Source organism: Pteropus vampyrus, unplaced genomic scaffold, assembly GCF_000151845.1.
Source record: "Pteropus vampyrus isolate Shadow unplaced genomic scaffold, Pvam_2.0 Scaffold2, whole genome shotgun sequence".
NCBI lineage: Eukaryota > Metazoa > Chordata > Mammalia > Chiroptera > Pteropodidae > Pteropus > Pteropus vampyrus.
The window spans coordinates 16,189,669-16,261,757 of NW_011888783.1; the positions used below are offsets into that span (position 1 = coordinate 16,189,669).

The 72,089-nt window shown below is 35.5% G+C and overlaps 1 protein-coding gene across 2 annotated transcripts; it reads left to right on the top strand.

Moving 5' to 3' along the window:
- The first annotated feature begins 9,926 nt into the window (after positions 1-9,926).
- Positions 9,927-60,007, top strand: SP3 (Sp3 transcription factor). Of its 2 annotated transcripts, none has more exons than XM_011357384.2 (7): positions 9,927-10,455; positions 11,076-11,224; positions 11,747-11,872; positions 19,490-20,849; positions 49,188-49,380; positions 55,065-55,261; positions 58,281-60,007. In XM_011357384.2, the coding sequence occupies exons 1-7, from the start codon at positions 10,449-10,451 to the stop codon at positions 58,595-58,597; spliced, it is 2,349 nt and encodes a 782-aa protein (XP_011355686.1). In that variant the 5' UTR covers positions 9,927-10,448; the 3' UTR covers positions 58,598-60,007. The 2 variants fall into 2 exon arrangements, with proteins under 2 accessions (XP_011355686.1, XP_023385203.1); XM_023529435.1 differs by having other exon boundaries at positions 10,320-10,455; positions 11,087-11,224.
- The last annotated feature ends 12,082 nt before the right edge of the window (positions 60,008-72,089 follow it).

Here is a 72,089-nt window from a genome sequence, read left to right on the forward strand (position 1 = left end):
AAGGATGGGGGAGAAAATTGGATAATGGGTATAAACAAGTAAGGCACAGTACAAGAAAGAAATACGAATGGCACTGATCATGAAAATGCTCACCCTCACTAGTACTCAAAAAATGTAGCCTCAAAACAAAACAAAGCAAAACATGCCATATTTTTGATTATCAAATTGGCAAAAGATTTTTAAAAAAACCAAAAGGGTGAGTATGTGGAGAAATAGATACTTCTATGAATTTATAGTCAGTATACACATTGGTAAAACCCCTTTGCAGGGCAATTTGGCAGTGCATATCGGAAGCCTTAAAATTGTGTATACTCTGGCTACAGCAAGTTCATTTAAAGAAATTTAACCTTGGGAAATTATGGATCTGTGTAAATATTTACCTACAAGATGTTAAATAATACATTCATATTATAAAATATTAGGCAAGTATTTAAAATGATGTCATAGATATTTAATTACATAAAAGGATATTCATCAGATATCGAAATTTAAAAGTTGGTTAAAATTAGCATGTAACAGCATAATCCAATTTTTACAAAAGAAAATACGATGGACAGAAAAAAGACTAAAAGGATGTAAAAAAAGTTAACACTTATAACCAGGGATTTTTCTGGGTTGGTGGAATTTCAGGTAATTTAACATTCTTCCTTTATTATTTCTATTTTTCTAAATTTTCTACAAATAATACATTTTCTTTTCAAAACTAGAAAAATAAACCTTCATAGCTTTATTTATTTAGCAAAATGGTGGTATATTTTCACGCTTTGAAGATGGTACCAATTAAGAAGCTTTATGATTTCAAAGGCAACTTGGGCAACAAGCTCTGTCATTTTCAAAGCTTAAATAAGAAATTTTAGAATTTGAAGCAAATTGATTTTGCCATTTGTGGAATGTAATGTGAGAACTGTATCTAGAATCAAAAATTTACTCTGACTCCTGGACAAGTGAGTCAATCTCCTTTTAAAAGTAAAATGATGTTCTGAGGAATTTAAAATTCACAATGGCTAATGTAAACATGAAAATAAGCACTGAAATTTGCAGGGTTTAAAAATAACAGGGCCCCAAAGCCCATAACACCATTCTAAACATGAGAAAATCATCAGACAAATACAAATTGAGGGATGTTCTACAAAATACTTTATAATTACTTCTTTGAAGAGTCAAGGTCATGAGAGGCAAAGACTGAGAAACTGTCACAGGACAGAGGACACTAAAACATGACAACTCAACACAACGTGGTATCCTAAATTAAATCCTGGCATAGAAGAAGAACATTAGTGAAAAAAATTGGTGAAATTAAAGTAAATTCTGGAGTTTAGTTGGTAGTAATACACCAATGTTGATTTCTTAGTTTTGACGAATGTAGTACGGTAATATAATATGTTCATATTGTAAGATAATTAACCATCCTGGTTTGCCCAGGAGAGGGGGTTTTTGGGATGTGGGACTTTGGTGCTAAAACCAGGACAGTCTCTGGGAAATTAGGATGATTAGTCAACCCACATTAGAGGGAATGGGGTTAGAAGCATATGGGATTTCTGTATTATAATTCAAATATTTTCTTCTTCATTCTTAATAGATGTTTGAATTCATCAATAAAGATAAAGATGATTTGAAATACTTTATCTTTGACAATGTCCATATAAGTTTTAATAAATAAAACCCACATTTAACTATTGTTCATTCCCTAAATATCCCTTTCACCTGAATACAAGATTCAGAATTATTAAATTTAACTTCATTTAATGACAGGACATTGGTAAATTTTGTAGGCAATTAATAATTGGAAATCTCAGAAAGTTTTGGTTTAATTTAGAGTTCGTATAGATTTACATCTTTTCCACCTCAGTGATGTGAAATAACCTCTGGTGACAAAGATCAGCTGAGAGAAGCCATGAACCAATTACTTGGGATAAAGCACCATGAAAGGAATACTATACAAACTAATCTAGAAGTTAGAGTATGGTATAGGGATGAACTACTTAAGTAGATTAAACATTGACTTTGATATCAAAGTGTGGCATAGTTTGGAATGGATGGATTGCAAAGCTCCAGGGATCAATATTAGGACCAATTTTATTCATTTTATATGTCAATGACTTAGAAGAAGGAACATGCAGTAAGCTTGTTATACAAAACCAGAGGGAGGGACAGTCAATACAAAGAAGGAATGAAATGACTTGAGTAGACTAGGAACACCAGCAGATAAGTGGCTTATTCAATTCGGCATGGAGAAAATATGAAGGAGAAAGATTATCTCAGTAATGTGAAATCAGAATGTTCAAAATAGTGTAAAAAAAGTAAAAACTCATGAGATGAGTAAATAAGCATGCTAGAAATAAAATAATTCAAATGTGATGAGTAAGGTAAGATTTTAATATTAGAATTTAAATATTAATATAAATACTAATATTTTAAATAAAAATAAGTATATTTTTAATATATTAGACTAAGAAAATAACTCATGGGAATATGACACTTGCTGTTAAGGATGATAGAACCCTTAAATTATGCATAGTTATCAATACCAGAAATATTTTATTTTTTTTATTTTTTCAAGACAAATATTTCAAATTAAAGGCAAGAGAGTTACTAATTGCTGGAAGCAATGACTTTATGAAAGAGGTTAAGACTTGAATTGAAGCTTAAAGTCTCGTTTTAATTTGCATGAGCACAGGAGAGAGGGAAGGACAGCCTGGTGGCAGGGCGAGTAACCACTCAGGTAAGAGTGATTAAATATAGGGCAGTGAGGAGTTTCTAAGACACTTGCATGAGGTAGACCATGGGAATCACTAATGTTTTTTGAATAAGGTAAAGGAAGATTAATTTGGTAGCAGATACAGAACAGAAAGAAGCAGGAAAGTCGGGAGTACCATGTAGAGCTACAGAAGTCTAGCTAGGGCAAAACATGGTTTTATCTCTTTCAGAAGGAGCTGACTGATCCTCAGTGATTTCTGAATTCGGAGGGCCCTCCTTTGGCAACACATCTAGTGTACTTTTAGACTTTGTTATTTCTCTTTTATATTATCTGAATTTGCGTATGTTTCTATTTAGTCTCTTAACTGGATTATCTGCTTTTTGTGGCTAGGGGCCATGCAGCATCTTGCAGAGTTGGGTTCAATAAATTTTGTGGTTTCAATGAATGGCTAGCTGAGAGAGATTCTACACGAAAAGTTGTGAGCACCTGGTAAACGGCTACTGATGGGAGAGAAATGTGCCAAAGGTAATTTCATGTCTGGGCGACTGAGAAAAGAATGAGGATACTACTGTACAGGAATATCATAAAAGAGAGGGGTGCTGGTTCTGTAGAGAAAGTTATGGATTCAGCTTTGAACGATTTGAGTTTGAGATGAAAGTGACATTCAAGAGGAATTTACAGTGCTTGAGGATATGGAACTGAACTCAGGAGACAACTAAAGGTAAGATTTGGGATTGAATTTAGAGACAGCGCTGAAGCTGCAGGGATAGTTGAGCTTCCAGGGGATGAGCTTGTAAAGAAAAGTTCAGGGAATCAAAAACTGAGTCTGGATTAATGTTCATATTTAGGGACTGGAAGGAGGAAAAGAAATCCTAAAGCCGCACTGTCCAATAAGGTAGTCACTAGCTACATGTGACTATTTAAATTTAAATTAGTTAAAATTAAATATAATTAAAATTCAGTTTCTTGGTCACTCCAGCCACATTTCAAGGGCTCAATAGTCACATGTGGTTAGTGGCTACTGTAATGGACAGTGCAAACAGAATGTTTCCATCATCACAGATTTTTTTATTGGATAGCATTGCAAAGATACAGAGAAATACTCATTTGAGAGAAAGCCAGAGAGCAGATGACCTTTCAAGAGAAGACAGAGTTTTAAGGAAGAAATGTTTACGGTGTCAAATGCTGAGAAAAGCTGAAAAGGAATGGAAATCAAGGTCGGGGGAGGGACAGGGATCCATGGGTTTGACAATAAAGAAATCACTGGAGAACTGGAGACCATTAAGATAGCAATTTCCAGTAGCATGGTAGGATAGAAACTGGGTGTAGCATTAAATTAGGAAGGCCATAAGTAGAGAAGAAGTTATTGAGATGTTGGACAAGGAAAGGAAGGAAAGAAAGAAAGAAGACAATAGAGAAAACTGCAGAGTTACATGGAAGGTTTTTAAAGATGGAGAGACTTGTTCATGTTTGAAGAGAAATGGACAGAGGCCTATGAAGATGGTAAGAGCTCTGTTGAGGAAAAATTCCCTGTTTTTCTCTTTACTCTCACAGAGTACTCAGAACACTTACTTCACTTCTGGTCAACAAATGTGTGTGTTTATCCCCACACCAAACAATTCTCCGACACCAGTTGGGTGTCCTACAATTCAATTCCATTCTGACACTACCTGGAATCAGTATCAGATCTCACAGGTTAAGGCCTCAGTCCCACAGGACAGTCTCCACTTCACACACCAGTGGCAAGTCCGAGGTTGTCGCTAGTGACTGGCTATAAATTGGGGTTCCCAAAACCCCTTCCTTGGGTTCGATAATCTGCTAAAATGGCTCACAGAACTCAGGGAAACACGTTTACCAATTTACCATAAAGTATATAGATGAACAGCTGAATGAAGAGATACATAGGGCAAGGTATAGGGAAAGGGTGTGGAGCCTTCATGCCCTCCCTGGGCATGCCACCTTCCTAGCACCTCCGTGTGTTCAGTAACCTGGAGACTTTCAGACTGAGTACTTTAGGGATTTTTGTATGGAGACTCCATCATGTAAGCATGACTGATTATTAACTCATTTTCCAGCCCCTCTTTGGAGGATGGGGGAGGGTAAGACTGAAAGTTCCAAGTTTCTAATCATGGCTTGGTCTTTCTAGTGACCAGCCCCCATCCAGAAGCCCACCCAAAGTTGCCTCCTTAGAACAAAAGATGCTCCTATCATCCAGGAAATTCCAAGGGATTTAGGAGCTCTGTGTCAAGATCCAGGGTCAAAGATCAAATATTTGAACAAAAGATGTACCTAATGCTCTTATCACTTAGTAAATCACAAGAGTTTTAGGAGCTCTGTGCCAGGAACCCAGGACAGAGACTCACGAATATATTTTCTATTATTTCACAGGCTCCTAAATTCATGTCCTGCACTTGCTTCTCTTTTTAGCTCTGGATTCAAATTTTTAGTAGTTTATCGGATATGTCATGGATATCCTGCTAGAACTCCAACTCAACATATCTAAAACCAAACTCAGGATTGTCCATCCATACCCATTCCCATTTTTTACATTCCTTATTCCAGTTCATCTTTCCAGTTACTAAAACTGGAAAACTTAGTCATATGTGAATCATTCTCTTCCTCCCTTGCACTCCTTCAGTCAATCAGTTGCTTGAGCATGCTTATTTTACTACTTTGCCATGGGCTCATTTATTCTTTTTTGTTTGTTTAAAATAATGATTATGAAGTATTTCAGACAAACAGTAGTAATAGAGAACAATATCATCATAATATGCTTAGCCTAGTTTAAGGAAACCTTGCAAATATGAAGACCTGTGGGATACACATTCAAATCTCATTCTCCTCTCCATATCAAGGGTAATTACTATTTAAAATTTAGCATTTATTATACCCATGTAAGATTTTATAGTTTTATTCCACATGTATGTATCCACATATAGTGTAGACTATAAATTTGTATGTTTTAAGACTTTATATAAATGGTTTTATATTGTTTGTCCTGCTATAATAGATTTTTTTACTCATTATTTTTGAGATTTATCCATGATGAATCATCTCTTTTCATTTATCTTAAATGTTACTTAAGAAATATAGCAATTTATTTATCACTATGGGTTATACTATATATTATACATATATGTATGTGTGTATATTTAATTGCATCGATTTTTTTTCTCTACCTCTTGAGTTGAAATGAAGTGATGACATGGTGCAGCATTTCAGCCATTATAGGGGTAACTGGAAAAATCCTATTCCTTCAAGACAAATAAAAATGTTTTTCAATATTTTCTGGTTCTATCCAACTTTCTCCCTGCTGCCTCATTCTTTATTTTTTCCCCTTCTTACCTTCTCTAACTAGGCCTTGGGTATGGTAGGCTCTTCTAGGAATAGTTGATAGATATGTCTGATTTATAGGATTGAAGATAGAATAAAATTTCCATTATAAGATAGAAATTGAATCATGAAGTAAAGTGAAATATACTTCATGCTGATGGTTGTTGCTCAACATTTAAGGACACCACACTTTAGTGGCATCTAAAGTTATTTATTAAATAACCTTAGGTCATTTATTAGTATTATTTGTTAAGTAAAGCTCCTTGGTAAGTTTGTTAATTTACAACAAAGAGAATTTCTAGCATTCTATATTATTCTAAGAATGGTAATTAACAAGACACTTTCTAGCATTCTATATTCTTCTAAGACAGATTGTTAACAAGGTAGAAATATGTAAACCATTTTTTCTCAGAAAATTGCAGACTCAGAAATTTGTCAAGGGATTAAGCTTTTTGGACTAACATAAAGACGGCTTTAGCAGTGATATGAATAATTAGAAAATTTAGAATACCCAAGGATGTCAATAGCCTGGATAAAGAGAATGGGATTTCTTGAATTATAAAAACATCATTCCTTTGTACCATGATGATATCATTGGTGTGGAGCTTGAATGAAAATGAGGGTCTAAATCATTTGGGAAAGATGATCTTGAAAGAGGTAAACTATTCTAAGGTCAAAGAAATTTCATCATACAGTATTTATTGGTTAATTGAAATTTTTAAATTGATCTTCCATTTTCGCACAAAATAACTGCCTTGACACTCTTTCTGGTCAATAGTAAACATTCACAACATGTTAGGTATTGGTTAAAGCATTCAAAACATATGACCCCTAACACAAGGAGCTCACATTCTAAAAAGACGTGCTTTAAAAATGAACTTCCTTATACATATGAATCCTATTTTACCTACTTTATTGTTTTACCTTTCCTTTTTTCTTTAGTTTTTACGTAATGAGCAGGCGAATCTACAAAACTGATCATTTAAGAAGACTAGATGTTGATGGGTGAGACTGACACATGTTGGTTTGAATCTGTCACTATATGAAAATGACGCTTGCTGGGCCTCAGTTTCCTCATCTATAAAATGATAAACCTATGATACGTATTTCCTAGAGCTGTAAGAATTAAAGATATGAAAGGGTTGGCACATAGTAAAAGCTCAAAAACATTACCTCTCCCTTTTGGGAAAGTAAGAAAAAATAAGACAAGAGATATGGCTTTTGGGGTATATTTTTGAGAAAGGGGAGATACAAAATATGAAGGGGGTTAAGTATACCTAGTTAATGTCAACTAGAATGCTTCTGGAATATGATAGTGATTATGTAAATAGAACAAATTTGAAGATTCCTGAAATCCATTGTGAAGAGATTAGAGAGACCCCGGAGCAGGTCAAAGGAGGGTTTATTAAAGGTTATGTTAAAGAAACATTGATTTAAGTAGAACTATACAAAATTGCAAACTTTTTAGGTTAAAAAAAAATGGTTGACTATTGGCAATTTCACGTGGTCCACTTAATAGATGCTCAGAAGAGAAGAAAAGTTGTTGAGGTTGTGAAGGAAAGGCATAGTCCTTCAGGTGTGGTGCAGTTAACCAGAGGTGTGGCTGCTTTTAATACACAATAGTTAGGCTCTTGCAGATGAGTCAAGCATCATTTAGTGGCCTCTTTTCTTTGTAGAGAAAAAAGGGGTTGAAGATGGATGAAAGAGGTCATGTGGGTCTACAGAAGTCTTTAAGGGCCTTCGATATTCATCGGTTCCCAAAGATTTAAGAAAATTTACAAAAACACATACGAGATTTAAAAAATAATAAGCGAGGAAATTGGGAATAAGGGAAAATAAAGCCACACCCAAATCTCCTACACTTATGTAAACAGTGGCCAGCACAGAGCTTCCTCAAATCATCTTTGGAAAGGAGAAAGTATAAATAACATCCAGCACAGTGCTTCTCTTCCTGATAAGCATCTTCAATTTTAGATTCCTATGTAATTAGCGGTTGGTGCCATTGAGACTTCTTCTACTGAGAAAATAGGTACCTTTTTATTAACATAAACTGTATTTCAAGATTTGACTATAGTACTGGAATAACTAAAAAAAGGTATTCTTTCCAGAGACTGTTTCCAGCCTTTTAAATATTCCATGACAGTCACTCTTTTAAGTGTGGTCTGAGAGGGTCCTCTGAATCTGATTGTGTAGTAGTGATACTTTTATGTCTCTTAAAAGCATTGCATTAAAAGCAGAATTGTTAGGTCTTGTATGTTATTTTCCTTTTCCAGAAAGATTAGATGAAGTGTTTTTGTATTTTGTCCGAATGCTCTATGGACCCAAAAAGTTTGAAAATGATTTCTTCATTCCATTTATCAATTGGTATCGATGAGGAAAATGAATTCCTATGGCTAAGTACGTTGTTCTTTATGGGTGGCTGGACTGACTTGTAAAAGGGGCATGCTTAGACCCATAAAACACATTCCCATTTTTAGAAAAGCACCTGAAATATCTCTTCTAGGGGGAGCTACCCTCTATCTAACATCTTTATAACAAGAGTGACCATACTTTGACTTCCTCTTCTCTCACCCACTCCACTTTTCACTTGCCCTCTTCAACCTCCCTCTTTTTCTAGCTTCCCCCAAATCAGCTTATTCTATAACACTTTAATTTTCCTTTAAAATTTAAGTGTAAAATAGTACAGCATTTATACCATTTACCTTTTGAAGTGATCCTTCTACTTAAACATGAGACTAAAAGTTCTTACTTTTAGAAGAGGTCAACCCCATTCTTGGATTTCAGATTTTGCCTGTTTGTGGTTTTTAGATCACTTTCCTGGAAATTCTGTCTTTTGTACAACTAAGTGCCAACTAACTATTCAAGGTTTCTGATCCTGTGAATACAGGTTGCAAGTGTTTAGTACTGAGATGCAAACTCAGTCTCTCACAAATGGATTAGGAATTTTTTAGTTGGCGCACACAAAATCTAGTTCAAGTGTTTAGAACTTTACAACCTCATCCCTCAGCACAACTTTATCACACAAAATATAACAATCACAATCATTGGAACAATGGTTCTTATGAGTCAGATTTCTGTAAAAAGTGTATCATGGACAGCGTTTCTTGGCAATTAGATCTAAAGGTAATAGGCAGAGATGTCTCTTAGTTGGCAAAACACACACGTAGAATTTCCTCCCCAGGATGACAGCAAGATATTAAGGATGCCAAAGAGCAAAGGGGTGTTAACCTAATCCAGTGAGACGAGATTTTAAATTAAGTATAACTGAAATGTTCCAAGAAAAAAAAATACTCGCTGAGACTATTTTAAAAATGTTGGCAAGTGTTCATGGGCTTTTTCAGATGTTTGACTTGTTACCAGGACGACTGAGAAGCAGGGAATAATATATATTTGTGCAGCAAAATGATTGTGACTGGACTTTTTTATAAAAAAGGATTCTGCACCTTCGAATATATATATATACCCACGCTAAGTGCCTGTTTTGGTGCCACTGGCCGGAAGGAATGTTCTCCTCTATGTGAGGTGAAGTGAAATTTCTTTGTTTTAAATGCCTGCCTCCAGGGTACGTAAAAGTGGGAGATGGGTTAGAACTCTGGGGGATGGGACCGAGATGGCTGACTGTGAAATCTATGAGCTGAATGTGTGAGAGAAAATCCTCCTCCAGCCTCGGAGGGGGTGTCTCCCCCAATACCAGCTCCCTCCCCCCGGGCTCGTGGGGCGGGTCTGGTTTGCTCTGTAGCAGTAGCGGCCGCAGCAGCAGCCCTGGGGCTGAACGGCGGCGGCCTCCAGGCACTGCAGGAAAGCGGTGGCTCCAAGAGCGCGAGGCCCTGGGGAGATCCGGCCGAGGCTGCCACCGGGATGGAGGAAACGTCGAGTGGAGCCGAGAAACGGGGACGGATCTCCTCCCCAGCTTCCCTACAGCTTCGCGGGGCTTGTTCGGTGCGCCTGCGAGGTGGAAGAAGCCTGCGCCTCGGGCTTGGCAGAGGCAGCCGGCGAGCGAAGCGGGCACAGCGGGTAACTGGCGAGCCGTGGCCGCTTTTGGGAACCTACGCCGCCACGGCCGCTCATTGTCTCTCTCCTTCCACCCGGGGGCAAACAGGAAGCGCGCCGCCAGGCTGAGCGACGGATGGGCATCCTGGCCAATGAGCACTGCGGACGGAGAGAGTGGTGGCGAATAAACGCGGAGAAGAGGGGCGGGACTTCCGGGCAGGCTGTCACCCTCTTCCCCCCTTTTGGGTTGGAGGCTCCACCTTTTGTGTTTCCCGCACAGTCAATCAAAATAGGAAAAAAAAAAATCCCCGGACCGCTCCGGCCGTGTCCGCCGCCGCTTCCCGCATCCTCTCCCACCGCCGCCGCCTTCGCTCCTCACCATGTGTAAGGCGGCGGGGAGCCCCGCCTGAGGTGCCCTAAACACACTATGACCGGTACGTAAAGCCGAGAGAGCAACCCTTGCTGCTGCTGCCGCCGCCGCTGCCGCCGACCACAGCCAGCCCCGGGCCGCTGCCGCCGGCTCCCGGCCCCGTGTGTGCGACCGAGTGTCTGTGAGAGGCAGAAAGCTGCACTCCCCTCCGCCTCCCTCCCCTCCCTGCCAGCTACCGTCCACCCCTCAAGCCCCAGCAACGCCGTGTCCCCGCCGGGCCCCGGGGCGGGCGGTCCGGCCCGCCGGGAGCGCATCCCCCTGTGTGCGGGCGCGGGCGGCGGGCGGGCGGGCGTGTGTGTGACTGACGGTGCGAGAGGAGCGAGCGCGAGTGAGAGCGAGCGGCGCGAAGGGAAAGGGGAGGAGAGGAGAAGAGAGGGGGCAGGGGCAGCGCGGGGAGGAGGAGGAGGAGGGAAAGAGGAGGAGGAGGAGGGTTACAGGCAGCGGCGGGCGGGGGCAGCAGCAGGAGGGGAGGAGGGAGCCGCCGCCGCCGCCGGGGGGCGGGTGGGGGAGGGGAAGGGGACTCGGTCCAGGCTTTCCGAATAATTTCGCCTCGGCCCGCGGGCCCCCTCCCTCTCCTCCACCCGCCTTCCTCCCCACCCCCACCCCCCCGCGCTGTGCCTGCAGCTCCCGAAAAGCCCGTGAAACAAGAGGAAATGGCTGCCTTGGACGTGGACAGCGGCGGCAGCGGCGGCGGCCACGGCGAGTATCTGCAGCAGCAGCAACAGCAGCAGCACGGAAACGGCGCGGTGGCGGCGGCGGCGGCGGTGGCCCAGGTGAGGAGCGGCTGAGCCCCGGCCCGGCTCCCCCCTCGCGCCGCTTTCTCCTCCCCTCGCCTCTCCCCTCCCTCCGCGCCACTCTCCTCCCCTCCCCCCGCCCCGGGAGCTGCCCGCCCGAGGCGCCAACGCTCCGACCCCGCCTGCGCTCCCCCTCCCGCCGCCTTTTGTGTGTGTGAGAGATTGTGTGATTTTGTGTGTGTGTGTGTGTGTGTGTGTGTGTGTGTGTGTGTTTGTGCGCGCGCGCGTGCGCCCTCCGGGGGTGGGTGTCCGAGCGGAAGGTGGAGGCCCGGCACGCAGCCCGCCGCCCGCCTTTCTGCGGACGGTGGAGCTGGTGCGCGTGCGAGGGGGAGAACGCGAGCGGGAGTCGAGGAGGAGGAGGAGGAGAGCGAGAGCGCGGGCTGGCGCTCGCCAGGGCGCAGCCTGGGGGGACCGAGTCGCACTTCCTGTGCGAGCGGCGGCCCGGCCCTAACCGCCATCCCCTCCCCCTGTCTCCTCTCTGAACCCGCCCATCGGGGGTAGGACACTCAGCCGTCACCGCTCGCTCTGCTGGCCGCTACCTGCAGCAAGATAGGGCCGCCATCGCCGGGCGACGACGAGGAGGAGGCGGCCGCCGCAGCCGGGGCCCCCGCCGCCGCTGCCGGAGCGGTAAGTCTCGCGCGCGCGGCCCGCCCCCGCCGAGGCCCAGCGCCCGCCATCCCGGGCCTGCAACGCGCCTGGCGGCCCAAAAGGCCTCCCCGGCGCCCATGCCTTCCCCGATTCGGACCGATCGCGCATCCAGGGCGCCCTTTCCTGCTCTTTCGCATGCCAGTTTGGATCAGATGCCAGCCCAGGCTTTCTCTAAATTGTCACTGCGGAACCTCGATCCAAATTCACTACAAAATGAAGTCTGAGAGGGCGGGGGTAGAGGCCTCCAAAATGGATGTTTGAGCAATTCATATCACTGCTGAAAACTCCTTCACTGAACACTAAAAAATTTTCAAGCACAGCCTATCGGCCATAGATAGTATCAACTACAGAGGCAATGTTTTTAGCCTTTATTATTTTTGAACATGGAGCTTTTTCTGTTGGAAATTACTAGATCTTACTGCTTTAAATCATTTTGTATGCGGGAGTGAACACTTTTCGAATGCATTTTCAGTAGCCATTCTAAATAGTTGAATTTTATTAGTTCTTGCAGACTTCTTAATTTTCCAGTAATTTTTCATGTGTAGTAAGTGAAACATTTAATTAGCGACCATTGAAATCGGTGAAGTTACTTAGTACTTCAGTTTTTTGAAATTGAATAGTGTTAGAAACAAAAGTACATGTAAGGAATTGGCAAAGTTATATTTTCATTTTATTGTGATTGCTAGTCTGATAGGTGGTGTTTTTGTAGGGTTTTCACTGTCTGGGGCAGGGGGAGGAGCTGGCCAGTGTTATATGAGGGCTTAAAACAAATGATCTAGAAACAGGTTTTAGGACTGTTGCTTGTGAATTTTATATTTGTTTAAGTCATTGCTGTTGCATTAGTTTAATATGTAGATGTGTTTGTTAAAATAATTGAAACCTTTCTCAGTTCTCTTTGACGTGGATTATAGGAATTAGATTGTGTAGTGATATTTTGAATAGTCATTGTAGGCAAAAAAGTTTGGTATTTGATAGTGTGCAGGAAATTCTTAGTATTTCTAGGCATTAAAAGTGAAGCTGAAGTTAAGTTGTATTAAATGTAATTTTAGTGCTTCAAATTTTACTGTAGAGGGATGTGAATGGTTTTACTGTCTCAAAAGTATGATTTTTAGGTTTTGTGCTTTTGTAAACAGGTTAAATTGTAAAAGCGTAAAATTATGTTTATATGAGGTATTGATACTTTTAAATAATTTATGGATTGGTTAACCTTTTTCTATGAACTGTATCCTAGACCCACTGTACCAAAAAAAATTGAAACCATTACATAAGTAAAATTGCAAAGCAGATTGCTTCTACTTACCTATTTTAATATTTTCAATTAGAACCAAAAACTTCTTGTAACTGCAGCTTGCCAAGTTTGGGTATCAGCTTATTGATGGGGGAGAAGGGAGAAGTGAAGGAGGAAGTTGTGGAGGAAAAATATGTATATGTACATGTATGTGTATGTGAATCTCAGCCTCAAGAATGGAATGTCTTCAACTTTAGCCTACTGTGGCCATATACCACTTGTAGGAAAGTTGTTTCCATGCCTCTTCAGCTCCTCTAAACTACCAAATCTCTCCTGACATCACATTTCACTCCAGATGAATATGAACTAGAATCAGTTGGAGCATTTTTTTTTCCTTTGGTTGATACCTGTGCATAAAATTTTTCACTGAGTTAAATTGGTTAAGATTGGCTTGAATGTTTGCCTTAGCAAATGGGAAAATTATTTTTCTAGCTCAGCTGAATTTTAGACATGTGCATCTTGGAAAATTAAAGAATTTAAGTGATTTCATGGGCATTTTTTCCCTCGCTTAAAAATATGCTTAGATAATCTTTACTCAATTACTGAGAATCCTCAGAGGTCTGTAGAGAGATTTTTGTAGCTATGTTTCTTAAAATTTTTATTTTGAAGAATTTTAAATTTACAGAAGAGTTGCAAAATTAGAACCGAGAGTTACTTATACCTTCCACCCAGGTTCCCTAATGTTAATATAACCATGGTATGTTTTTCAAAACTAGGAAATTAACAGGGATACGGTATTCTTAACTACAGGCTTTATTCTAATTTCACCAGGTTTTCTCCTAATGCCCATTTTCTGTTCCATGATCCAGTCCAGGATAGCACATTGCACGTAGTATTGTGTTTAAAATCAAGTGAAATATATACATAGAATTCAACTTTATGCCATTTTAGTTTGGTATTTTAAGATTAAAAGGTCATCGAAAAGCCAATCTGCTGTGAAGATTTGCTTTAAATATTTTGAATTTAGCATTTGTTAGGAGATGCATCCATCTTGGGTCCTGGCCAAGAATGTTTGGTTACCCACAGTACAGAATGGGTCTAATCATGGTCTCACCTGTATTGCCCTACAACGTGGTTTGATGGCAAGACTTTTTTGTACTGTATTATTAAAAGTTGTGTAGTTCATTTTTGTAATAAGCCAGGAAATGGAATAAAGAAGACTTTTATGCAATATTAATTTGTCCATTTTGCATTTGTGTGAAGTTGTGGATTAATTTATTTCATTTGTACTGTACTGTAATAAACTGCACGAGTAAATATTATGAAAGTCTTTGCCTAATGATCAGTTCAGGCTATAAATTTATTCATTAATTTAGTATATAAATGTTGGTGAGCTAAAAAATAAATAGTAGCTTGTTTCAAAACAAGGTTATTTTTTACCATTACTTAAAATAAGACCACTGTCATTGTAGTGAATTCATTGAGTTATTGTTTTTATTTGAAGTCTGTTGAAGTTCTTTAGTGTTCCTCCAAGATTTTAAGAAACTTGAGTACAAACTTGCTTAAGAATGGTTGTTAGTATGTTTCCACTTCAGCTTCACACTTGTTCTTATTTCCCTGTACTCCTTCGTTGCCTGTTTTTTGCCTTTTGTGAAGTCATTTGTGGGAACTGAGAAGTTAATAATCCTTCCAAATGCTATGCAGTAAGTGGTATGAATTTTTTCCCCCTTATCTACAGGTATTAGCTGAGAAGATAACCTCTTTTTTACTTTCTTCTCACTCCCAAACCGCCCCCCCCCCGCCCCCCTATTTTATGCCTGGTTATACTGGAGAATGCCCTTGTAATGCATTGCTATGGCAACATCCCAGGGCTACTCTTGGTTGTAGTCTTTTTCACTGTGATTGTGTTCATATGCAGAGAGGCTTAGAGTATCTTCAGTTAAAACTTTTTACAATAATGCCAACTTCTGTGTTAAATGATATTTTGTTTGTTAGTTGCCCCATGAGAATATTAAAGTTACTGAGAGAAATACTGGTGGATTTTTTATTTTTTAGTGTGAAGCTTATGTATCTTGAACCTAAACCAAATACTAGTTCTTGCCTGGATAATGTATTTTTGTGTCTGTCTTTTATTTGTATAGTGTTTCCAAGTAGCTTAACAACAAAAATTTTTACAACTTTTTTTGGTCTCAGATGATTTTCTAATTTATCCTTTTCCCATTTTGTATTTAGTGTACTTACCTATTTTAGCGATATGCTGCTGATATTTCTCTTACAAATGAATGGGCTTAGTAGGAGTTATTTGAAATATTTGGGGCTTATTCATTGTTGAATTATGGAAATAAATAGGTTTAAAATTGGTGCACAGTTTTTCATAGAGGACTCATCTCAAGATCAGTTTTATTGGTCCGTTCTGTCATTTTGCTTGCAATGATTTTAAAGTAAAATATCTTTAATCATTCTTTCAATAAATATTTATGATCTTTGTGCCAGGAATTGTGCTAGGCATCTAATGGGTGTTTTTCAAATCTGTCTTTGTAATCTTAGTAATCACAATGATATCTTAGGATTGTATAGTGCTTTATAGTTTATGAAGCTTAACATTTTTGGTTCTTATAACCCTGATTCTTGTGTCCCTGCAAGGTAATATTTTTCCCATTTTAACGTAAGGAAATTGAGTCCTGTTATAAATCATGCACCATTCTACAGCTTTGGCTAGGATCAGAACTCAGTTCTGAGTTTTCTCCTTTCTAGTGTGATATACTCCACTTCTCCAAACAACCTTAGTTTAAATCATAAAAGTCTAGTAGTTTTCTGATTTTGTTTTCCCCCATTCCATGAAAAATATTAACACTCAGTAAATCTTTTAAAACTGTGAATTTATTTCATTGAAGAAAATCTTTTTTGTTTCATTTTTAAAAATCTTAAATCATCTTGCTGTTCCCAGTTCCTCCCCCAACGCTCACCAGGCTTTGCTTCATAAGTATTTTTTATACATACTTTTCACTTTAGGTTTATTCAAAGAAGTTCAGATACATCCTTTTGTCGTAGAAGTTCCCTTCAGTTAATGACCTGCGTTGTTGGAAAAAGTGGTACTGTGGTTTATTTTTATTTAACTTCTCTATTTTTGAGAGAGGGAGGGAGTGCTTACATTTACTCATATTTGTCATTTGAGTAATTGTATTTATTTTCAAGAAATTTTTTGACTAGAAAGCTGTTCACTGATTGTTGACTATCTGCCCTTTTTACTGTTTTGTAAATAAAATACTTTAGATGCCATAAATTGACTTTTTTAAAAGATGAAAATGGGACAAAAATGCCAGTATTGTAAAATTAATTTATATTAGACACTGTATTCTTTAATTTAAGTGGAATAATTGTAATAGTAATACTAGTCAGAAAAAAATTGATGCCGACCCCTAAATTTTATTTATTTATTTATTTATTTGTTTGTTTGTTTATTTATTTATTTTTTAGGCAGGGCAGAACTTGGCCTTGCAACAAGATTGCAAGGACCTTGTCAGCTTACAATCCCTATTTAAAAAATTTTTTTTTTGCACTTACAGCACCTTGTCTTCCTAGGTGGTCTCCCATCCAAGGACTAACCAGGCCCCACCCTGCTTAGCTTCCGAGATAGACGAGATCGGGCTTGTTCAGGGTGTCATGGTCGTAGACCTAAATTTATTTTTAACCTTAAGAAGATAAGGTTGGATTTTAGACATTATACTTCGGTGTAGAATTAAATATAAAGTATAGATTTAAATATTTTTGTTTAAAATGCCAGGAGATTGAAATGAAACATGAATCATTACTCATACTGGGAAAGATGACTTAAGCTTGTAATTTCTATACCAGATAAAAGTTGAGGAATGACATGTGACTTTGATGTTTGTTACTTCATTTTAATACTTTAAGTTTGATAAGTTTAAAAAATTATTTAAATGATCATTATTTTAGTTCAGGCTTAGCTGTTTCTGCTGGGTCCCAGTTTCTCTGCCTTTAGTCTCTTCCGCCTTTCTTTCAGTCTCCTTCACTGGGCCTTTATCTTTATAAAACATGGATCTGATGGCACCACTCACTTGCTTTAAAAGTTTTATAACAATAGACCATATAGATGTCAAATTATAATGTACACCTGAAAATTATATAATTGTATTGACCAATGTTACCTTAATAAACTTACAAAAATAATAAAATAAAATTTTACAGCTTTCATTCACTATCTGAAGGATAAAGTCCAAACTGCTTAGCTGGATCTACAAAGATGTTTACTCTACAGGCTCTGATAAAAATGTCTAGTTCTGTTCTCCATTACTTTTCTCTATGAATATGAGCCTTTTCTGGATCTTCTCTTGAATTCAAAGCTACATATTACTTTTTAAAGTTTCTTTTTGTCTGTGACTTTGTTTCTGTACCTTTATTGATGCCTCTGTCTCTATTTTCTAACTGCCTACAGTGGAATCTTAAATTTTATTCTAGGATTTTTTAAAAATATCTTTTATATGAAATCTTTTTTTCAATCTTCTGTTTCCAAAAAGCGTTTTGATCATATGACTAGTATACACCACTATTCACATAATAGCATGTATGTATTTGGATAGATTGTGAACTATTTGATGAGAATGATTGTATATCTCATGAGCAAATTAATGCTTATTTTTCTTGGCAGATATATGTAAATATCTTGAGGCATTAATACTGTGGTTTATCCATGGACATATGTACTTTTCAACTATGCATCTACATGAGAATTAGGAAGTGTTTCCTTTAGAAACTTAAAGTCTGTTTTTACAATATTTATTAAAAATGCAGAATGTTGAGAGAATAGTATTTATTTTGACCTTTTTCTATGGTCACAGACCTCCTTTGAAAATATGATGAAACCCTAGATTAATGCATGCCTCCCCCGCCACCTCCTCCCACCCCCCCCCAACACCGGGCCAATTGCACTTTCTTAAAATGTTGGTATGCTATTTTAGGGGATTCAAAGATCTTTTGAAGCCCAGGTGTGGATCCAAGGTTGAGAATGCTGGGCTAGATATGCTTATGCTCTCAATGACTACTGATGCGTGGAGTTTTAGGAAATCACATATAGATCTAGAAGGAAATGGGATAGAAATGGTTTTATTTTGATGGTGAGTAATATAGGGTCTCATTCCCCATGTCTTTACCCCTGGTCTCAGTGGGAGACAAAGTGTGGTATGGTATTTAAGGGCCTGATTCTTGACCTAGTTTTAAATCTTGTCTTGGCCTTTGATTGCTATTTGATTTTTTGTCCCTCAATTTTCTCATTCTGAAATGGGGATAATAGTAATTCTTACTTCATAGGATTGTTGTAAGGAGCAGATGATAAAATCTTACAAATCCCTATCATAGTACTTGGCATGTAAAAGAAGAGTTCAAATGTTAGATGTTACTGTTACTATTCCTTTAAAAAAAATCTACCCTTTGACATCGAAGTGGAGAATTTTATTGCTTTTTGCTTTCTTACATTGGTATATTTCTAGTCTTGCTTAATCTATAAAATATGGGGATGATACCTGAGATTCTGGCAGGTCACAGAATGCAAACTGTATATGCCTGGCACATTACTGCAGACTTAAGTACAATAGTAAGTAAAGCCATAGTCTAAATCTTCCATCTTTTAGATTCTAGAAAAACTTTTCAGACTTTGCCATGTGGTCACAGGGCAATAACCTTTTTTCATTAAATTTTTAAAGGTCACTTCTTTTTTTTTAAGTAGTTCATGGGAAGAGTACAAAACTGTTAATGGAATAGCCCTAGCCATAAGTTTGCTCCGGAGTACATTAATATATGCCATAGCAAAGTAGCTTTAATTGTTTAATTTAAGGTTTGTACCAGTAATACTCAAATCTCCACTTTTCTAATTCAGATGACTTGATAATACTAATGTTTCTTTTTTAAAAATCAAATATAACGCATCTGATTTAGTGATATATTTTTAGTGTGTTGTATGCTTTTCCAGTTCTTTAGTGTTTGAGGTATGTTTGGTTTGAGCTGCTCATAATCTTTTCTGGTCACTTCTACTTTATTTTTAACTGTAAAGGATTAGAGATCATAGATGAGGGATTAAATCCATTTGTTGTCATAAGACCAAGACTTCTGATTGAAGTTTATTTTTCCTGCTCAGATAGCACAGGTTATTTTTGCAATAACTAACAAAATCGGGAATGATAATTATTGTAGTTTATATAGTGCTGCTTCTGTATGTGAACTCTATTGTATTCTTAAGAGAATATTTATTTTCAGGTAGTAGGGTTTATATCAGTTTTTAGAGTTTTTTTGAGGATTGGTTTAAATAAACCACAAATACATATCACATAGCACGTTTTGTTTTCTTCCTCCAGACAGGTGATTTGGCTTCTGCACAGTTAGGAGGAGCACCAAACCGATGGGAGGTTTTGTCAGCCACTCCTACAACTATAAAAGATGAAGCTGGTAATCTAGTACAGATTCCAGGTGCTGCTACTTCAAGTGGGCAGTATGTTCTTCCCCTTCAGAATTTGCAGAATCAACAAATATTTTCAGTTGCACCAGGATCAGATTCATCAAATGGTACAGTGTCCAATGTTCAATATCAAGTAATACCACAGATTCAGTCAACAGATGGTCAGCAGGTTCAGATTGGTTTCACAGGCTCTTCAGATAATGGAGGTATAAATCAAGAAAGTGGTCAAATTCAGATCATTCCTGGCTCTAATCAAACTTTGCTTGCCTCTGGAACACCTCCTGCTAATATTCAGAATCTCATACCACAGACTGGTCAAGTCCAGGTTCAGGGAGTTGCAATTGGTGGTTCATCTTTTCCTGGCCAAACTCAAGTAGTTGCTAATGTTCCTCTTGGTCTGCCAGGAAATATTACGTTTGTACCAATCAATAGTGTTGATCTAGATTCTTTGGGACTCTCGGGCAGTTCTCAGACAATGACTGCAGGCATTAATGCCGATGGACATTTGATAAACACAGGACAAGCTATGGATAGTTCAGACAATTCAGAAAGGACTGGTGAGCGGGTTTCTCCTGATATTAATGAAACTAATACTGATACAGATTTATTTGTGCCAACGTCCTCTTCATCACAGTTGCCTGTTACTATAGATAGTACAGGTATATTACAACAGAACACAAATAGCTTGACTACTTCTAGTGGGCAAGTCCATTCTTCAGATCTTCAGGGAAATTATATCCAGTCGCCTGTTTCTGAAGAGACACAGGCTCAGAATATTCAGGTTTCTACAGCACAGCCTGTCGTACAACATCTACAACTTCAAGAGTCTCAACAGCCAACCAGTCAAGCCCAAATTGTGCAAGGTATTACACCACAGACAATCCATGGTGTGCAAGCCAGTGGTCAAAATATATCACAACAGGCTTTGCAGAATCTTCAGTTGCAGCTGAATCCTGGAACGTTTTTAATTCAGGCACAGACAGTGACCCCTTCTGGACAGATAACTTGGCAAACATTTCAAGTACAAGGGGTCCAGAACTTGCAGAATTTGCAAATACAGAATACTGCTGCCCAACAAATAACTTTGACGCCTGTTCAAACACTCACACTTGGTCAAGTTGCAGCAGGTGGAGCCTTGACTTCAACACCAGTTAGTCTAAGCACTGGTCAGTTGCCAAATCTACAGACAGTTACAGTCAACTCTATAGATTCTACTGGTATACAGCTACACCCAGGAGAGAATGCTGACAGTCCTGCAGGTGAGTCTTAAATCATGTCATACTATAGGTATATTCAATGATTTAATATGTAGGGAAATTTTTATCAGTATCTAGCCATCTTTAGTGATGATACATTACCCTCTTTGTATGAAAAGTAGAAAGCAAAATGTTTTTCAAATTGTTCTTCATTGGAAGTTTGTAGTTTTTGAAGTCAAGGATTCATTTCTCCATCATGCCAATTACATTTGTAGTTTTTCCTTAATTGTGTATTTGTTTTCACATCTTATTGGTATTATCAAGCACTGCATCATATTTATTTGGCAGGTAAGGTGTCTTGATTATCCTTGATGTGATGTAAGTTAAATGTTTTATGCATTATATTTGGTTGGGGAATCTGGCATAGTGAAAATATGGTACTGGGAGTAAAGACCATGCTATCTCAGCTAGTAGCTAGCTGTGTGATTTTGGCCAAGTTACTTTTTCCTGTCATAAACTCAGTTTCCTCATCATGTAATATGGGGTTGTTGGACTAGGTAGTGATTCTGTGATTGTTTATTCTTCTAACTGTGTAGTGGGCATTGAAGTTATTGAACAATATGTTAGACATATTGTTACTGATAGCGTCGGTTGAAATTTCAGAAGTCTACTCTTTGAATATTGTGCAAGAATTAGATAATACAGTTTTAAAAGAGATAGTATCATCTTATTAATATTATTTACTTAGATAACTTTATTAAATGTTTCGTTGTGTACCGAATTCTTACTTTCACTCTTCTACCTTTATTTGAATTTTTGTGGACATTGTATTATTTTAACCTTCCAGTGAGTCAGTGATTCTAAACTCTTAAATTGGGACAGTTGAATTTAATTTATTGAAATAATTTCCATCACAATACTGTTTTTCTTTTGAGAAATTTGTGATATATGCTTAGAAAATTGGAATTGTCTTGAAGACTTAAGTCTGTCCTTGGAAAGCCTTTAATTGCATTTGAGTCTTCCGAGGCTGTGGTTTAGAGTAGCAGTTCTCAAAGTGTGGTCTGTGGACCCTTAGAGTACCTCTGATATTCTCTTAGAGGTTCTTGATGTCAAACTACTTTTCATAATAATACTGAAGTTATTTGCCTTTTTCATTGTGTTGCCATTTTTCTGATGGAGACTAAAACTGCTTGTGTCTTCGCACAGATCAAAGTAGTGGCGCAAAACTATACGAGTTGTTTTCTTCATGACATTGCACTTACAGTTAAAAAAATGTGTTTTACTGAAGAACGACCTTGATAAACTAGTCAAAATAGTTATTTTTACTAAATCTTGACCCTTGACTGCTGCATGTTTTTTTTAAATAGCTTTAAAGTATACAGCGCAGTGAATTTTTTTGGTATAGTGAGACTTTAGCAGCCATGACCACTATCTAATTTTAGAACATTTTTATCATCCCCTCACCACCCCCTGAAAAAACCCATACCCATTAGCAGTCACTCCTCATTCTACTCCTGCCTCCACCTTAGCCCCTGGTAACCACTAATATATTTTCTGTCTCTCTGGATTTGCCTTTCATAGAATCAGTGGAATTCCATTTCATATCAATGCATTCATATAATAAATGGCTTTTCGTGTCTGATATCTTTTATATAGCATGATATTTTCAAGATTCATGTGTATCGTAGCCTGTATCTGTATTTCATTTCTGTTCATGGTTGAATAATACTCCATTATATGGATATACCACATTTTTTTCATTTGTCATTTGATGGAGAGTTTCCACTTTTTGACTGTTATGAATAATGCTGCCATAAACGTTATATGTACAGTTTTTTGTGTGGACATGTTTTTGTTTCTTTTGGGTATATATCCCAAGGAATGAAATTGCTGGATCGTATAGTAACTCTATGTGTAACATTTTGAGGAACTGCCAAGTTGTTTTTTCAAAGTGGCTGTACCTTTTATGTTCACCAGCAATGTATGAGAGTTCCAATTTCTCTACATTCCCTACCAACAATACCTATCATTGTCCTTCTTTTTGATCATAGCTATCCTAATGGGTATGAAGTGGTGTTGTGTTTTTGGTTTGCAGTTCTTGTTGCTTGTCTTTGTAATATTTTTGTGACGAAAGTATGTTTTAATAGAGTACTTCAAGATGATTATATTTGAAAAATACTTTTTTTTCCAGTTGTGTAGTTGTGTGAGTTGCAGGCTGAACTAGATGCTGTTTTCATGAAAAACGATTTGTACTTAAAAGAATAACTGACAAACTAGGGTTATTGAGAAGTTCATGTTTTTAAGTAAGAGATATTTTCTTTAAAAAATGAATTGAGTGTAACTTAAAGGAAAAAAAACCTGACAGTATTGCTACCAATGATAAAATTTGGGCCTTCCAGTGAAAATGATCAGTTTTGGAAAACTTGAATCTACTACTATGAACTTATTTGTTAACTTAATAATTAAATACTTTTCTGATGAGATGGATAGTGATATTAATAAAGGATTTTTATTTTCGGATACTGTATTATAATTAAATGGACCAACATTTGGAAGGTCTGTATGATTACTCAGTGAACCAGTAGTTTTCAAATGACCAATTCATGTTACAAAATCATGCGTGGGTAAAAGATCTATTTAGAGTTAGAGGTAGGCCAGTAACAAACTTAAGTGGAAAGTTGACCAATATGGTTTTAGATTCTACATTGCAACAGATCTTTAAGAAACTGCTGCTTGTCAAGTTTGATGTAATATCAAAAAAGAATACCCACAATTGGCTCAAAGGCTGTCAAATTACTCCTTCCTTTTTCAGCCACTTATCTTTGTGAGACTAGACATACTTTATATGCTTTAGCCCAAACCGGATATTGCAACAGATTGAATGTAGAAGCAAATATGTAACTCCAATTGTCTTCTTATTACCTAAACAGAGATTTGCAAAAATGTAAAAATGGCCTCTCTTCTCTATAAACTTTTATTTATGTTTTTGGAAAATAGTTTTTCATAAAATCTTAATTTATGTAAACATGTACTAGATTTACTATTTTTAAGTGAATTAAAATTTAAGCTTATACTTTCTAATACAGTAAATATAAAAATGTATAACCTACATGAACAAAAGCTTTTTGAGGACCTCAGTAATATTTAAGAGTTTAGAAGAAGTCCTGAGACCAAAAAGTGTGAGACTACTAAAGACATAGCAGTTTTTACAAACTATTTTTTAAAGCTTGTGCAAAGTTAAGGTAGCAGAGTTCTATACATGTTAGAAAGCCATCTCTAGAGAATTTGTGATTTTGTAGATTTATGTTGGTCATGAAATTAGTGTTATAAAGCACCAAGTGTTTCAGTACAGTAATATCTAAAATACAATCGAAATAGCAATACTGCATGAGTTAAATACAAAATAGAATTTAAAATGTCGTAATTTAACTTACTGAATGTGGCAAGGAAGAAGAATAAAGAGGCACTCAGAAGGCTATTATTTGAATTTTGTCCCGATTTTAAGGAATCGGGAAAGAATTTGAGAAAATAGAAGTTAAAGTGAGTGAGAATAAAAATGCCGCAATGTACATAACAACATATTTAGTAATATAAACTAGGAAATTTTAATTTTGGAGATATTTGGTAATAGGAAAACTATCCCTTGGCATACTACTGTCTTTTTAATTGGCAAAAAGGAAGATTAATTATTTTAGGATGTGTTTTTCACCTGAAAAATCAGTAATTTTTTAAAATCTATTAGGGCATAGTATGCCCAGATGAAATAAAATGTTGACATTGGTTTGCATTTTTCCTTTTGGTAAATATGCAATGAATGTAACAGTTTTCCAAGGTACGTGAAAACGCCACATTTTTTTATTTGGGCTCTGGAATTTCTTTGACTTCTAAGCTCCCCTTTAATAGAAATGATTTAAGCAGTGAATGTGACTCTGGGCCCTTCCTCATGAAGTGTGTTGAGTGTGTCTTACCCCTCAGAAATCAAACCTCTGTCTCCCTTGGAACAGAGTCCATCAGGCCCCAAACTGCAACCCTGCTCACTGTTTAAATTTTGTTTGTTTTATGCTCACTGAGAAATGCAGGCTGTTTTAGAGAACTGATTCTCGAAGTTTTATTTTAACTTTGTCTGCCATCACTGAGTATTTGAATGGAGGCAAAGTATGAATTTACATATCTTTCAGTGTCTTTTCTAGTCAGAAAATTTCCCCCAAATTCAAGCCAAGACTTATTCAGTCTTTCAAATTATGGCCCTCTATCAGATTTCTTATCTAAATACACCATTATCTTTCAAGACTGGCCATATTTAAAATGCAGTCAGTTGTTTGAGGTAAGAAGAAAGGTTCTTAGAAATCATTACTTCTTTAAGTGAGAAACCTAGTGTTTAGAATTCCCATTATCCATGATGGAGAACTGCATAGCTGTAGACTATTTGGTAGCTCTGCTTTTTAAAATTAGTAGTGAAAGAATGGAGACACAAAAAATTGAATTTTTAAAACTTTATGCTTAATTAAGTATTGAAGAACAAAAGGGAAGAGATCTCTTATGTATGTACTGTGTCAGGCACTATTTAGGTGATTTTAGAAATATTATAATTCTTTCTTGTAATAATTATGTTACTATTTTGATATTTGGGTGGAGAAGGAAACTGTCCCAAGGCTTTACAACTAGTCTTTTTATTTTTCTACCCACTCTCTTACACTGTCTTGGTATTTAATTTACATCGATAGTGTATTTTTCTTTTCTTTTTTTGTTTTGCTTCAGTATTTTTCATTTTGGCAGGAAAAATACTAGTTATGTATTTTTTTATGGTAGGTGAAGGAAGTGTTTTCTGAAACATTTTTATTGGTGATTCTAACAAAATAAGCGTAATAATCTTTATTGGTTTTACCTAAGGAATTGCATGTCAAAACCATGATTATAGAAATGTACAATTACTACTAAAAGGCAAAACCTATTGCATGAAAAGCGGAGTGTATGGTGGAAATGCAGTCTTCAGAGCTGAAGAGTCGGGGGTAGGAGGGAGGAATGTGAATATGATCTATGTTGATTTAAAGTAATTGGTAGATCGTTTCGCTTTCTTACACAAATGGAGGACCAAACTAACTTTTGTTTTATGTAGACTTGTTACTCTTAAACATACCTTGAGGACATCTTAGTTAGGTATCGTAAAGTGTACTTACTCAGCTTTGTTTCTAATTCTGATGCGATTATGACAGTTTTCTTGTGTTGAAGAAATACAGTCTGTAGATAAAAACTTCGAGTCTTAAGTAACAAATAAAAATAAGTTCACCCCTGTATTATACAGAAATTTTACAGAGAGATAATCTTAAATTTTAAGAGACAGAAAAGGAGATAACTAAGAAATTACAGACCTACAAACTGCCACACAGATTCTAGAAGATCGTGTAGTAGTATCTTCACAGTACTGAGAGAAAATAACCAGCTGAGGATTTATATGCAATTAAATCCCTCCTCAAGAATTAGGTTATAACGAAGACATTTACAATATTCAAGGACTGAGATTTTATTATTCAGAGACCCTTAGTAAATTTAACTGCTGAAGGATTAAGTATAATGGATCCAGAGGAAAAGAGTGGAAAATGAGGAAATAATAGTGATCACAGAAATGGGTAAAAAAATAAATTATTTAACTGACTGTAAAATATAGTAACTTTAAAAGTTATAGAAAACTTCAAGGATACACAAAAACAGAAACGTGTAATGAACCTTAATGTACCTACCTCCCAGCTTCAGTAATTATCATTATTCTGCCATTCTTGTTCTCTCCTCATCATATAAAATTTTATTTTTTGCTGGAGTATTTTAAAGCCGATCCCAGAATTTTACCCCAAAATTCTAATGAATTGGTTTTGAGTGTGTGGTTTGGGAGTCCCTGAGACTCTTCAGCAGGAGGTCCTTGCGGTCAAAGATATTTTCATAATAATACTCAGATGTTATTTGCCTATTCTGTTCTTATCTCACAAGTAGCATATAGTGAATTTTCCAGTTCTTCACATTTTGACATAGTTGTGTAATCACCACCATAGTCAAGATACAGTATTTCATCATTCCCCTCTTTCTCATGTGCCTCTTGAGCCATTCTCCATCTTGCCCGTTCTCCGGCACATAGGTATAACTTACATAAAAAAAAACTCCTTGAAGCTGTCAGTAATTTTTGAGATATCAAAAAATTTGATAACTGCTGCTCTAATTAATAAGGGATTTTTAAAAACAAGCACAGTGCAGTTATTTACAATATACTAAATTTATAGTAATTTCTTAATATTACCTAATATTTTCACAAAGTTCAATTTTCTCCAATTGATTAAAAGATGTATTTTGAAGAATTGCTTTATTTTAATTAAGATTCAAAAAAGGACGTGTATTTTATTGGTTGATTTGCCTCCAGGGTGCCAGCTTTTCAACTACCGGTTTTAGCAACTTTTCATTGTTGTCATTTGGATTCATTACTAAATGATTTGCAAAATGGTAATTTTTAAATTTGTATCAATCCTTTTGTGTTTAAGAACTTCTCTATTAAGAACTTCAGCTCGTTAGCTATTTGTTTTCGGAATGAGTTAGCATAGGACCTGCCATCAGAGATTCTCTTTAGTTTTTTAAATCTATTGTGTTTTAATTCATGACAGTCATTCTTGATAGTTAATGTTTATATTGTTAAAGAAGAAATGGACTGCTAAGGATGAAAACAAACAAATAGGTGTGGGTCTAGGTGAGCGGGTTGGTCTATGGGTAAAGATTCTTGCCATTTTTAGGAGGGATAATCTTTTAGAGAATAGTTTTAGACTTTTTACAGAAATTTATAATGTGGATATAAGTAACTATCAAGAGGATAGAAATGTAACTTTTAACTTCTAAACTGAGGCAGGACATAGAAGAAATGCAGCAAAGCAAAGGAGTAATAGTAGATGGAGAAATTCAAGACAGCCCTGAAATGGAAGTAGAAAAAAAAAAAATTAGTAATCCCACAGCCGGTAACATTAGTAAATTATCTGCTGATATTTTACTATATGATCTTTTTTCTGTGTGTATACTGTAAGAAATTGCAGTCATATACACAACAGCTTTATAACTTTTTTTAAAAACACTATATTGTGTATATTTTTCCACATCAAGAGTTTTATACAATGTGATTTTTTGGTTTCATTACTAAGTATGGCTTTTTGTATGGCTGTTAAATGGTTTAACCGATCCTCTATTGTTAAGTGTTTAGGCTGTTTCTTATTTTTTCCTGTTACATAGAAATCTTTGCACACATTTCTAATTATTTCCTTATGCAGAAGAAAAAATGGAATTATTGAGTAAAGAATGTTACTATTTAAGATTTATTTATATTACAAAAGTGTTCTTTAACCAGCATTGTATGAGAGAGGCATCATGGACAGTGTTTTGGGGGTTATAAAGAGAATCTAATGCATTCATTAATTATTAAGGAACTTGAACGTTTTTTACATATTTATCAGTGGTTTTATTTCTTTGGTCAATTGCCATTCATTTTTGCTTGTTTTCCCCCCTCTAATTCATAAGACAGTAAAAACAAAAAAGACATCCTTCATATGTTAAGGGCATTAATGTTTTGTCACATCATAAATAAATTTTTTGTTTGCCTTTAAGTTTGGTCATGTTGAGTTTCAGTACATGGAAGTTCTTACTAGACTTTTTTTGAGCAAAACTGAATTTAGAAACTTTAGAACGTAGTTTTTGAGTTTAGTTTGTGTTGATTTACAAGTCATCTGGTGCAACTCGACAGTTTGTGGAAGAAATTGAGAATTTCAAATTCCTATGACTGGAAAAATACCTAGAATATATTATGTGCCTTTTAAAATGAAATTGTTTTAACTATGTGTTTTGTCATGCTTATTTTCTTAGTACTCTCTAGAAAAATAGTGTTCACAAATCCCTAAATAAGTTCTTGAGGATAATACTTAACGTCTCAAATATCTAATTTAACATTGGTAAATATAATAATTATTATTCTGATTAGCAGTATGATTTAAACCATGGAATCTTAGAGAGGTCAACCAGTTAAGCTCAGGTACATCTTTAACAAATGGCTGCTCAATGTCTGTTTTTAAGTAACTTAAAAAAAACTTTTTATCCCCCTCATCTTTTTCTGAATTTACTAGTTTTATTTTCTGAATTAGTATGTTTAATTTGTGATTAAACAGATTTACTCTACATAATGTAGTGAGTAATAATAATTCAAATTAGAATTCTGGATAGACAAAACAGAATGGAAATCACCTAATGTGTGATTTCCATTAGAATGCTTTCTTTGATACATTATTCTGTAGTGCCATATTTGAATGTAAAAGGATAACTTTATTAAAGCTAATTTCTAAATTACTTGGTCGTTTTAGCGGTTTGTGGAGACAGTTTTGTATCCAACTTTATTTTATGAGGGTACTTGGCATATGAACCTTTTCATAAATCTCATTAACTTTTTTTCTAATGAATAGTGCCATCATCATCCACCCAGCATCCTGGATTAGAGAATTCACTAATTTATTCAGTCAGCAAATGTTTAAGGGTATAGTACAATATTCCAGGTAATGTTTTCTATAGTCTTTGCCAACAGTAAAAGAGGCAAAGTCCCCACTCATGAACTTTGTGTCTTAGTGGATGAAGACTGATAAGCAAACAATAATTTTACAGTTGTAATGAAGAAGATGAAGTGGGATTATTGTGTCATAGGGAATATGGAAAACCATGGAGGATGGTGGTTATTTTAGGTAAGATGGTTAGGAAATACCTCTTTATAAGGAGATGATATTTAAGTACAAATCTGAACATTGAGAAAGGAGCCTGTTGTATTGCTATCGGGGAGAAAGGGTATTCCAGGAAGAGTGAATGAGCTAAGGTGGCTGGAGCTCAAGGAAGGAGAGGCATTAGAAGGTGAGATTGGAAGTAGGCAGGGGCCAGATAATAGAGACTACAGTAAGGAATTTGGATTTTTTTTTTTGTTTTAAATAGAAAAACACTGGAAGGTTTTCAGTAGGGAAATGACATCATTTTATTTATGTTTTAAAAAGATATCTGTAAGTAGATAGGAATGGAGGGGGTGATGGTCGAAATGGCAAGAGTAAGCACAAGGCTACTGCAGTAACACTGGCAAAAGAGGACAGTGAGATTGGCCAGGCTAGTAATAAGGAAAGTCTGGGGAACGGTAGAATAAAGGGAGAATTAAGACTTCTGTTTTGGCTTTGTTTAATTTGAAATGTCTATTCGATATCCGAGTGGATGGTTCAAGTAAACAGTTGGGTATCAGAATCTGGAGCTCAGATTGGGCTAGAGATAAAATTTTCGGAGTCTTTATTTTAGGTAGATGTGATGCCCAAGTGAAATCATTTGGGTCATAGCTTTTCAGCATTAATGCTGCATGATAGAATCTCACAGGGAACTTTTTAAAAATGCCAACAACTTGTGTTCAATTTCCTCCCTATTCTAATTTTATGGTTCTGCTTGAGGCCTAGAAAAGATGTGTTTTAAAAGTCCCCAAGTGATTTTGAAATGCAGTTGGGTTATAAATTAGTAAATTAGGGAAAGAATATAGATAGAGATTAGAAAAATAGTATCATTCTGAGCCTCAAATTATTTTTGTAGTTTTTTTAAATGCTGTGTTCAGCACAGAATCAAAGATAACCGGGCATATGAGAAGATGAGACACCATGAGTGAGAGCCAGCAGAAACAACAGACGACAGAAACAAGACTTATTGTAACTCTAGATACAAGAATTAACAAACATAGACTAAAACAGCTCTTTAGTATGGTCTAGCAGATAAAAGTCAAACTTGAAAAAATTTTAACAAAATTGGAGATTATAACAAAAATTAAGCAGATTCGTAAAAGAACAAAATAGAAATTTAGGAACTGAAACTTAACCAAATTGAGAGAAATCCTTAGGGCTGAATCCTAGGACAGTTTCAACATTTGAAGAGGAAGAGGAGCCAGCAAAGGAAAGAGAAGAGCTCCCAGGAGAGAACAGTACCCTGGAAGCCAAGTGAATAAACTACTTAAGAAAGTAGGAGAGAATTCTTAACTTTTCAGATACCGTGGAGGGTGTATAAGAGAAGGAGATTCTGGTTGTTGGTGACAAGTGGTTTCAGTGGAGTGCCAGGGAGGAAAGCCTGAGAAGAAAAGGATTAGGTTAAGGGAAGAGGAAGTAGCGACAGTAATTACAGACAAATATTTTTAAGATTTTTTTTTTTTTTCTGTTAAGAAGAGGAACATTGAAATATAAGAGATAGTAGCTGGAGGTGGACTTGAGATTGTGGGAAGGTGTTTCTGGGGATGTTTCAGTAAAGGGTGAGAAATTGATGATACAGGAAGAAGGTAAAGTTTTTAAGAAGGCAAGCAAGGTGAAATGGACTCAGGTGTCAGGATTGGCCACAAATAAGATTGGAGATAATCATATTTTAACTAGAAGGTCATAAGATAAAGCTTTACAGATGCTGATATGTTGGTAGAAAGATAGGTAATTCTTGTCAGATTGCTTCTAATTTCCTTTTGTAATGAGCTGAGATGGGTGAGGGCAGGTGTTAGAAATTTAAGATGGAAGAAGGTTTGAAATGGTCATTTGTGAGAACTGGAAAGTGAAATTACTGGTGTGACGGCAGAATTACAGGGTTACTAGGTGTCCACTGGGGTAATTAGCATAATTGTGTATTTTCTCCAGCTACTTTTAGTTGCTGGGATGCAAGTGCAGAGTTTACTGTTTTCTGTTTCTTGCTAGAAAGTTGCACGTCCTTTTGATTTTGTCTCTGCTATATTTTTGTGATCTGTTCTTCCTCCCTATTCTCATTTTGTTAGTCTCATTTTACTGTTCTTCTAGGCTATTGTAATAACATTTAATCTGTTTTGCCTGCCTCCTCTTTTTTCTAGTGTATTTAAAACTTTTTAAAAATTTTATAATAGTCCCCTCTTATCTGCAGGGGATATGTTTCAAGATCCTGGTAAATGTCTGAAACCGTGGATAATACTGAACCTCCTATATATACCTAGGATAAAGTTTAATTTATAAATAAGGCATAGTAAGAGGTTAACAACAATAATAAAATAGAACAATTATAAAAATATACTGCAATAAAAGTTTTGTGAATGGGAATGTGGTCTCTCTTAAAATATGTTGCTCCAATATACTCACCTTATGGTGTGAGATGATAAAATGCCTGTGATGAGATCAAGTGAGGTGAATAACATAGGCGACTATGACATAGTGTTATGCTACTGTTAATCTGATATGTCAGAAGGAGGATATCTGCTTTGGATGATCTTAGATCATCAAGCCATAAAGATATTGATGGTTGGGGAAATTTAATATTTTCAGACTGCAGTTAACCTCAGGGTAACTGAAACCCAGGAAAGAGAAATTGTGGATAAGGGCAGGGGGGCTACTGTATTTCTTTAATGAGCAAGGCACAAATTCAGAAAGTTTATAAGGATGGTCATTAAAATGTTAGTCTCTTTCCTTCCTTAACTCCTTAGTTCCCCTCCCTAGAGGTAGTTGTTGTTACTAGTTTTTTTTTAATGTGTGAAATATCTCTCGTGGAAGGATACATTTACTAACATTACCATACCTATGTATTCTCTCCACCGTTCCCTGAAATTGTACCATACTATACCCATTCTTCTGCATCAAAAAAATTTTTTTGTTGCATCTCTTAATATTACAAGTATAGAGCTATCTCATTCTTAGGAATGGCAATTAACATTATTCTTGAACAAATATCTTGTCATTTATTTAATATGACCCTTATTGATAGGTATTTTCAACCTTATATCAAATAATATTATAGTGAATATCTTTACACACATGTATTTTTTATCCCTTTGGAAAAGTATGTGTATCTGAAGGATTTATATCTAGAAAAGTTAGAGATTTTTTATTTTGGAAGACACTGGAAGTTGTTAATGTCTATCCTTTACATTAGTTATCTGCCCGAAACATGTTATCTTCTTTAAAATTTCCACTGGCTCTTACATTACATTTATTTATTTTATTTTACTTTATTGAGTTTAATTGAAACATAAAATTATATTTCATTGTCTTTAATTTATGATCTGTTGAATCTACAAATATGTGTAGAGTTCCTGCTGTGCCAGATGCTGAAGATACAAAGATACTATGATACTTGCACTAAAGTTCATAATTTAGTATGTAGCATCTCTCACCTCTACCCACTAGATGCCAGTAGCACCCCCTACCCTCCAGTTGTGACAATAAAAACCGGCTTCAGACATTGCCAGATGTCCCTGGTTGGCAAAATCCCACCTCTTTCCTTTGAGAGCCACTAGGTTAGACAGACAAGTAGAAGATTCTAATATGTGGTAAATAGTATGCTAGCATTGAACCTTGGTACTTAAGGAACAGAGAAGAATAGAGGATTAACCTTCAGGTTGACATTTTTCAAGGCTTAGCTCAGATATTATCTGTATACAGCCTTTTAACTCTTGCCTGCTTTATGTTACTGCTTGTTTAATAGCACCTGTTTCCTTTTGTTTTCTGCTTTAGTTAACATGTTTGTCTCCTTTTGGAATTCAACAATCATTCATTTATCTTTTTTTATTTTTGAGAAGAACTATCAGTAATAGATACAGAATAAACAGATGTGTGTGGTAACTATGTAAATTTTGCCTTTTGCTTCTGAAACAATTCTTTGTTCAGATGTGTGAGATGCCTGGTACCTGTTTATTTCATACCACTACCAATTGTGTAATTGTGTTAAATTTGTAGCTTTTTAAAGACTCTTGACATTTAGAATTATGTTTCAAAAACCAGCCTATAAACCTGTGAGAGGAAAAAACCAAGAGAAGCAAAAGATCTTGCCTGCATCTGAGGGAATTTAGAAGAATTAAATGACTTCCCCCAAAGTCTTTTTTAACACTATAGGTTTCATGAATTCTAAAAATAACATGCATGCTAGATTTAAAAAATATAAGTTCTTTATCTTGGAGCAGTACATAGTGAAATATTTATGGATGATATATTATAGGTGGTATTTGTTTCAAAACAATATTAGGCAATGTGGGGTATAGCGGAAACAGAATTGTCCCAGAGTTGATAGTTAAAACTGGGTGATAGATACATTGGAATTTGTTATATTCTACTTTTGTATACATTTGAGGTTTTTCTATAATAAAAAGCTTTTGAAAATGTAGGTTTTATCTCTTCTATTTTTGATTAGTGGGCATTTTGGATCGTTAATTTTTTTAAAAAAGTAATTTAATATATGAGTAAGATTGTACTTTAATTATGGTGTCAAAATCCCCTGTGATGTTTGGTTTAGTAAGCCTTGTTCATAGTAACAGCTTGGACAGGGTGAATGCTTAGTTGTTTTACAAGTGTCAAGAGGATTTTATGGTTCTATGAAAACCTTGAAGATGGATATTGACTGTTCAGACTATTTCCTTTATTGCATATAATATGAAGAAGGTAGTTGATAAATCTTTGAGAATAGGCAGTTGCATTAAGCTGCAGTGACGTATTCTTGTTTTTTCTTGCATATGAAGGGGAAAGCTAGATATGTTTTTTATAAATCCCCTTGGTGCTTAAATTTTGGCAGTCTTATTTGGTCAGAGGGATAATAAAAGCTCAGAAACTCGAGAGAACAGTTGAACAAGTTTCTTAGAGTGTAACTGTATTTAGTCAAGTTAAATAATTAGCACTTTTTTTGATATTGTGTGGTCTGTAAGAGAAACACATACATGTTCATATTCCCAAGAAGCTTTCCAGATTTGTTGGGGGGGGGGGGAGTGAGTATTTAAAGCAGACACATGGAGCAGTAATCAATAGAAATCAATAAGTAATTGACAGTATAAATCATTGTAATGTTACTAGTTGCATGATACAGATAATTGTGTAGAAGTGCAGAGGAGTGGAAAATCAAAGGGGGCTTCAGTTGTCAGGAAAGACTCTATCTAGAAGGAAAAACTTCCATGGAGGAATTTAGGTTTGTAAAGGTATAGAGAGATGAGGGGAAAGATGCTTCCTAACAATACAAAAAGCAATATAAGTGAGTATAGAGCCCGCCTATCTAGGAGACAATAAAGAGTAGCCTAGTTTTCCCCTGAAAATGATTTTTAAGATATTAATAGGTATTATGAAATGTTATGAAAATTCTCATTAGTATATTAAAGTTTCTGAGAAACCTCTGAGTGTTTAAGGGAAGGAAGCAGAATTCTTTTCCTTTTTTTTAGATTATCTATCTCTAGAGATTAGTATTTCATTGGGTTAATTGTGAGGAACACTTTCGGAAATGCTGTAATACCATGAGTTAGAGGACTGGGATGTTGTTTAGAGACTAATGACTGATAGGACACATTTGGGTAAGAGAGTGGAAAGCACTGAATACTACTAGAGAGGATTTAAATTTTTTTAAATTAATTTTTATGGTGACATTGGTTAATGAAATCCAGTGTTTCAGCTGTACATTTTAACAGTAAGGCATATATATATTTACATTGTATGTTCAGCTCCCATAGTTAGATTTCTTTTTGTCACCACATATTTGACCCCTTTTACCCCATCTAACTCCCCCCTACCCCCTCCCTTCTGGTAACCACTAGTCTATAGTCCATGTCGATGAGTCTCTGTTTGTCCTGTTCACTTGTTGCTTTTAGGTATAAACCTAAATTCCATATATAAGTGATATGTGATTTTCAACTTTTTCTCTCTGGCTAGATTTTAATATTTTTAACTTAAGGAGCCCTTGAAGGTTTTTGAACAGATGAATAACATGAATAAATCAGTGCTTGGAAGATAGATTTTGGGAATAGATTGAAATGGGAAGAAACTAGCACTAAAGAAGGTAGGGGGCTATTTCAGTTAAACAGGGATAAAGGAAGTAAGAATGCTAGACATTTTAAAAGATGAATATACCAGCTTTGATGATTAGCTATTTGGAATAAAAGATGAGTCCTTTGTTTTAAAAAAAAAAAGGTCATGCATTGCCAGAGTTGGGAATGGAAAATAACTGATCTGGAGGAGGTAAAGGGATACCAGTTTTAGCGGATTGAATTTGTGGAGCTAGATTGAAATGGCTGTTGGTAGCAGAGATAGAGGACTGAGCTCAGGACAAAGGACTGAAATTCTGTAAAATAGAGGTGATAGACATAATTGAAGTCATGAGAGTAGACAAATGGAACAAGAGAATTATAAATTTTTTATAAAACAAGAAGTTTTGGAAGATTTGGGGGAAATGGGGTCTATAATTACCTACCCTTTTGACATCAATGAAACATGTAGGAATCGTCTATTTTCTACCATTTCTAAGATACTATTCTAGGATTGTAAAGTTTTAGTGGGTAATATGTTTCTTTGGGTAATAGAAAAGAATTTTTTTTGTTTTTTTGTTTTGTCTTCTGGCATCAGGCATCGGAAAGTTTAGTTTGGACTCTTTAGTTTTGGTTTTGGTTGTTTAGTTGTTTGGGATTTGGCTTTGTCTTATTTTCTCTCAGAAAAGCATCTACATGATTGCTTATCAGCTAGATAGTATCCCTTCTGCTTTATTTAAAAGAGCTTATTTTATCCTATATTCATAATTAATAAGTTAAAACACCCAACTTTGAAGTTTTTTGTAGGGAAGAATTAACTGCAATATGAAACCGATTTACAAGTATACCAGTACATTTATTCCCTAAGCAAAATTTCCTGTTTTATTTACATAAATACATAAACCCCTTCTTGTGATGCTTTTTTATTGCCTATACCACTTATACCTCACTGGGATACTCCTTTAATACCTCATGTAATCCAGCCATTATCTTAGGTCTTTAAATTTGCTAAAATTCTTTGGATGCTTAAGTTAAGATAGAATAGAATTTAAGCGTTTATTTTTAGAAGAAAGGAGTTCGAGCCATAGACCTGTGAAAGTAAAGCTTTAGGCTTTGAAGTAATACCTTATATTTTGGATAAATAAATAGGCCACTGGTTTTTATGTTACAGTGTTAAGTGGCAGAAAGTTAATTTACAGAGGTGGTAAGGAAATCTTTTTGAAAAATGTTAAAACTATTTTCAGTTTTGATTATTATTTCCCCCTTCATTTTCCTCTTTTACCCCGCTTTTGAGGAAAAAATGTGGCTTTGCTCCTCCTATTAGATTTTCCTTCAGCCTGTACTTTGTTTCATCAGTAGTAATCCTTGAAAAGGCTTGGTAAGAGAAATTAAAGAGAATTTGAAGTACTTGTTTGCTAAAATGAAGTAAAAGGAATGGTATTTGAGCTCTGTTCACATCTTTTCAATTGCTCTTAGCAAACAAATTTTCAGAAACTTCGTTAAAGAAAAAATTACGATCCATAGTAAAGAAACTACACTTATGTTAGAGTTCCTATTTCATTTAGCAAGTAGTAAAAATAATTCCTATTTAATCTAGCAAGGAGTAGTTGGGGTGGGGGGAGGCACTGACTCCCCACGCAGGAGAAAATCCATGCATTCTGACTCCTCCAAAATTTAACTACTAATAGCCCACTGTTGACCAGAAACCTTACTAATAACATAAAGTTGATTAACGCATATTTTGTATGTGATATGTACTATATACTGTATTCTTACAATAAAGTAAGCTAGGGAAAATAAAATATCAAAATTGTAAGGAAATACATTACAATATTGAAAAAAATCTACCCATGCATTTCAAGCCTGTGTTGTTCAAGGGTCAACTGTAGTTTACCACATTATCAGTTTTTTGCTTTTGAAGTAGGTGTATGTTGGGGAGAAAAATTTGAAAGATACAATACCTTAAATATATAATGTTAAAGTTTTAAATTGTGATATAAAAAATGGATATGGTAGTCATGAGTGCCATCTACCTAATACTTCTGGTTTTCTTTCTAGGCAAACCCAAGTTGGGTGTAGTTATGTAGCCTGCTTTGACCAGTGAAATATGCTATAGTGTCTGCTCTTCTGTGTTGATCCCCAAGTGAGGAAAGCATGCAGTACACCTCAGCTAACCTATAATTGCTGTGAATAAAAAAATAAACATTTGTTTTAAGCCACTGAGATTTTAGAAGTTGTTTGCTACTGCAAATTAATTTTGCACTTCCTGTGTGGTCTAATATGGTAGCCATTAACCCGTGATGCTTTTTTGCACTTGAGATGTGGTGAGACTGAATTGAGATGTGATTAAGTGTAAAATACAAATTGGATTTTAAGCTTTAGTATGAAAAAATAATGTAAAATATTTCAATTTCTATGTTGTTGAGGTTGAAATGTAATTATTGCGTATATTGGGTTAAATGAAATATATTACTAAAATTAATTTTGCTGTTTCTTTAACTTTTTATGTGGCTGCTAGAAAACTTAAAGTTACTTGTGTGATTTGCATTGTATTTATTGGGCAACAAGCATACCTATGTAGCCTATCCTAACTAAAAGCAAAATGGATATGAGTAGTGTGCTCTAACAAAAAACCTCGAAAGTGACACTGGCTCAAGGATCAGACAGTAGGAAAACATATTAGAGACTGGGAAGATGCAGTGCAGAGAACCATTTGGTTAAACTTGCCTGTAGTAAATTGGAAGGCAAGTAATATACCCAGTGCATTTGTAGCTTTAGGTTACTAGGTTGGAAAACATTGTATTTTAGCTGTCTTTGTCTCCATTTGACAAGGTATAAGGAGATGAGCTAGAAAATGATTGGCTGGTTTACAAGTAGGAATGAGACACAGAGAGTACAGAAATTTGCTGATTTCTAGGATTGGAAGTAGCAACTGCTTCTCACCTCTGATCCCCAAGAAATGAAACCGAGTAGCCTTTTGAGCAGATAATTAAAACTCAGTCTCATGGCAAGGATCCAATCAAGGTTATAACCATCACTCATTGATAAAACCTCTGAATGGGTTAAGATGATCAGAGTAAAGGTCTAAGGAAGTGGTACCTTTCAATCGAGTTAGGGAAAAGAGACTAAAGATATGGATTTACTACTAAAGCCAGGTAAGCCCAAGGTACCCACAATTAAGTGGAGGATAATAGACACACGGTCTCATGGTGCCAAGAAAGCAAAGAAATGTGGTAAATCTAAGAGACATCTAGGGAAAAAAAACTGTGGTTCTAGACACTGGCACTTGGAACTGGCTAGAATCAAACAAGTAAGAAGCCTAAGTTTTTTTTTAAGGAGTTGTACAACCAAAGAAACCACAAGCAGTAAAAAAGTGTTAACTACTTGAGATTTAATGTTCTTGATTCCTGCCCCCTAAACTTCTACCAGCAGGTTGAGAATTGTGCTTAACCAAGGAAGTAAACTGCTTGTGTTTACTTCACTTGTGGTGGAGGAGGATAACAGAGAATAGAGCCAAGAGGCACAGTGAACCCTGGACTGAGAAACTCTTTCCAGTGATCAGTCAGAGCATCCCCTGCCTCCCCGCCCCCCCCCCCCCCCAAGCAGAGAGCACTTGAACTATCTGTTCAGCTGAGTTTATGAATTACTATGAATCACTAACTTTTGTCAACCAGACTGTTGGGTCTTCTGTTCCTCTTTTGAAAGGGAATGTTTTTTATGGTTATATTTCTGTTCTGTTACTGTGTATTGTGTGTATGAAGGGAGGTAGATAACTTGTTTTAGTAGATAGGTTGCTGTGAAGAGGGGCTACGTCTGGACCTTATAGGTTATTTCCATATCATCCACAGATCTTTGCCTTTGAGCTTGATGCTATAACTAACTAGGTGGGTTTTTAGGATTATCTTCTGATGGAAGGGACAGGTGTATTTTGCTTATAGGAAAAAGAGTAAATTGATTATTTCATTAGCAGGGGCATTTGGGAGTCATGAGTCTTCATAAATAGTCCACCTCTCTTCTAAGCATATGATTAGATTGCCCATCCTGTCATTTTTGAAGCCAGGCATAGCCATTTGACTTATGGTGGCCAATAGAATGTGAATGGAAGTTTAAGAGCAGGAGGTGATTTACCACATTTTCTTTTTCTATCCTTGGCAAGGCAGTCTTGGAAGCATGTGTCAAATGGAGCCTAAGGTTCCTGAGGGACTGTGATGAGCAGATCTTCCCAATCCAAATTGGACATGTAAAATTAGCGAGAAGTAAATTTAGGTCAAGCCATTGAGATTTTGGGACATTACTGTAGCACAACCTCACTAGTCCTATTTGATGTTTTATAAGTTATAATTTTAGTCAAAGTAGCTCAGTACATGTTTGAATTGAATACATTGAAATTTGGGGCCAAAGGAAAATGCACAAATTCTAAAAGTGCCAAGATACAGCTTTTTGGCTTATACTCCTTAATATAATAGCCAGCCCACACAATGACGAAGTCCCTTTTATGTAGGTAATATGACAAAGAGATTATGTAGGTAGAAGACAAAAAAATTAGAACACCATGAAACTTGTAACATTATAACTAGAAATAACTGTTCAAAGCTATATATAGATGTGGTTTACTGGATCATTTAAAGCATTGTTTTGTATTTCTTATGATAGCAACTCAAATTAAGATTGTTGAGAATCCACAGAAAGTGTTGCAGATAATTCTTAGAAAAAATAATATGTATTTCTAACACAGGATTGAGGAAAGGGAATCCTTTGTTTAAAGGTAGTATTTTTTTTTTTAAATGAGAGGTGGCAGAAAAACCCCCAAACCATTATATTTTTTAGCCATAGCAGCAGTGACAGAGACATCAGTTTTAGTCCAGTGCTAGAGTAGAACCCTTTCCTCAAATTAAGTCTTAGGAAGAACTCCGGTGTATAAAACAGATCTTCTTTGGCTGCTCTGATTTATGTGAGGACCTGGGACCGCATGTACTCATCATCTCTGCTGACATTTAGAGCGTCCTTTCAGGAGACAGTTTGAAAGCCTCTTTGCTGGAAGCAGGTACAGCCAGTGTGGCCATCTTCACTTTTGGGAGTTTGGGTTTTTCAGGAAAAGCCTTGGATTCTTTCTTTAGGCCTAATTTATGTACTATTTATATACAGTTTGAACAATCCTGGCTGATTTCCAAGTTTAAAACTGGCTTGGAAGATAGATACACTTTAGAAGGGATGATGGGTGTGGTGTCCTGAGAGAGAATGGGGGAGTTGATACCACCAGAGTTGGGAAGAAGGCAGGAAAACAGAAGGGTAGATAAAAAATAAACTAGAATTCTGGATGTTTTTAGTGCAGTGTTCTAGGTCTCATCTAATACTATAAATTATTTCTAGTAATGTATTGTAGTTATTAGAGAAAGATTAATATTCTGAGCTTCCTGTTAAAGAAAGTAGGTAAATGTATAATTTATTCTGGAGAGATTTCTATTCAAAATACAATAACCTGGAGTTATCTGGTAACTACCATCCTAAACAACTTATGTCCTGAAGGCTTTGAATTTTAGAAGTTAGGTTTTGATATATTTTTAAAGTGATAATTAATATGGAAGTAATAGATACTTTTCTTTTTAAAACAAAAAACCCCGGGTTATTTAAATTTGAGAGAATGAGTTTATATTGTGCTATATGTCTTTGCATTTCAATAAATTATTAATATTTAAAATGGATAACATATCTGTTCTGTCATAGCTATTTTTTAAAAAGCACTTAAATATGACCGCAAACCATCTAATTTAGAAGATTTCTTGCTACACGAAATTCGAATGGATTAGCAACACAGTCAGTGTCGAACTTTTTTTTTTGCATTCTTGGCAAATAACAAACATAAATACACATATATATGCACATATATACATACATATGTATATACACACGTGTGTGTGTATGAACCTGAAAGAAAATACGTTTATGGGGTAGATAGTATAAAAATTGAGAATAGGCTTGTGAGACGTGAGGTTAAAAAAAATCATATATAACTTACTGCTGTTTTTGTATATTTCTCCCCCTCTTGGTCTTACTAAAGAAGATATAACAACAACAATAATAATAATAAGCCCAACAGTGTTTTTTGTCCTAAAGTGCTTAGACTAGGGCATTTGCTTATTCCAATGACAGAATGTTTAGATGATTAGGTGATAGGGAGGTATGAACCACTCTAGGATCCAATTTAGAGTTTGTTTTGAATCAAGAGCAATATTATATTTTCCAGTTTAAATACTTATGTGACTTCAGACCATCTTTAATTGTCTCTAAAAATTGAATCTACTCTTAAAATGAATGTTTGGTACTGTTAGGATTTGGAATGTGGGAGTTGTGATAGCTTCTGGTAACAAATCTATTTTTTGCTGTTTCTTAGATAGCAGTCAGGGATTATTGGGAACTATCATCCTTTTTGGTATTATTTTAACCTGGTGGGGGGAAGTGGTGGAGGAAAAGTTTTTTTTTTTAAAAAAAAAATCTTCATTATAGCTTTAAAATAGTCTTTTTTAATCTGAAAGAGAGAGGAAACTTAGTTTCTAAAGCTTATGTGGGAAGAGAGGAGCCTTAGAGAAAGAGTAATGTCTGCAATAATATCTCGATGTGTATTATTCATAGTTATTCTGAACATCTTACCTGTGATACTGAAGATTTTATGTGGCATTCCTGAAATAAGCCCTCTGGGAGTGGGAAGCAACAAGGGAGATTTCCATATTTTTTTTATGATAAAAAACACAACATGAAATTTACCATCATCTATTTTTTAAAATTAATTTATTTTTTAATTGAAGAAATTTAAGGTTTTTTCCTTCATCTGTTTTAAAGTGTGCAGTTTGTTAGTATTAAGTATATTCACACTGTTGTGCAACAGATCTCTAGAACTTTTCATCTTGCAAAACTGAAACTGTACCCATTCCCCCTTTTCCCTCTCTCTAGCCCTTAGCAGCCACCTTTCTACTTTTTGTTTCTGTGATTTTGACTATTTAGATACTTCATATTGGTAGCGTCATTTACCTTTTTGTGACTGGCTTATTTCACTTAGCATAATGTTCTCAAGATTTATTCATGTTGTAGTATGTGACAGGATTTCTTTTTTAAAGGCTGTACAATATTCCATTGTATATACATTTTCTTTATCTTCCCTAGATTCTCAAAATTATATTATTTTGATTTAATCAAACTCCAGTTAAAATCACATATTCACATGTAGGGTGACTAATTTAAAGCTCTATCCTAGGAACTAGCCCTGTGAGGGAACTGATCTTTAGCAGTACTTGCATAATTCTTTGTCTTAGGTCCTGGCTCCATCCATTTTCAGTTGTGTGCCTTGCAAACTACTTAACCACTTTGTATTCTCATCTAGAAAGTAGGGAAAAAATATTGCTAATCTCAGGGTAGTTGGGAACATGAAATAAGTTAATACATATTACGTACTTAAAATAGTGTCCAACAAGTAGTAAATTTTATATGTAAGTTGTCACCATCATCTGATAGAGTAGAACACTGTTTTCTTAACAGGGACTTATCTCGTACTTCAGATTAAATTAAGTGAAGTTTATATTTCACTATTTACAGTGTATTCATTGTAAGTCACAGTCTTTCTCATGTATTTGTGATATGACTATAAAATGAGCTCTTATAATAAGCCACATTAGAAAATCAGTTATTTCCAGTTATGTTTATATATATGTGCGAGTACCTTATGAAAGCTTGTATTGTCTAGATTTAATGGGAGAAATCATCCTATTAATGTGTAATCTCCAATTGGGTAGAAAAACTTTGAAGATAATTTGGAAACCTGCTATAAAAATAGAAGGGGGTGGGGTTAAAAAGAATAGTAGAGATGAAATTAAAGATTAATTTTAAATGGAGAGGAGGGAAGCAGTCATACAGAAGAGTAATGATCCAATCTAAGGAGATAGGGTTCGTGCGAAAGAAATTGCTTCATGTTAAAGCAGAGATAGATGATTATATTCAATAAAAGAAAAAAATTCAATTTTAAAATCTTTCCCTCAAGTGTTAACTTTTGATTAGATTAGTAAAGTTACATTTTTAGGAATCCATGTCTATAATGTAGAACTATCTCTTTGAAAGAAGAACTGGGGGATAAAAGCTCAGAAGCTCTGAAATGTCCATAGGAATCTGCATAGTTATGAATGTGAAAATTAATTAAAATAACATGAGATCTTGTGGGATTATCCTGTAATTTTGTTTAGGTGATTTTTATGGCAGGTGAAACTGATTAAAAGAAACAAGTAAATAAAATAAACTTTCAGAATCAAATGAAGCAGTTTTATCAGTGCTTAAAAAATTGGAGAAACTATGAAAGGCTTTGATAAGAACAACAAAATCCTAATGATAAGCTCTTGATAAAGGAGAATGTCTCATTTTATCAACAGTACTGTAATTCATATTTATCTAGTGTTTATTTAAATTAAATGTGCATGTCCTAGACTTAATAAACCAGTTAAGAATTTGTCTTAAATATTCTATTAGCATTAGTGATAAATAATTAACAGTTTTAGGAGGAAGCATTTAGCATTTTCCTGTAATATTTTTTAACTTTTTAAAATTAATTATTTTTCAATTACAGTTGACATAACACTATATTAGTTTCAGGTGTACAACATAGTGCTTAGACATTTATATAACTTATGAAGTTATATAGAAACATAGGCATGTTGTCTGTTATTAATGCTTAACTAATATTGATTTTATAGATTGCTATTGGTGCTTTCACTAATTCCATGTCAGCTGTATTTGTGTTACATATGATATGGCCATTCACTTCCTGACTTTTTTCATGCTTTCAGCATGCTGCTGCCTATTGCTGTTTGTCTATGCTCAGATTAAATGGATTCATATTTTTCTGATTTTAACTGAATAACCTTCAGAGAGAGTGGACAAGTAGCTTTAATACTTGTGAAAAGAAACCATGGATTGAATAGGGGAAAAAAATGCAAGTATCACTGAAACAACAGGAAAATGGTAGACACTTTCTCTCTGCTATTGATAACATTGAAACTTAGCCTAATATTTTGTTGCGACGTTATTTACTATTGAGTTATCGCAATTAACCGTACAATTCAAATTGTGTCTCTTATTCATCTATTTGTGTTTTATAATATTTCATTATCAATTAGAATAATATTATGTGCACATGCTTAATAAACACATTTATAGAGTCCATGTTCAAAACTTTACTACTGGTATTGAGCAGTCAGGAAGATTTGGAGATCAGTGGCTGCTGCTGCTTCCTAATCCACAAAAGCAGCCAAGCTCTTTGAAGTCCACAGTGCTATTTTTCTGTGGCTACGGGAAGTTGGTTCTGTCTGAACCCTCACCACCACACCTATTCCCTAGGAGGTTGTGCTTCTTCCTGTTTTGGTATTTCTCTTCTTAAAGTATACTAGTAATATGTTAAGCTATATCTTTGTATAATTTTTTTGTCCATTGCTATACGAGAAAATTAGTCTTCATAACCATATCGTGTATGTATTTTTTCATTTCTATATCCCTTCCTCAAATTTGTTTTATTGGGGCTAGGCCTTGAAAACAACCATGATCATGAGACACAGATACTGTTAGTCATATAGCAGGCCAGATGGAAAGGAAACACATTTCGAGATAGAGTTGACATAAGAAAAAACAAGTGCTGTTTATAAAGTTCTTAAATGTGTATGTAAGTCCTGAGAATTTCTATTTCCATTGCTTAAGTTTTTTGCATTTAAACTTGTTTTCTCTTAAGTACCAAAAGTTGGGTTTAAATAAACATGTTCACTTTTTTATATTGCTAGTGTATAGATTGCCACTGAGTATAAAGGTTAGTTGATACTATTTCACATACTCTTGTGTTAAATCCACCTTTGTGGTATAGTTTAGAAACTTGAGTGCCATTTTTATAATACTTGCTTTCCCAGCAAAACTCTTAGAAAAATTTGTACATACATACTTGTTTCCAGTTCATCTCCTTTCATTCTCTTGAGTTTACCCTAGGCATAGTTGTATCCTCACTTCTCTGCTGAAACAACTTTTATCAAGATCACTAGTGATTATCACATTCTTATACCCCAAAGTCATTTCTCAGTCCTCATTTTTACTTGACTTTGTAATCAAGCATTTGACACCCTATAATTATGTTCTTCTTGAAATGACTTCTTCACTTGGTTTCTGGACACCGGTTTTCTCCCATCTCACTGGCTTGTTCCTTTGAATCGTCTCTACTTGTTAACTTTGAAGTGTCCCAGAATTTCTTCTTGTACATTCCATTCCTGTTGACTCTCAGTAACCAACTATATATGCTGACGACACCCAAATACATATTTGCAGGCCATACTTCTACTTAAACTCCAGGCCCATCAACTGCCTGATCACCATTTTTTGGATATTTTACTGCACCTCAGCACTTTCATATCTAAAAATGGGCCCCCGATTGGTACCTCCCTCCCATAATCTTTTCTACCTCCAGCCTACCTTATCTCAGTTAATGGCAACTTTGTGGTCCTATGCATATGCGCTGACTCTTAATCTCATAAAAATCTTCTCTTTATTCTCAGATAGAGGGAGCATAGAAAAGTTAACGGCAAAGTCTTTTCAGGGATATTATTACCTATATTGGAAGCTCATCCTTAGGAAAGTGTTTTTCATTTAATCAGATTGTATTTTCTGAGCACTTTTGAGTGAAGCATTTATTATCTAAAGGGATATATGAACCACTAAATATAATTAATTCTGTCATAGGCATGCATAAAGGAGATGACATTTGAACTAGTCTTAAAGGATAAGGAGAGGTAGTTAGGTGAAAAAGGAAAGAGCTAGAAAACAGTCCAGGCAAAAGGCACATACAAGGATGTGACATTGAGAAAGGACGTGTGTTCTGAAAGTTATAAGAATTTCAGTGTTGGAATACTCCAATTGGAGCCAGATCGAGAATGTTTTTGAATACCAAGTCAATGAGTTTGGACTTTATACTATAAAGAATTAGTGCAAGTATGGAATCAGGAAAATGATGCCATTGAATTTTTAGTTAGGAAGAAAATTCTGGAAGCTGTGTAGAAGATGGGTTGGCAAAAGAGAGAGATGAGAGGCTGGGAATGGACTGACAGGACTCAACTGAAGTAGATAATTTGAGCAGTTAAGTAGCTTTTAAATGCTATGAACTGGTGGTATGCAAGGCGAAGTTTTGGTTTGTAGATGGGATGTGTTCAATATGGACAAGTTAAGTCCTATGTGCCTTTGTTGTATTCAGATTCAATAAGAAAGAAGACTAAGTTGTAACTATGTCCATGACATTCTTTAAGCATATGGTAGGTTCCAGTAAGAATTAGCAATTGGAACAGGAATGCCCTGTAGTATCTTCATCACCTCAGTAAGGTTACTCTTTCATCAGTTTCTTTTTTTGTTCTCTGTATTGTCCTTAAATCTTTCTTCTGTCTTTGTAGACATCTTTATCCATTCTTGATATTAGTATTTTGTCCCTTTTTTCCCTGCTATCTTGTCACAAATGTAGGACGAACAGCTTTAAAAAATACTTGATAAAATGCCTCATTTTATGTACTTAAAATCAACCAGCTCTGGATATATGATATCCATATGCTTTGTCTTTTATTTAGCTTGAAAAAGCTAATACTGTGCCATATTTGTGCAAGAACATATATGTTTTATCATAAATGACTAATAAGTAACAGAAGTCAGTACTCATTTATGTTGTGTATCTGGAGGAATTTTACATCTAAGTCTTACGTCATTTCACTGAGGAAATAGAAACCAATTTTCTTTTAATTTCCAGCCATCACGTTCTCTCTGTATCTGGGGTCTAGCACAGTTTGTGAAGCATAATAGCTCTTCCTCGTGTAACAAAGGGAGAGGTAGGTAGCTGTGCAACATCAGTTGTGAGTACTCTGGATCATCATCCTCTCCTGACTTCTTAGGGACTATGCCAGTGTTTCAGCCTCTCCCTCTGTAATGGCTCTTCCTTGTAAACATTTAAACATGCTCAAGTCTTGTCTTTCAAAACAAAACAAAACACTCCCCACCTTGTAGCTCTCTCCCGTAGTCCCCTTTAGCTTCTACTGCCATGTTTCTATATCTTTCTCAGGCCAGACTTGCAAAACTTAACTATACTTATCATTAAACACTTTCTGCACATTTTCTTGGCTGCTGCTTTTCTTTGCAAGTTTCTCTTCATCTGCCTGTTCTTAAATGTTCGTATTCCTCATAGACCACTTTCTTTTCTCTTTCTACTCATAGGTCTTGAGTGACCTAACCTAAAGGTCCCCAACCCCCTACTGTCTAAGACACTCCTCCTACTGTCTGTTCTCAATACAGAAGCTAGAGTGATCTGTAAGTGAGTTAGATCATGAATCCTCTGCTCAAAATCCTCCAACTCAGAGGTCCCCAATCCCCGGGCCAAGGACCAGTACCTGTCTGTGGCCTGTTAGGAACCTGATTGATTGCACAGCAGGTAGTGAGCAGTAGGCGAGTGAACGAAGGTTCATCTTATATTTGCAGTTGCTCTCCAGCGCTGGCATCACTGCCTCAGCTCCACCTCAGATCATCAGGGATTAGATTCTCATAGGAGCACTGGTCCCTGGTGCCAAAAAGGTTGGGGACTGCTGACTTAACTTACTTCTTTGGATGGACTGACTCCATGACTTAGTATACACTGATAACTTCTATATCTCTAGGACCATACCTCTTTCTGATTTCCAGACTTGTAGGTCCAGCTTCTTTTCTTCTATGTCTCACAAACAGTTTAGACTCCATAACCTTCAACCTTGAACCTCCATCTGTGTTTCAACATTATTTTCTATGTCAGTGAATAGCACTACCATTTACCCTGTTGCCGAGGCCAGAGACCCCTCTCTTCCCATTTTTCTTCGTAATTCTTGGTTGTGATTATTCTGATAAAATAAACTAGTTTTAAATTGTTTGTACCATTTTTCTTGATTGTTGATTATACATTCTAGTTTTCATTAGTATAAATTCAGGAGTTATTAGATACATTCGATATTTTTAGGCCATTTCACTCAATTATTAGTGACTAATACAGATCTAAAATGATAAATTTTCATTAAGAATTTTAGTTTACATAAATCAAAATGAAAATTTGTGGATATTTTAGTAATAATTGACTTTAAAGCTTAAATTCGTGAATAACAGATTGAAGTGAATGGCACCTTTTTGCATTCACATAGTACCTACAGACAGGTATAATTGATATAGATTGTGAAAGAGAGGTTTAATGTATTAGATTTTGTTCCAATCTGAATTGAAAATTGTATTTACTAATAGATCAGTTATAATTGAAGTTTTAGGTTGTTTATGCCTCAGCTTATTCAAAAGAAATTACTTGGTTTTCTTGATCAGTCTTTTAAAAAGCAAATTCTCAAGCTGGCTTTATTCCCTTTTTGGCTTACTCTGATATTTACAATAAAATAGATTATTTTGAAAGAATAAGCCACAACAAGGAGCAAGGATTATGCTTCATAAACAGATGATTTTTGACTTTTATACAATATTCACTTTAGTGAGGCTTAGATTTCATGCTACCTTTTTGAGCCAATGGGCTTGTTCTCATCTGTATTTGTTTTTTTCTTTAGATATTAGGATTAAGGAAGAAGAACCTGATCCCGAAGAGTGGCAGCTCAGTGGTGATTCTACACTGAATACCAATGATCTAACACACTTAAGAGTACAGGTGGTAGATGAAGAAGGGGACCAACAACATCAAGAAGGAAAAAGACTTCGGAGGGTAGCTTGCACCTGTCCCAACTGTAAAGAAGGTGGTGGGAGGTATGCACACATGAAACATTATTTTCTTTTCAAGACTGCTAATATCATCACCCTAATTTTTGAAATACTGCATGCCATATCACTTAATTATGGGATATTATTCATTACATGATCATTTTGTGTGTATGTATGAGTGTGGCAGAAAAAGTTAAGAGAAGAAATTATATAAAAAAATTCCAACTCCTAAAGCTCCTTTTAAAACTAAAATTACCTAGTTTGCTTTTTCTTGAAAAACAGTGTAACAGGTGCCATTTAACAGGCTCATATCAGAAATTAGCCTATTTGCAAACTGGCAATGAAATTTGCTTAAATACAGATAAAAAGCTGATTCTTAGCTTGAGAATAGCAGTTGTATAAACATAAAAAGTTCAGAAATAGTTGATAAGCATAAGCATTTCCATTTTCAACAGAAATGAATAATAAGCATTAATGTCAGAATTTTTAAAAAAGTAGAACTGTATTTCAGTTTAATGTTTCTAAAAATAAACTAGGACAACATCATGACAGGAAAAACTCAAAACACATCAGTAATTATATCAAATGTGGATGGATTAAGCTTAATAATTAAGAAATTGAGACACATTATGTTTAAAAAACAAAATCCAACCTTATGTTGATTATAAGGAACACCTCAGATAAATTGGTACAGGAATGTTAAAGATAAAAGGATGAAAGAAGATTAGGGAAATGTTAACAAAAATAAAACGTGGATAGCAGTGCTAGTATTAGGCAAGGTAGGATTAATGTGAAAATCATCAATAGACAGAGGTATATTTCTTAATGTAAACTTTTTACCAAGACAATTTAATAATCATGCTACCTTGTCCCCCACAGCTTTGAAATATACAGAATTAAAAGTGATAGAACTTTAAAGAATAAGTAAAATAGGCCAGACCTTGACCCTCAGTTAGATTTGACTTTCATAAACAGTTATCTTGAAAGTTCCTCTAAAAATGAGAGTAAATTTCAGAACTTATTGCCTAACTAGAATCACATGCTTACCTATATAAACTGACCAAAACAATTCAAAGAATACATAAAATTTCAAACAACTGAATAATTACCAGTAAATACAAGTATCTAAGTATCAGATGCAAAAGCAAATCCACTTTGGAAGCTCTAGTGGTAAAGCTCTAGAGTAAGACACTGGGTCCAAATCCCTCTTGTTTGTGCTTTTACAAGGTTATTTTCAGCCTCTCTATGCCTCACAAGACTGTCTAGAACACAGTAAGCTCTCAACGATCATGGTTGTTATTCATTACTTTTATTAAGAATAGGCTGACCAATGTGCAAATCAATAAGACCAACTCAAAGGCAGATAGAAAATCTCTATTAGGTCAAGCTCACTAACTGTATTAATAGTATTTTTTGTCTGTTTAATGAACAGTGCCATTTCTGAGAGGTATGTTATAAAAGCCTTTCATTATGACTGTAGATTTGGTTAGTATGTCTTTAGCCCTTTTCTCTTAAAAAAAAGTGCAGCTTGTTGCTAGTGTAATTGAACATCACACATAGGAATGCTACGTTTTCTAGGATTTGACATTTTCAGTGATAGAGGATTACTGTATTTTGTAAATGGAAGTACCACGACTAAAAACAATGCTATAAATAGAGTGATGTCATTTGTTTCCAAAGACTATTGATATACTAAAGTAATACGAAAATAATAAAGTGAGATATTTTGTGGCAAACTTAGGGGGTAAGGTTAGGACTGTAATCCACGAATTATCTTGGGGTAAATGCAACCACACGCGCCACTGGTGAATATTTTTGGGGGAAATGGGTTAATTTAATAGATATATTTTTAAGAATTTTATTTTAATGCATGCTCATAAAAATTCAGAAATATAGAAGAATATTAAAAGAATATAAAAACCCCACTTTAAGGTAACCATTGTGACATTTTTTTTTATTTTATTATATTTTAAAGTAGAATCATCTTCTCACTGTGTTACATGTCTGCTCTTATTTTGAAAATTTTTGTGACCCTATTTCCAAGTCTATATAGAGTCTGCATCAAATGTTTTTTTTTTTGGCTGTATAGTAGTCTATTGTATGGATGCATAAGAATTTAACTTATTTTTTTTTGAAGTTTATTGTCATTTTAATTCTTACATATATATTTTTGCACATTCGTCTGATTATTTCATCAGTGTAAGTTGGCAGAAGAGGGATTCTTGGATCAAAGAGAATTTTCTGCTAGAAAAGCTGTATCAATTTATACTTTTACCAGAGGTGTATGAGAGTATCTGCTTTCCCACACTCTTGCCAGTAATTGGTTTTATCGTTTTTTTAAATGTTTAAAAAGTCTGACAGATGAAAATATAATATCTCAATATTGCTTTATTATATTTTATTACTTTGTGAGATTGAACCTTTTTTGGTATGTTATTTTACCATTTAAAAATTTTTTTTGAATTGTTTTTTGTCTTGTGAATTTGTTAATTTGTGTGTTTAACTGTCATATATGCAGATATTTTTTCTGGGTTTATATTGCCTTTCAACTTTATGTCAGTGGTTTGCAAAACACATTGTTACACAAAGAATGAGTTTCATCGCTTCAAGTTTGCAAAGTTTTTAAGAAGAAAATTTTTAGTTGGTCAGTCTTCATAAGATGCTTTGTTATGCTGCTAAAAAATTTCCCTATCCTGAGGATTGTAAAAGTCTTAACATTTATTTCTAGTTTTGTGAGTTCATTTTAAAATAACTATTCTAAGCAATCAAAATTGAAATTCTTAAGGAAAAAACTCTATATTATTTCTTAGAGCTCATTTGAACAAAATTCAGCCAGCGCGTGTATGTGTGTGTGCGCGTGTGTGCATGTGTGTGTGTGTGTGTGTGTGTGTGTGTGTGTACATAGTAGGCACAATTATATCATTGATAGTTGATGCATCTAATTAATAAAAACATAGTAAATTCAAAATATTCCAAAGTGTTCTGCAATGGTGAGATAGGTGGTACTTAAAAGATATTAGAATGTTGGCCTTATTTTCTCAGCCATATCTTTAAAAAAAAAAAAGAAAAGAAAGAACGTGTAAGGTGGCATCTTTAGAGAGTTAAATTTCATTTGTTTACTCTTTTAGCAAAATGTAAAATATAATTATATTAATATTCATATGATCATTTATTCAGTATTAAGCAGAACCAACCTTCAGAAACTTTAGTGCAAGAGACACATAATTTTAATAAAGTGAAATAAATTCTAAAGGCATTATTGTTATGTAGGTTTGTGTGGATTAAACATCAATCCATATTTTTAAAATTAAGTTATTTTGCAAAATCTCTTTTCTTTGTCAGTATTTCAGTTTGTGTCCCGTTTCTCCCATCCCAAGCAAAAGAAAGACTTGGTTTATTTAACTTTTCTTAATCCCTCTACCTTTAGTTTGTGTCACTCTGTCTTGGCATTAATACATTATTTGCAACATGTTTAGGAACTCAATAGCAGAAACTTAAAATTCTTAGGTTTTTTTCAGGTTATTTAATAGGTATTGGTGGAATGATTATGAAAATCAAGAAGAAAACTTATGGCTAAATCCTTTATTACCTGGTTTGTTAGGAAATTTACTTCAATTCTTTTCCTTCTTTTACCTCACATGCCATAAATTCTTATCTAGCATATCTAGATCTTATCTGGAATAAAATTTCCTTTTTAAATTGAAACTTAGACCTGGGTATTGAGCTTTTCCCTTAAATTATATATTTGTGTGTGCCCCTGTCTCCATTGTTTCCTTTCTTAGATGCCTGTCCCATTTCCAAACAGTGAATATTTTTCATTTCCTTATAATGAATACCTTTAATATTTTAAAACATCTTTCCCTGGCTTCTTGGTTCTTTGAGAACCCAAATTTGTTGCTGTAATATGTTACAATCTTGTGCTTTGTTAGTTTTCTCAAGCTAAATTTTTGTTTGCTAAGTTAGTGAAATAGTACTTTTGAGTTTATAAAAGCACATTGATTCACCTTAGTGGTAGGCTTAGAAGAGAGGCAAGAAGTCTTGAGTACAACAGTGAACTGAATTGGATTCTCTGTGAAATTGCTGTGGTGAACACAATATGTAAAATTGGTTTGTACACCAATAGCCACAAGCATTGCTCTTTTCTTAGGGCTATTTAAGAATAAATAAAATAAATTTAAATATCTAAATTAAGCGGAAACAATATTGGCTTTGGTTAAGACTTTGGCATTGCAGGTGAACCAGAAAAACCTGTTTCATTCAACACAGCTCTTTGAAGAGAGTTGTAGAAATTGGGGGTGGACTGGAGCAGAAACTAGAATTGTATTAGATTATGACATCCTTGCCCTTGAGACAACAGCATGACTCCTCCTTGTCTTTACTTATGCTATTCCTCTGCCTGGAATGCCTTCCCTCCTTTCTATCTAAATCCTACCCACCTCCACGAAGCCTTCTCTAACTACTGGAGCCCACATTGATGTCTCCCTGTTCAGAACACCTATGGCATCTAACAGCCAGCACTGCACCGTTTAGCACTGTTTGTCCTATGGCAATTTCACATGCTACTGAGTGTGAGTACATTAAAATATAAATGTGGGGAAATATGCATTTTTCCAGTAAAAATTGAAAAATGATAGGTATATATACAGGAGGATTTTCAGGCTTACGGAAGGTTTATAGGCTATAGCTAGACTGTGAGATTGGGGGAGGAGGGGAAGTTGGGGGGGTCTTAAATGTACCTTTTTTAATCTCAGAAACATTGCAAAATTTATATAATGTGATTTTGACGTTGAATAGAAAATTTCAAGTTTTTTTATAAATTCATTTTTATTCAATAACTAGCCTAATTTCTTTTAAGCTTGAGTATTAAGTAGTATTTAATACTATTTGGATATCAGTTCTGGAATCAAAAAAATTTTCTTCTTGCTTAGGCCTTATAAGATACCTCTGTTCACCTATCTAATAAGCACATATCTCCCAAACCCTGTTCTTGGTATCAGATACTGAAATGTAACAAATGTCAAATTTTGCGATGTGGAGAAACTTTATAATTATATCTCTGATGTATAATTTTGGGTGTCTTTGCATGGTTACTACAAAGAGAATTTTAACTGTAAAGATAATTTTGACTTACATGTATTTCATATAGTACTGAGGAAACCAAGACAATAGCTTTGTCCAGAATTTTTCTTCGACTTTCTCCAGTGTGTATTCAGGGTGTGGCCATACAAATTCATGAATAAATGTGCTTAAATCATTGTTAATTAAAGTCTGCTTAAGGTGCCCATCTACCTTTTATTTGTACCTATGATTAGTTACGCATTCATGCTTGATTTATTTACTTTTTAAATTAGCTGACGTGGTGACTTTGAGTAGACAGACCATTTGGTTTCCCATACAACTAAATTGGATTGGGCTTATGTATAGACTTTGTGAATGGCCCTGACAGAATAATAAATAGTTAATTATACATTATATATGATGTGTCCTTTTAAATTCTATTATACTTGAGTATATTTACAGTTGGACAGCAATTGCATTCTGGAGTAAAATTTATATGTTTGAGATATAAATTTTTATTTAAATTGCTTTTAAATGGTCTTGGTTTCTGATTGACTTCATGATGATAATGTCTTCTACTTGAAATTCAACATGGGATTATATGATATATGTGGTAATGTTTATTTGAATATTTTCATATAAGTATATATTATTCTGTGTGTGTTTTTTAGAGGTACCAATCTTGGGAAAAAGAAGCAACACATTTGTCATATTCCAGGATGTGGTAAAGTCTATGGGAAGACCTCACATCTGAGAGCTCATCTGCGTTGGCATTCTGGGGAGCGCCCTTTTATTTGTAACTGGATGTTCTGTGGTAAAAGATTTACTCGAAGTGATGAATTACAGAGGCACAGAAGAACACATACAGGTTACTAATATTTACTTTTAACAGACAAAACGAATTATAGGGGTATTTACTACCTTGAAAGTTTTTTTTAGCATACCTTATTGAACTGAATTTTAGAATATATGACCAATCACATCAAATTTTTATCTTCAGTAACACCAATTTCAAAACGCTATTTCCAAACAAGGCAGTATGGCTTATCTTATAAAATTACATTTTATTTTATGCAGACTTCCGTTAGCCTTTTTTCCTTTTTTAGCTAGCTTTTTGTTTTGTTTTGACATTGTTGAATGTCTTAAGCCACATTTATGTTGTTGTTTATTATGTTAATGTTTTAAATTAGTCATCTGCTTTTACTCTTGATCTTATTCTTTCTTCCTCCTCCTTAAAACTTTAATAAAGAATAATTCCTTTTCCTCTGATGAATTTAAGCATTTCACCTTTTTTCTTATTTTAGTATCTGTGAGGTAAGCAAAAGACATTTCATTGAGGAATAACTAAGGCATGTTGATGTCAAGATTCTTTCATTCTTTCATTTAATTATTTTTATATATTGTTGTACGGTGGTTACATGAAATGGATTTAGGAATGACCCAAACTGAATCCTATTTTATTACTACTTAAAGATGGTTTTCTCCTGCTACCATGTAATCATCAAGGAGTTCATCAGTCTGCTCAATACTGAAGAATTGAAAAAATAATATAATGAACTTGAGTCCCTAGAGAGCTTAGAAAGAAGAAGCATGGTGAAATTAAAGACATTATGGATTTTGAAATCTCCTAGATTTGGATTCAAATCCAAGTACTCTGTTAGATTAAGCAAATAAGCCGTCTCTGACTCTGGTTTCACACCTACATTGCTTTAAATATAACATAAAATAACCTGTAGAGTATTTGGTAGTATACATATTAAACGATCTACTTGTTTTTGTTTCTGTCTCACTCATCACGTAGGTAGACAGATGAGCTGTTTGTAACTGCAACAGACAAGAAAGTAGATAAAGTATGCTCAGAGGCAGAGATCATTATGACTTGGAATAGTAAGGCATTGTTGGGCAGTGGGCTGGGATAGTAGACCTTATGGTGGCCCTGTAACAGACTTTTCCTCAGTGGAATTTGATCAGCAAGATATAAAAAGCAATGTAAAATGGGGAAAAAGATCTATGATCAAGTAAGTTTGGAAAACATTGGGTTAAAGAGCGTTACTACACGTCCATTCAAGACAGTACCTTTTATGGACCTTGAGCACTGTGCATCTCTTTAAGTGGGGGTATGTAATGTGTGTAGCATTTCTCAACTGTCTTTGATCATTGTGCCATTTGCCATGGAACATTTCTCAGGACTGTTGTTCCAAAAGAAACTTTATGAAATAGCTTCCCAGAAAGAATAGAATAATATAGTATGTGAATAAAAGAGGTGAGACAGTTTGACATGAAGATGAGATTTTTATATAACACATTTCTGTTAACTAGGATTGAGCCACAATCCTAGTTATTTGCAAGTTAGTCTTTCATTCCCATACCACTTGTTACAGTGGTGAAGTTTTGATATTTAAGGAAGATATGTCTGGCATTGATTTGTTGGATCGGAGAAGGGAAAGAGTAGGTGTCATTGCAATATAGTTTAGGCATGAAGTCTGATGAGGACCTAACCTAGAGTAGAAGTGTTAGAATAGAAGATAGGTAAGACATTTTGAAGAAAATACTAGATTTGATTGATTTCTCTCTGGATTCCTTTTAGGCTGGCCTTTTGCCTTCTAGTAATCCTCTTACACAGTAGGTCTCCAACATATTAGAATTTAGTCAGTCTTTTGTATTAAAAATATTTTATTCATGTTGGGAAATAAATTTAGGCATCAGGGTCTTCTTAACTTTAACATGATATGTTAGGCTTGCTCTTGATTATTCCAGCCGAAATCAAGTCATCTAGCCATCTGTTATTCTTGGAATTACTCAATCTTATTGGACCTCAAGCTTGCATCTTTCCTTTAATCTAGAAGTATGCTGTGTAGTTACTTGAATTCAGATTTCAGAGTTGAAGGTTTATTATGGATATGACATGTGAGTAATACTTTAAATAGCTTAAAACAGCGTATTTTTCTTTACAGAAGTACAGTAAGTCCTCTAACGTTGTCAATAGGTTCTTGGAAACTGAGACTTCAAGTGAAAGGATGTATAACAAAATCAGTTTTACCAAAGGCTAATTGATATAAACAAGAGTTAAGTTCCTATGGCATATTTCTGGTCACAAAAACACCAAAACTTCTAAATAAGGACCCAAAACACTTCTAATATTAAACATTGAAATACATGTCTACTATGTATATACTTAAGAAAGATGAAGAAAAACGAGAATTATTTTCCAACTCACTTATCCCAATTCACGGTTGCCAGTGGCCAGAGTCTCTCCCAGTATCTCTGGGCACAAGGTGGAAACCAGCCCTGGGCAAGAGGCCCTTCCAGCGTGGGGTACACTCACACCACCTCCCACCCACCAACACACACACTCAGACTGAAACCATGTAGACACACTAATTCACCTCACATGAACATTTTTGGAATGTTGGAGGAAACCAGAGTACCTGGAAAAAACCCACATAGACATGGGCAGAGCGCCAAACTCCAGAGATAGTGGCCTTGCTGGAAATCAGTTATTTTTCCTTCATCATTATAACAAAATGACGAACTAAACGATTTTATTCAAGGGCCTGCTGTATGTTACAGATGATCATTTTTTAGCTGATGTCTTACAACAGATGTTTCAAAACTTAGCATAGTTTAGGTATTAAAATCTTAACTGAATATCATTCGATAATAAGTTTGAAGGTTGCTTTTCATCAAAAAGTAAAGATGACATTTACTTTGAGGAGAAATATTCTATGAGAGAAATTTCCAGAGGCATCTCATGAAACTAGTACAATTTTAATTGAATTGTTTCCTGTCCTTAACTGTCTTTGTTGACTTATTTTCTTTCTCAAGGAATGATTAGCCTATTAATGTTGAATTTTAAAAACTAAGTAACTTAATTTTATTCCTAACAGGTGAGAAGAAATTTGTTTGTCCAGAATGTTCAAAACGCTTCATGAGAAGTGACCACCTTGCCAAACATATTAAAACACATCAGAATAAAAAGGGTATTCACTCTAGCAGTACAGTGCTGGCATCTGTGGAAGCTGCACGAGATGATACTTTGATTACTGCAGGAGGAACAACACTTATCCTTGCAAATATTCAACAAGGTTCTGTTTCAGGGATAGGAACTGTTAATACTTCCACCACCAGCAATCAAGATATCCTTACCAACACTGAAATACCTTTACAGCTTGTCACAGTTTCTGGAAATGAGACAATGGAGTAAATATTACACAAATACTTATTCATTGTGGTTATTTTTATACAGTAGTGAAAAGAATATTGTTCCTAAGTTCTTAGATATCTTTTTATTGATGTGCAAAAATTTTTGGATTGACAGTAACTTGGTTATACATGACACTGAAATGCCTTACTTTGTATGATATTCCATAGTATATTAAAAATGGTAAAATTGCATGGGTTTTGTAGGTACTTTTGGAATCTAGAAGAAATGAAATTTTACCAAGTTATATAAAGAGAAAATTGAATTTAACAATGAGAATGGTAGTCTAACCAAATGCATCAATCCTGTGTGGTTTAGTGTAAAAATGAGAACATGTTGGTATTTATCTATTGTAAGATAAAAAGTTGGTGGGTGAAAGAAATCATGTTATGATAAAAAAATTTTTGTAATTTTCTTGATGACTGGAATTTTTATTATGCATAACTGACAAATCAAGTTTCCAAGCAAATGTTACATAGCGTAGGCTTTACTTAGCTTATCAATTTGTCATTTTGAAGCTAATTATTTTAATTAGGTTAACTATGTACAATATTTTAAGCATTACTCTTGTAAGATTTTGAAAACTACATTTTAACATGGAACTCTAGGGATAGTCACCTTTTAAATCCTGTTGAAAAGCCATGTTTAAGATTTAATTTGCCAAAATAATGTGTTAATATTTCAATAACAAACTTGGGCAATATAACCAATGTTTAAAATTAAAGTTTAAAATGTATAGGTTGAGGCATTTGGGTGGTAAGAAAATGTTATAGTGAAATATCCCTTTTCTTGCATATTGGAGGACCAAAAAATAAGGTATATTGCGTCTTAGCAGTGATTTTTTTATCCAATCTTGTTTCCAAAAACCATATGTCTGCCAGGGCCTTAAAAGCCATCATGTAAATTACCAGTAAAGTATAACATATGCAAACATAATAAAATCACTTCCATAGTGACAATACTCCAACCATATGGATATTAGTCATAGAAAACTAGCAGTTTTATGATATTTTTTTAAGTCTTTTTTCTTTTGTCTAGGTAGTCAGTCTGCACTTAAATATCAGCATTTTCCTTTTTTGCTTCTTCCCTTAAAATTTATATGTATTCAGTACATTTAATTGAGAAACATGTTTTTTATTATGCTGTATTTTCTTTTTATTTTTTAATTATTGTTTATATTTTCAATTATTAAAAAATGTACAAAATAAAGTTTCATTGCTGGTCTTGTAAGAGCTATCCAATTTTCCTAAATGTATACCTATAACTGCAGCAGTTCACCTATTTCAAAAATTGGGAATTCTGTTCATTTGTTATTCTTAAGACCACCTCAAATTTAAAGGCTACCTTATTGTACGTTTAAAGTGTATTATAACAGTGTGATAGTTAATAAAACACTATTTTTTTTTCTTTTGAGTTTGTTGTGTTCCTATGCATTTAAAGTATTGCAGTGGTATGGTAAGAATCTGTGTGGTTTTTCTTCAGTTTAGCCTTTTATTTGCAGATCATTGATTTCAAACACTAAAATTAAAATTATATTTACTTAAAAAGGGAAAAATAGAGGCACCATCAAATTACTAATTTTTCACCCAAGAATAAGCTTATTAAATAAAACTTTTGAAAAAATCGTTTACCTTTAGCCCACATCGTCATACCAATTTTTTCTTGAGTCATATCAATTTTATCAAAGCCATTTTGCAAACCTTGTGTTTTGTTTGTTCCTCCTGTTAAAACAATGGAGAATATTTTGATTTATCAAAAACTTGAATTTACATGAAGATTTTAAAAAATAATAAGACAAACTTTGGTAATGGTAGCAAGAGCTATTTGAAAAAGTTATATTTTGAATTTGTGTTATGTCTAATAAAGACAAGGTAGGAAAGGACAAATTAATATTAACATGACTGCATTTTAGATACATTTAAGTTAAAAATCCAGTTACTCCCCACATATACGATGGGAGTAAAGATTTTCATTATCTTTCAAGCTCAATCTGACACTGTCAATAACATCTTTGAATGCATAGGACAATTCTAGATAAAGTTTTTCTAAATGTGAGATTTAAGCTTCTGATGTGAAATAGGACTTGGAGTTGTAGAATTTAGTGGAATGTACAATTATTTTCAAGTTATACAGGTTAGAATTTGAATTTTCAAACTCATAATTAAAAATTTTTTAATTTAGGATGTGTGAAGAGGATTATGTTAGAAGGTTGCTCACTTGAGCAAAATACCCATTAAGTCAGGAGATTAAACTTTTTAGAGTGATTGTAGAGGTGTTTTTAAATAATATTGAAATTTTACAGTAAGTTTGTAGAGCGTTTTTGATCCATGAGTTTCCAAGCATATTTTATCAGTTTTTAGAACATGAATGCAGTGAAGAAAGTAAATAGTCTTGAAAATTATTTTAAGTTTTTGGAGTTTTTTGAGTGCCCACTAGAACTATACCAATGAACTTTTGATATTTACCTAACAAATCAAAGTATTCAACCTCCACCTAGGTGATTTTTAAACATTTCTATTTTTGTATTAAAAAATATTGAATATACGCAAAACTATTTGAAGAATTACCTCGAAGTCATTTTTTTTTAGTTAAAAATAGTATTGTGTATGAGTATAACATTTCTTATTGTAAGTATACGCTTTAATAGTTCTTGTCAGTTCCTTTATTTTTGAAAAAGCTAGAGTTAATGCATAGTATATTTACACAGAAATCCTACTTATCAAAACATACTCATCTAGTGGACTAGATGTCTATACCTTAAAATGTTAAAATTTTATTTTCCATTAATGACTTTGAAAAGTAATTCAGTTAACCAAAAAGCACACAAACCTTTGAAAGAGTACACCTATTACAAAAAGATGCCCCATAAGTAACTTTGGGCAAAGTAGTGAAAATGCTTAAATAGTAAACATATATATATATGTACATACAAGCTAAAGGTATGTCAAACATATTTGATGGAAAATAGTATTTTTCATCAGGAAATTCTGGGAGCATTTAAAAATGTCCACAGACCTAGCTTCATCCTTGACTTACCAAATCTACATCTCTGGAGATGAGTATATATGTATTATTTAACATCTTCTAAAATGACTAATAAACATTCCTGGATTAGAATCGTTTAATAGAGCAAGCACCCCCTTGGCATCTTAATTGTAGCTCAGAACTTAATGCTGACTGCTCATGATCCCAGAGTTTGTTAAAAATTTTATTGTAGTCAATATTGTTAGAAATTTGGGGTTATTACTATAATAACATTTGGTTTTAAAATATGTAAGTTGACATATTGGTCATGCTACCTATTAAGACAATTTGGTTTTCAGTGTTAAAGTTGGTAAGAATGGTTTTCAATATAAAAGAACTATTTTTATGTTTAAAACTTTTTGCCATGAATGAATAGTGAGTCTGTTGTCTGATAATGAGCACAAAACAAATTGCTTGTTGGGAGAAAGATCTGATATTTTAGCGAAATCACCCCTTTAGTGTTGGAGACAAAGATATATTGATTTCGCCCCTTTCCTAGTTCGGACAGATTTGCATATAGTCAAATGTATTGTAAATTTATACTAGAGGCAGATAGTGCTCAAGAAAGAAGGGAGGATTTTGAATGGAAAAGTTTTGTAAACTCAGGCAGAGGAAATGGCAGTAGCAGAGGTATAGTGTAGTTTGTTACAGGTGACAGGGAAATTTGAAAAATGGAGTGGCAAAGTTTTGGAGGAGGGGCTGTCTAATTGCAAAGGAGTTCAGAATTTAGTTTTTACCAGTGATTCTTAACCTTTTGGGGATCATAGATCCTAGAAAAATGCACCTTAAATTCAAAGTCAGGATGTTCAAACACTACTTGGGCATCTGAGTTAAGGCCTGAACCTTGGAAAACAGCCACACTTAAGGAACTGGTGGAGGAAGAGGAATTGTTAAGGAGACTCAGAAACTATAGACAGTGTCAAAGATGGTAATAAACACTGAATGTAGCAGTAGAGGTTAAGTCATATGAAAAGCAGGAAATGGCTATAGATTTTGGTAATGAGTGGCCTTTTCAGAATGAGGGGGCGTTTTGTTTTTAATACAAAAATGTGGAAATCTGAAGTGACTGCCCTCTTAAAAAGGACGGAATAAGTGAAGTACAGGGAAGTGTATTTTCTTGAAGAAATTACGTCCTAATGTATAATTCTATTTTACCATTCCTAGGAGCCAGCCAAAGAATCTTTAGGTTCATTTCAATTGAAAGATAAAGTTTAGCATTTAGTGGTTCCAACCTTAAGTTGGAAAAGGCTATCAAAGAAATGCAGCTTATTTCTCCCCCCCAAAAAAGTCTCAGCCTCTAATCAATAAACAACAGGGAAATGCAGGAAGTGTTAGAGTAGATAACTTTAAAGGTATCTGCATAACTTATGTCCAGTTTTCTGACTATTCCTGCCGCCTTCAGGGATGAGCTGCTTAGGTGGTTAGACAAGGAGTGGACATCTGGTCAAATTTGAGCCAATTGATTTCTCCTGAGACTTTGGAATTGGAAAACATGTCTTGGAAGATTGCATTTGGAACATGCGTGTGAAACAGAATAAAACAAGGCTGAGAGACATAACCCCAGAAGAAAAAGACGAAGAAAACAGCTGCTTTAATTCCTAATAACTGCAGTTTTTTCCAGTGTTTGTGCCTGTCTGCATTTCCTGCTCCTGGGTTCCTTAAGATACCTTTAAACCCTTAACAGAAAGACTGCCGCACTTCCGCCTTTAGTTTTTCCTTAAGTTTGGGAGGCACTTGCTACCAAATAATGCCAACTAAAACATGTGAGATAAAATTCCTTCTCGCGTAAAATATAGTGGTTCGACATAAATGACTTGATCCTGTAGGAACTACTAACAAAGTCATGGTGCCAGATGAGTCAGGTTTAGATGAAAGAGAATTTAGTACGGAGCCTGAGTGAGTCAGGATGGACCTTGAAGGGCCAGTGAAATGTGCCCAAGAGAATTGATTAAAAGGCTTAGAAGTCCCTCTACAGTCTGAACACACTTACCAAAGGGCCGTGTCTGTGTTCGTGCCTTGGTCTTAAGGAATATTGACTTTCTGCCAACATTAGTTTTATATCTAATATCTCACACCACAAGGTCTTTCATTAGATATGTAGACTCGAGTTTGGTTTGGGCCTCACTTTTGTGTAAACCCAATTACTTAGTCTTCCTCACACCCTGATCTTTTAAATTCTTAATTGAATCTTTCTCATTTTTACTATTGGTAAGTTTCTGTGGCTTTTTCATCTCGAACCATTTAGTAAACTTTTCACAGTGTAATGTAGTGTGTAGGTTTTTGACTTCGGCACACCAGGGTTTATGTCCTGGCTCTGCTGCTTACTAGCTATGTGGCCTTGGACTCTACCTTTCCACTCTGAACCTGTTTTCTAATCTGTAAAATGGGGATAATAGCATCATCTTCATAGGGTGATAGTAAATAAGTTAATGCATGTAAACTACAATGCCTGGCACATAGTAAATAAGCCTCAGAGAAATCAGTATTCCTCCAACACTTGGAAATAATTACCCCCATTCTGTATTAATGTGTTCATTCACTTTGATCCACCTAGTTGTCTGTCAGCAATGTTACTAACAAAATTCCTAGCGTTTGTATTGTGCCTTTTTATATTAAGTATTTCAAACATACAGAAAAAATGTAGGCAATATAACAAATACCTGTGTATCCACCATCTAGCTTTTGCAGTGCAGTCATTTTATATGTATCTGTATAGCTTTGTCTCATTCCATTTCTTTCCCTTCACCCACCGAGGTTACTGTGCTGCTCTGAATTTGATGTTTCTCAGAATGATACCATAAATGATTTTATATGCTTACATATGTGCATATGTAGGATTGTTTTCATGTTTTTGAAACTAAATGGTATCATACTGTATATAACCTTTAGGAACTTGTTTTTTCACTCACGTTTTTGAGATGTACCGATATTAGCACATTTATCTAAATTGTTCATTTTAAACTCTTTAAAATATTCATTGAATAAGTATATCACGATTTATCCATTTTCTTGTTGATGCACATTTAAATTATTTTCAGTTATTGGCTATTATAAACAATGCTGCAATGAAGTACTTGACATGTTTCCCTTTACATGTGTGTGTTTCTTTTAGGTATATTTCTAGAACTTTAGCCACTGGTCAGTAGGATATTCTTGTCTTCAGATTTACCAGATATTGCCAGATCTTCACAATGTATGTACCAAATTATACTCCTACCAGCAATTTATAGGAGTTCACATTTTCCCACATCCTGCCAATCCCTGGCCTTGGCCTATATTTCTTCCTGATGAAAACATTATTTTGCGGTTTGACAAAATGATTTAAAATTAATCTGGGATAAAAACAAACCAGTATAACTAAGAAGTTAAAAAGGAATAAGAAAGACAGTCATCTATGTAAAAAGAAGTTGATACCAATAGGCATAACCAAACATTCATTAACTAGCAGAAAAAAATACATGTTTTTCTTACTGGTTCTATTAACTCTCATTCAGCTCCTGCCCTAGTCCGATGCTCCCTACACCTTCTCACTGCAGGGGTCTTTTCACACAGTAGACGGCCCTCTTGGACTGAATGTTGTAAAGAAGGCTCAGGCCAGCTAGCTGCCTTCCATGGTGTTCACTTCGTCCAGGGGCTGGGAGTATAGGCTACTACTGCACTATGATCTCTAGTCTCTGCCCCTTCTCTCCAGTTCTCCCTTCATCCCCACCCAACCCCAGCTCAAGTAGTCATTGATCAGCTTGTCAGATGAATAAGCCATCTGCAAATTGGGGAAATACTTTCTTGTAGAGATCCCTAGTATTGCCACTTACAAATTGTGTGTGTGTGTGCGTGTGCATGCACGCGTGCATGTGTGTACATGATGGATGTGAAGAGATAACTCAGTTTTAATTCTTATTTCCCTATACGCTGGTGAGGTTGAGCATATTTTCATTAAGTTTATAATAGAGAATGGCCTATTTGAATCCTTTGCCCACTTGCTTTTTTGGGTTCTTTGCATTTTTGCATTGATTTTTAAGCGTTCTTAATAAATTCTGGTTAGACATTACTTTAGGGATATATGAGCCGATAGTATCTTTTCACAGTCTGGAGCTTTTCCTTTAAGTTTGTTTGTGGTGTGTGTGTGTGTGTGTGTGTGTGTGTGTGTGTGTGTGTGTGTGTGTGTTTTACAAAAGTCTTATTGAATCCCTGAGTTGGAACTTTCTATCTTTGAAGAAATCCTCCATATAGTGTCATAAATGTGTTTTCTTTTAAACATTTTATGATTTTGCCTTTTAATTTAGTTTATTCATCCTCAAAAATTTTTTGCTTATGGTGTAGTCAGTATTTTTCATATGGATAACCAGTTGTCTTGGCACAGTTATTGAATGGCCCAACTTTTTACCACTAGTCATAATGCTACCTCTGTCATTTATCAAGTTTCCATTTGTGTGTGCATCTATTCCTTGATTCCTTTCTGTCTTCCCTGTGCTGAGACCTTGGCTCTCAGATTTTGACATCTAGTTGGGCAAGTCTTTTCCACCCACCCCTTTTCCTGTCCTTCAAAATAGTTTTGACTCTTCTTGAGCCCTGGCTCTATAAGTTTTAGAGTTAAATCATCAAATTCCATTGAAAAATTGTTATGTTTTTTATTTGAATTACATTGAGTTTATAGATTAATTTGGAGGAAGAAGGTTATCTTCCTATCCATGGACATTCTGTACCTCCGTTTATTCAATCTCCTTCAATATCCTTTTATAAATTATTATTTTCTCTTTGAAAGGGCTTAACATGTCTTCTTACATTTATTCCTATGTAGCTTTTTTTAGTCATTCCGTAGGGACTAGGCTTTTAAAAAATTAAATGCGAAATTGATCAGTGCTGGTCTATGTAAATGCTATTGATTTTTGTAAATTGATTTTGTCTACATCTCTTGCTAGTTCTAATAGTTTGCCTATAGACTCTTTAAAGTTTTCTATGGAGACAGTCACATTATCCTCAAATAAGAAAAGTTTGTCTCTTTCCAATGCTGATACCTTTTTAGAAAAATATTGCACTGGCAGCTTTATGGTAAATAGAAATGGTGGTAATGGACATCTTTGCCCTTTTTCTGACTACTTTTCTTTCTCACATATAACCCTATTTGGTCCTTATGGCATTATGAGATAGGCAGAATAGGCATTACCTCTATTTATAGTTCAGACTTAGGTAAAGTGTCACACAGTCATAGCTAGCGAATGCCAGAGAATGTGGACTCAAGTCCTGATCTGACTTCAAATACTGTGTGATCGTCACAAGTACCACGGCTGTCTTCATAGAATTTATAGAATTGATGGCATTTTTTTCCTTCCTTCAACAAACATTTGAGTACATGCTATATACACTAGGCCCTTGGGATAAAATGATTATCAATTCATAGTTTCCATCTTGAAGGATATAATCAGAGAGGCTAATGACATTCTCGCTACAATTACCTTTCTGACTTTTAAAAATAAAAAACTTATCTGGTTTCTCTAGTTTCCTGTACTCTTTCCATTAAAGCAACATATTCCCTTTTATTACAAAGTTTGGGGAAGAGTAGCTTTTTTGTTCCTTAAACATGATCCTCTGAGAGCTGCAGCATAACCCTGCTAAATGCCCACAGATGTGACATCTGGAACATCGTACTCCAAGCATGCAAGAGCCTGAGTGACGGTCCCTGTCTGCTTGGCACAGGGTTATATATACATGAGGGCATATAATAAACTTTTTATGACATTCAAAGAAAGAACATAGGGGCTTACTTGCTCAGGCTCTAGTGTTAAGCTCAAGGATAACCTACTTGAAAGGCCAAATTCAGGGTAGGAAAAAATAAAGTAAGAAAAGTTGCTTATGATGTCTGTCTGTCTGACCAAAGTCTCCTCGCATCTATGCTAATATTGGAGACAGTGAGTCAACCCTGAAATGGAAACTAGAGACCACAAGGCAGTAATGTGCACTCAACCAACTTTCTAGTCACAGTTGATGAACAAGGAAAAAGTACTATTCTGTAAAATCATTATCTGAGTGATGACTCACAGGGAAGGGGTTAGGTAGGTGTAAACACCACCCACAGCCAGAGGCCTTGCGTTATCTGGGCCCCTCTCTGCTGGGCTGGTTCTTTTTTTTTCATTGGCAAAGGATAAAGGGATAGTTTGAGAGATTCTTGTGTCCTAGACACAGGGAAAAGAAGCCTGGAGGAAAGAAGGAAGCCATTAAAAGCGGTTGGTGTGAAGGAAGATGCAGGAGAATCGGGAGGGCTTGGCTTTTAGCATTGGGTGCTGGGCGTCTTCTTAATCTTTACATAAAAAACTGCTGAAGTTGTTCACAGGATGCACCTTCTTGCTGCTGGTATAGAGTCTTAACATTATTTGAAGATAGCTTTCTAGACTCCGACCCAGTGTGATCATACCATCTCTGTCCTCGAGGTATTGCCCGATAGCTTTGAGAGCTGCTGGAGAGGAAGCTGCAAACTCAAATTCCTCTTCGGTTTTGCTCCGCGAGGTCAAAGAAAACTGTCCCTTTGCAAACGGCCATAAAATGAACAGGATCATGATGAGGCTTCTATCAAGTTGCTAGACAGGCTTCCAGCTGCAGAAGGGCCTAGGTCATGCTTGTCCTTCGTCTGTAAGAATTAACAGCACCAGGTTGCTAACTCCTTTGTTTTTGGAAAATTTCTTCTGCCTTAATGTCCCTCTTGCCAGATGGTAGGCAGCTAGGGTGAGTGAAGTTGGGGTTTGGCTTGCCTCGCTGTCACCCACTCTTCACCTTCACAATCGACTTCTTGAAAGAGTTGTCTACACTCTTTTTACTTCGTCTTCTACTTTCTTCTCAATTCTCATCGGGTTTCTGCCCCATCGCTCCACTGAAAATGGTCTTGAAAAGGTCCGTGATAACCTCCATGCCACTAAACCATGTAACATTTAAACATTCACATCCTGCTTGACCTCAAGAATGTTCGGGTCAGCTGGCTGTTTTCCCTTTCTTGAAACAGTCTCTGTGACATCCATGGCCTTCCTGACTTTCCTTCTGCCTCTTTCCACTTCTCTTCTCTTTACCTTTGTCAGCTTTTCTTCTTATACCTGTACTTCAATGTTGAGTTTTCTCAAGGCTTGATCCTGAGCTGGTTTCTCTTCTCCTTGTACACTTTTTTACTGGATGATCTCATTCATTTTGGGGATTTTCTTTTACTCCAGATAGGGACAGCACCCAAGTTTTCTGTCTTCACTCCCCACTTGAGTTGCAGCCGAGATATCGAACTACCTATTTGGCCTCTCTGACAGGTGTTTTACAGGTGCCTCAAAGTTTGTGTTGAAAGCTCAATTTCTGAATGTCTGCCACTAAACCAGTATTTATCTTAATGAATAGCCTCATGAAATGCATTTAGATGCACATGCCAGAAAAGTGAAAATTAGCCTTATGAGCCTTCCTTCTCATCCCCCCATATTGGTCCTTTTGATATTCTAAGTGTTTCAAAGGCCTTGGATCCCTCTACAACTCCTCTGCCAGCAGCCTAGCCAGCAGCCTAGCCAGCAGCCATCATTTTTTGCCTGAATTATGGAAATAGCCTCTAATTTGGGCTGTCCATAACCACTCATCTTGACTTCCACTCCGCTTTCTGCTAGTCTACTCTCTACATAGGAGCCCAGAGCGATCTTTAAAAAATATCTATCTTCACACTTGCAAAAATGTCTCTTAAGACTCTACTGGCACTTCAGGTAGCATCCTGAGTCTTTGCCATGGCCTGGTTGGTCCTTGGCTGACTTCAGCAGCCGCCTCAGGTGAGTTCGTCTCTCATTTGCTGTGCTCCAGTCATGCTGCCTACTCTCACTTTCTCAGATAGCTCATGTTCCTTCTGATTTGCCTCTGGGCTTTGTGTATTCTGTCAGAGTTGCATTATAACTTTTGTAGGCTCTAGGTACTTTTGCCCTCTCTGTAGGCCCCTTCATACATTTTTTAAAAAATTATATTTGATGACTACACTGGTACAAAGATGAATATAATCCAGGTTGGGTTCATTTTTTTTCTATCAAGTTAAATTCACATAACATAAAATTGACCATTTTAAAATGGACAATTCAGTGGCATTTAATACAGTCACGATGTTGTGCAACCACCACCTCTATCTAGTTACAAAACATTACCCAGCATGGAAACCCCGTACCCAGTTAAGCAGTTGCTCTCCATTCCCCCTGGTCCCTGAGAAACACTAATCTGCTTTCTGTCTCTCTAGATTTACTTATCTGGATATTTCATAGAAGTGGAATCGTATACTACATATAGCCTTTTATGTCTGCCTTCTTTTACGTAGCATGTCTCGGAGGTTCATCCACATTGAAGCATGTATCAGTACTTCATTCCTTTTGTACGGCTGAATAATATTACGTTATATGGATATACCACATTTTGTTTATACATTCATCTACTGATGGCATTTGAGTTGTTTAACTTTGTTGCTGTTGTCAACAGCGCTGCTATGAATGTGTGTGTACAAGTATTTATTTGAATGCCTGTTTCAATTATCTTGAGTATATACCTAGGAGTGGAAATGCTGGATTAATTATTCTCCTGACTTTAAAAGAAGTTAAAAACATTTTCATGGACCCCTAGATGTACCATGAGGGTAGGCACCGTGCCTAATGTGCCCAATGATTAAGTGAATGCTGCCTTCTGTTCCTTCTGTTTGAGAGGCTTCTATTTCATTTTCATTGCATCAGGAGAGGGGCAGCCCCAGCTAGTAAAAATGTCCATTGGGAAGACCTATGACTCAGAGGGCAGGTGGGGCCCACTGAGTAGCATAGAGAGTAAATTTATTTTCAGTTCCCATACTAGGTAGAAATATGGATTGATGGCAATAGTCAGACAGAGCTCAAAGTGAAGAACCGCTCTACGCATCTGTGTAATCAATCAGCTTACTATCTGGCCCCCTCAGCTGGATCTCATGCTGTGTCCCCAGCTCCTAGCAGCAGGTTCCTCTTGGTTCTCATGTTTTCACCCCACATCAGCTACCTCTCTTCGGGGGAACTTGACCCTAACAAAAGAAAAATAACCATTTCCTCTAGTCTTGAGTACAGCATTGGTGGTATTAGTAAAATATGGCCTAGTTATGCTGACATGATTATTTTTTCAAGACCTTGGAATTATATTCTCGTGTTAATTGGAGAGTCTTGAGTAAAATTTGAACTTTATGAAGAAGGAAATTCCAAGTAGAATAAAGGATAATAGAGAGCATGGTGCTTTCCTCAGCATTCAATCATATATCTCCTTTAGGACTTTTGCAGCAACCCCATGGGAACAGAAGATGGAGGGGGAAAACCATGTTTTGTTTGAACACATCTTTCTCTTTTTATGTTAACCTCGAGTTTCTTTATTTTCCTTTTCTTTCTTCCTTCTTTTTTTTCTTGCATGTTAATTCAGCCAAAAGACTAAAAGAGTACTAGTACAGGATTTTTATCAAAGGGAATGAGATATATAAATTCACCAGCCTCGCCATCCAGACTCATCTCTGTCTTTCTCACTGTTTGTGTGCATACCAGGTGGTTAAGAGGAAGATCGGGACAGGTCTGCTACCGTTTCATGTTCTCGTACTTCCTTATGCTGACATTTGTCACACGAGAAGATTATAGTCAGTCAGGAGAAGTCCATGACCATTTTTTTTAGTCAAACCCATAATATTTTCCATTCCTTCTTTTAACTACATTCGTTCTGTGGTTTGGGTAAGCAGACCACATTGCTTGCTGCCTAAATTATTTTCAAACTACCAAAATGCTACATCCCTGGACACATCTCCAAATCATCTCCTACATGTTTTCAGGCAAGCTGTCTTTTAGGACATTGAATTATATTCTTTATTATGATATATAATTATAGCGTCAATGTCTATACACCTTTTGTTACAAATATATGCTAATTATTTTTTCCTGTTTCAAGATTATTAAAGCAATTCTTAGGCGTTAAAGGGTACTGTCAGCAGAGTAAATGTTGAAGAGAAGATTGAGGGGAAAATCCAGAGAAAGCAAAGTTTTCATAGATTAACCTGATAACTTCACACTTGCCATGATGCCTCTTAATATGTTTTTGACGGTTATTAATTGGTGGATTTCCCTACCCTCTGAATTATTTTTGCAAAATCAAATGGGTCATTATGAAGCCTAGATACTCAGTAATCTTATTTTATTTTATAATGTCAAAATTATCTGTATTTGGAGATGTGCAAGTGGTATTTGTCAGGAGCTAGCAAATGTTTCTGGGTGCTGGAAAATTGCCTCTACTTTTGTCAAGAACTCAAACTGATACTAATTACTATGGCAATGCAGAATGGCTAATGGGTCTGAGAAACCGGAGAACATAGACCAAAGACTAGCATGGATTAAAAAAAAAAAATGCAAGAAGGAGAAAGAGTAAAAAGGACTTTTTGAATCATACTGTGACTTCCCCAAGACTTTATATTTTATGAGATAAACTAGACATAAAA

Coding starts and splice junctions, on each gene's coding strand:
- SP3 (XM_011357384.2), top strand. Junction 11,225..11,746: donor CGGCGGCGGCGGTGGCCCAG/GTGAGGAGCGGC, acceptor CATCGGGGGTAG/GACACTCAGCCGTCACCGCT. Junction 55,262..58,280: donor GCACAGAAGAACACATACAG/GTTACTAATATT, acceptor TATTCCTAACAG/GTGAGAAGAAATTTGTTTGT.